Source organism: Scedosporium apiospermum, assembly GCF_000732125.1.
Source record: "Scedosporium apiospermum strain IHEM 14462 chromosome Unknown SEQ_SAPIO_0143, whole genome shotgun sequence".
In the NCBI taxonomy this organism is placed as follows: domain Eukaryota; kingdom Fungi; phylum Ascomycota; class Sordariomycetes; order Microascales; family Microascaceae; genus Scedosporium; species Scedosporium apiospermum.
This window is the reverse complement of record NW_015971844.1, coordinates 1-55,869: the sequence shown is the minus strand read 5'-3', so window position 1 is coordinate 55,869 and position 55,869 is coordinate 1. Positions and strand designations below refer to the sequence as shown.

Here is a 55,869-nt window from a genome sequence, read left to right as displayed (position 1 = left end):
GACAATTTACATTACCCCTGTCACGTCGTCGGGTGCAACAGACTTGAAGCCGTGCCACTGACTCGTCTGCGTAACCAACTCCGTCGTTGCCCCGGCTTCTCGGCATAAAAGTACCCTGCTATCAGCCGGAACGACCTTCATACGCCAAGGGACACACGAGCAGAGAATCAATCAGCCAAGCGTAATCTAAATCAACGTGCAGCACGTCGATATTGACGATTACCCAAAACAATCGCGAGCTAGCGAAGGAAAAGTCGCAACATCAGTGTTTGGCCGGCTTGGCCCAAGCCGAGACTTCCTTTCCCTCCCGAAACCCGCAATCTATTACTCAGTACCTCGCCATGGTGCCGGTTCACAAGGGCGTCCCACCCGAAGGGGAAGGGAATGCCCACGTCACAACCTCATATCTACTCGCCAACCTCCACTGTCCTTCCTGTGTTTCCTCTATTAAAGATGTCTTGCACGAGACATGTGACCCCGACATCTTCTGGGTCTCCCCCAACATCGTAACGTCGGTAGTCACCGTCGAACACAAGCCAACCGCCAGGGCGAGTGTAACCAACATGACACGCGCCCTTGAGGACGTCGGCTTCGAGATCGAGGCCATCACCACTACCGCTCTCATCGACGGAGAAACTCAACGTCGTCTCTTGAACAACCCTGCGGGGCAAGGTAGCTCCAGCTCGGCCGAGTCTGCTCACGACCTGGAGGAAGGAAGGGGAGGAATCATGGACGGATGGCTGTGGAATCGTGGCGCAGGGAGGCTATCGGTTCATGCTCGTGCTGTAAAGGACCGCGCCCATTTGCAAAACTGCGAGCAATGCCGTCGAGAGGGCCAGCCATGTGGCAAGGAAGAGGATGGACTACTCCGTCCAAGCTCAGCGCTAAAGAAGGAGACGGAGACTGGAAGCTCAAACATCATATCAACACCGACATCCGCGAGACCATCCATTTCTGAGCTGGAGAGTGCAGCCCACGAGGGACCTCTGTGGAGAGCTACCTTTGCCGTTGGGGGCATGACCTGCGCTGTCTGTGTTAATGCAATCACGGAGGAGCTCAAGAAGCTACCCTGGATATCCAAAGTCGTGGTCAATCTCGTATCCAATAGTGCCACTGTCGACTTTACGGAAGAAGGAAGAGCTGCCGACATTGCGGAAAGCATCGAGGACCTAGGTTACGAAGCAACGTTGGACCAAGTCGTCAGTCTGGACAAGCAGAAAACGGAGATTTCGAACGAGAGGACCGTCGAAATCATGGTCGACGGCCTGTTCTGCCAGCACTGTCCCGATCGTCTGTCACACTCCCTCGATGGATTCCAGCGCAAGCTCAAAATAATAACCCCTGCAACTCTCCAATCTCCCATCATCAAGCTCAGCTACGTCCCAGATGCCCCCATCTTTACCATCCGCCATATTCTCTCTGCTATAGAAGCTGCCGACCCATCGTTCAAGGCTTCAATTTACCACCCTCCCACTTTAGAGGAACGTTCCAAAGTCATCCGCAGGAGACACCAGCTGCAGCTCATTCGACGACTCATTATCACATTTCTCGTTGCCATCCCGACATTCGTCATCGGAATCGTCTACATGAGCCTCGTGCCGAGCGATAATGCGGTGAGGCACTACTTGATGGAGCCGTGGACATCGGGCCTTTCACGTACACAGGTCTCCCTGTGCATCCTTGCTACCGTAACCTACTTCTTTGGCGCCGACATATTCCACGTCAGGTCCTACAAGGAAGTGAGGGCAATGTGGAAGCGAGGCAGCAGAACTCCCATGATCAAGAGGTTTACTACATTCGGAAGCATGAACATGCTCATCAGTCTGGGTACTACGGTGGCCTATTTTTCGTCTGTCATCCAGATGATTTACGCTGCCGCCAGCCGACCCGATCATTTCAAAGACAAGGATGTGTACTTCGACACCGTTGTCTTCCTGACGCTATTTATTCTTGCTGGTCGGTTGATCGAATCCTACAGCAAGTCCAGGACTGGGGATGCCGTCGATATGCTGCGCAAGTTGAAGCCTAATACTGCGGTCCTAGTTGAGAAGGATAAAGAGATGGAGCACGATACTACCGTCGATGTTGACAAGCTAGAAATCGGCGACTTTGTGAGGGTGCCTAATGGTGCTTCTCCGCCAGGAGATGGCGTCGTGGTCAAAGGCGACACCAAGTTTGACGAGTCGAGCCTTACCGGCGAAGCTCATCTCGTAGCCAAGGCTCTCGGCGACGAGGTCTTCGCGGGAACGGTCAACAAGCAAAGCCCGATCATGATTCGCATCACGGGCGTAGGTGGTACCTCGATGCTCGACCAGATCGTCAACATCGTGCAGGAGGGCCAAACGAAGCGGGCGCCCATGGAGCAGATCGCCGACACAATGACGTCGTATTTTGTGCCGGTCATTACCTTTTTCGCCATCATCACCTGGGTGATCTGGATCGTTGTGGGATATGCCGGCGCCGTGCCCGACGACGTCGACGCCAATGAAAGCTGGGTCGCGTTCGCCTTGCAGTTCGCCATCGCCGTCTTCGTGGTCGCATGCCCGTGTGGATTGGCACTCGCTGCGCCGACGGCCATTTTTGTTGGTGGAGGACTTGCCGCGAGGAACGGTATTCTGGTTAAGGGCGGCGGCGAGGCGTTCGAAAAGGCCAGCAAGGTTGACTGTGTAGTCTTCGACAAGACGGGTACTCTAACGCGGGGCGGCGAGCCAAAAATCACGGATGCCGTGGTATATCCCGATGTCGAAAATGTCAACGATGACGAGGCGCTCCAGCTGCTTGCTGCTCTCAAGGCGGTGGAAGACAACAGCAGCCACCCGATCGCCAAGGCGATTTCGGCGTACTGCGCGTCGCGGAGCACGGAGAAAGTCGTCGTTGACAACCTCGAAGAGGTTCCCGGAAAGGGCATGAAGGCTAGCTACCATATGGGCGACGCCGAAAAGTCATGGAGCATGCTCGTCGGAAACGAAGGCCTGCTACGCGGGTTTGACGTCGCCATCTCCGACAAGGTTGGCGCGCTGCTGAAGAAGTGGAGCAACGAAGCTAAGTCCATCGCTCTCGTGGCTACTAAGCAACCCGGTGACGACTCGGCGTGGAGGGTCGGAGCGGCACTTTCAATCTCGGATCACATCCGACCTGAGGCGGTGCCTATCATCAAAATGCTTCAGGAGAGCGGGAAGCAGGCGTGGATGCTTTCGGGCGACAACGCGCTCACGGCCAAGGCGGTGGCGCGCCTTGTAGGTATCCCCGAATCTAATGTCATCGCCGGCGTGCTCCCTTCGGAAAAGGCCGACAAGATTACGCATCTACAAAAGACGCTCCAGCACCTCGCGGGGAACAAGAAGAGCAACAAGAATAACAGCGACGAGGAGTCGGCGACCAACCACGCACTCGTAGCAATGGTAGGCGACGGCATCAACGACTCCCCAGCCCTGACAATGGCAGACGTCGGCATCGCCATCGGCAGCGGCAGCGACATCGCCATCTCATCCGCGGACTTTGTTCTCGTCAAGTCGGACCTCCGCGCGGTCGTCACGCTCCTGGACCTCAGCCGGGCCGTGTTTCGGCGCATCATGTTCAACTTTGGCTGGGCGTGCGTGTTCAACCTGTGCGCCGTTCCTGTGGCTGCCGGCGTGCTCTTCCCGATCAAGACGGGTGGCGGGGATCGCGTCAAGCTGGACCCCGTGTGGGCGTCGCTCGCGATGGCGTTGAGTAGTATCAGTGTTGTGTTGAGTAGTTTGGCGCTGAGGTGGAGGGTTCCGGTGCTTGGGTTTAGAGCGAGGAAGATGAAGGCTGTGGCGGAGGAGGTGGAGAGTGTTTAGGGGAGGTGTGTTGATGGTGGATTGAGAGAGTATTATTGGATTTTGATGAGGATGTACGGCATGAACGGGAGAGTCTAGTGGTGACCGACAAGGAAATACCCCCGCTGCATTTTATTATCGTTTTATTTTTTTCCCTCTTCTTGTTCTGTCTACTGTTTAATAAATCTACGAATAATACAAGAAGCCCAGAAATATACCCTTTGTAGATGTTTAGATGCGATGTGCGTCTAATGCAGGAGGACCACCTGAGATAGTGAGATTGTTGTTGAGGGTTCAATGTACCAGTTTGAGGATGGTGGAAGTGCAGCTGTGCAAGTGCCGACGACGTGGATCCAGAACAGTCGGAAATGTTTATTAAGCAATCCGCTCTCAAGTGCCGCGCTGTCACGAACAGCGCAACTCGGAGGCGTGCCGTTGAGCCTCGGCAACATTTTAGCAGCACCTTGCATCAATGCATTCCTCGATTTGGGGCGCAGGACGAATAAAGGGCAGTGGAGACGCGCGGGAGGAGCATTGATGAACCTATTGGAACCACTTCTCTTAAATCCGGGGAACCCAGCAAGCTCAGGCGCATCGCTGTTGTAATCTATTTCTTTTCGCATTCTTCTTTTGTACCAATTGATACCTTTTCACTTCTACAAGTCGAGATTAGGAGAGATATTCTTGTACCTTGACATCGTGTGCGAGTTCGGAACAGCAAAGCCCGCTGCTCCAGGTGAGACAGGACACAGCACGGTCTCGGACAACCTCTACTACAACACCCTCCTCCCAGCAAACATGTCGTCTCCCTTCATCGTCAAGGAGCACAAGGTGCCCGGCCAGCATATCCGCGAATACCCCCACGCGCTGGCCAACTCCCAGAATGACGTGCTGTACCTGGCCGTGAAGGAGTATATTCCCAGGGATAACCAGAATCCTCAGCCGGGCGATGTGACGATTCTGGGTGCGCATGCAAATGGGTTTCCCAAGGTGAGTGAGCAAGAATTTAGAGGGGGATGAAATGCCTTTTGTAGTGAAGCCTCGGCTCTTTTTCGCTATTGAGATGTGGGGGACTCGGTGTTATATGGGAGTACTTGAAGCTAACTATCGTGGAAACCAGGAATTGTATGAGCCGCTTTGGGAGGATCTGTACCGCGAGTCAAAGAGCCATGGATTCCGGATACGGAGCATCATCATTGCTGATGCGGCGTGGCAAGGCCAGTCCGGCATCATGAACGCGGACGTCGTCGGCAACGATCGTAAGTTGACCATCCCCTATCTTCAGAATCTCTTTTTCTCTTCGCCCTCTAATCCTCTTACTCTCACCCTCACTGTCATCTCACTCGCTCTCACTCACTCATCCCCAACCCACACTTCACCCAAGGCTAACTCCCTCCACAGCAAGCTGGCTCGACTACACCCGCGACATCCTCCAAGTAGTCAACCACCTCCGTCCCCCAACCCCCATAATCGGCGTCGCCCACTCCTTCGGCGGCGCCGCCATCACCAACCTCGCCCACTTCAACCCGCGCCTCCTCACCTCCCTCATCCTCCTCGACCCCGTCATCTCCCCCTACGCCTCCACCCCGGGCTCCCTCGAGTCCAGCCCCGCCGCCCACTCCCTCCGCCGCCGCGAAACGTGGCCCTCGCGCGAGGAGGCGGCCAAATCTTTCGCCAAGTCGCCGTTTTACAAGTCTTGGGATCCGCGGGTGCTGAACGCCTGGGTCACGCACGGACTCACAGACGTCGACTCGAGCGGGGCGAGCAAAGAAGTGACCCTCACCACGACGAAGCACCAAGAGGTCTTTACGTTTTTGAGACCCACGTGGAAGGCCTTTGATGAACGTGGCGAACGGCTCGTGGATAAGACGCTCGCCCCCGATCTCGATCTGGAGAATAATTTCCCCGTCTACCCCTTCTGCAGACCCGAGCCCTCCCTCACCCTCTCCCGCATGCGCAACATCCGCCCCTCCGTCTTCTACGTCCTCGGCGAAAAATCAAACCTCTCCCACCCTCCCTCCATCGCCTCCCGTCTCCGCCAGACCGGCGCCGGAACCGGAGGAAGCGGCGGGATCCAGTTCGGTCGCGTGAAGCAGGTCATGCTTCCTGGCTTGGGGCATCTCGTCGCTATGGAGGCGCCGGGGGAGTGTGCGCGGCTTGGGGCGGAGTGGATTGAGAAGGAGGTGACGAGGTGGAGGGAGGGGGAGGCGAGAGAGTTTGAGGAGTGGAGGGGAAAGAGGAAGGAGGAGAAGACGATGTTGACGGAGGAGTGGGCGAAGTATCTTAAGGTTCAGCAGAGGGCGCCCAAGGCTAAGATCTGAGAAGAGGAGGAAAAGAGAGAAGAATTAATTTCGTTTCATGTTTTTGGTAGCTGAGATTTCACAAGTAGGCCGATTAGGCCACCATGTATTTCAAAGTCTAACATAGAGATATAGACGATATACTTGAATCTAGAAAAATGTTCTAAATATTCTTTTCTTGATCATGTGCTACCTCCTTATCTACATTCATTATGCATATTCCCAGCGAAGACCTCCTTCTCTCTTCTACACAGATCAAGCCTCGCTTGCGTCCTCACTCGCGTCTTCATCCTCATCATCCCCAGGTATCCACACCAACAAGCCATCCTTATCAGCCTTCATTCCCTCCGTCGGAATAACCCTCAACACCTTCTGGAAATACTTATCCCTCACCACCAAGCCGGGTCTCACAAAGTCGTCCCTCACAAGCGGCAGCAGGCGATACGTAGCCGTGCGCCTCGACACGGGAAGCACATGAACGGTCGTCTTCTTGGCGCCCGAAAACGCAAATTCGTCGCTCGGCTCCATCGTCAGTCCGAATGTCAGGAAGTGGCTCGACGGGTTCTCGATCGTCACGTCAAGGTTGACGAGGCCGTCTATGTCCGAGGCGACCTGCGAGGAGGATAGGCGCGGCTCCGAGAGGGATGCGAGAACGCGTGGTTCGGTGCTTAGCACGGTGTGAGGCGGGACGGGCATGGTGGTGATGTTGACGGTCGAGCTGCTGGGCCGCTTCCACTTGATGATGAAGGCTGCTTCTACGCGGGCGGGAGCGCGGTCTTCGAGACTGAGCTTTTGCGCGATGATGTCGAACTCGACGTCCTGCATCACACGTGGTTGGACAGCCAGTCCATCGTCCGGTATCGGCAAAGGCCTTCCCCTGGTCGTGCACCGCGTCCCGGGGCTGCAGGAGACGATTTGGGCGTCGAGGCCGACAACGCGCAACTCTTCCGTTGCAAAAGAGGCGTAGTGGCACATGAGGCACCACCTCTGCGCCAGTCCAAGTGCCGGCCTTACAGACTCGTCTTTGTCGTCGTCGGATAGGTCCTGGATCGTATCCGGATCGAAAAGGCTCGGCCACGGGTCCTTGTGCAGCCGTGGTACCATCTCATAATTAGCCTCGAATGGACTGACAATCGCGATGGTGAAGGACTCCTTTTGTAAAATGCGAGTTCCTGGGTCAGAAGCAAGGTGATATGAGACCCTCAAGTTGAATTCCAAAGATGCTGGTTGAGGTGCCTCGTCGAGATGAACTTGGACCCCGACCTTGCCAGAACTCTCAATCGTGCCAAGACTCACACCCGCAAGCTTCGATGCTTCTTCGTTAGCGGGAGACACGATCTCGGGCAACTCTAGCACCTTGACCTTGGCCCCAGGCACCTGGTCTCCAAAGGCATGGATGTCGAGTTTCGCAATGGCGTCTTCATCTTCAGCGTTCACCAACTCAAACTCGAGGGTGATTGCCTCGTTGGCATAATACTGCTCGAGACTGTTGAGGAGCTTGATCTCCAGCTTGGGTGGCCGGGGCTGGACTTGGATCGTTTGCGCCTCTGACCTGCCGATTATCCTCCGGAAGCCTGACGGCTCCACCCAAGTGATCCCTAGGCTTGACTCCGGGAATGACACGGTATAATCGAGTTTGAAGGTCTCGCAATCAACGGAGACTGTGACAGAGGAAGCACGAGCTTCACCTGGCTCGCGGAGGGGAATCGCTAATTCATAAACCCTGCACTGTCCAGGGGCTAATGTTAGAGCCGCAGTGCCGGAAAATATTGTTGGCTCCTCAGAATCCTCGTCGTCATCGTCTTCCGTCAGAGTCTCGTTATCTTGTTCCCTAAGCGTAATCTTTGATATCACCGTGTTTCCCTTAACCGTGTTGCTCTCGGGCGATTCGGGATCATGTGTGAGAAGTATGTCCCTTAAACTTCCCTCAAACTCGACCTTTAGTGATGATACCGACACGGGCACCGAGTCGGGGAACGCGTCTGATGTGATGATGAGCTGTGCAGAAGATACGTCTCCAGCCTTGCCTTCGCCTGACCTAAAGGCAAATGAGGCAGAGAGGAAGGACGAGATTTCATCGTCTGATAGGCTGGCAGATGGTTTAGAAGTAAGGGGAACACCCTCGAGAGACTTTGATAGGTCGTAATTCCAGTTCTTGCGCCTCGTGAACCCTAAAATCACACGTTAGCAACCCCTCCAAGTAAAATCGACAGCCTTTTACTCGATAAGACTCACTCCTATGAAAGAGCTCCCAATCAATGGCGAGAACCAAGTCTCCCAAACCCTTCTGGGCAGCAGCCGCCCTGAGCGTCCAGTTCACATCTTCAACGATATCCGTCCACCCCTCTCTTCTGAACGGCATATCTTCCCAAACCGGCCGCAGCAGCGCAATCACGTCTTCCCACTGTTCGAGTTTCGCCGATTCCCTCGCACACTCGAGGGAAACCTCCGCGACCAAACGATGTTGCCCGCGAGCGTGGAACTGGGTTCTCGCAGCCATGAGGCAGTCGATTATCAGCCGGGAATAGTCCACGCCCGGTTTGTCCAGGGGGAACTCGAGGTAAGGTTCAGGGCACATGTAGGTGTCGTAGGTATATCCAGCGTTGGTGGAAGCGGCAGCTGCAGAGCTTTCCGGGGGTTGGCGATCCTCTTCCGGCATGGAATATGCCAAGGCTCGCCGCGCGGCGGTGTGCCATGCTGCCTGCCGGTACCAATAGCCGGTGTGATGCATCAACTCCCAGGGGTAGAGCCTCTCTCGAGGGAGGCCCTTCTCCGGCGGGAGATAGAGAAGACCAGTCGAAGGATGAAGCCCGGGAATGTCCATTCTCTCAATGAGATTCGCCATCACAAGAGACCAACGAGTTTCCCAGGCCTTCCAACCGTAGTTATTAGTCCCCCGACCACGTTGGTCAATGAACTCACCAATTCGGTCACGGTGCGCCTGCCACCTCGAAACTGCCATGGAAGTTTGTTCGTTCCAAAGGAAACAACGTAATACACGGATGGCAATGATATCCGAGAGGAGCCGAGCTTCGTTCCACCGAGGGCTCCAGCTGGGTATCAAGTCCCAGACTTCCTCACTAAGGAGTTCATCATAGGCCTGTTCATACGTTCTCATGGCCACATCTATCTCTTGTCTAAACTCTGAAAACACAGCCATCTTGAAGTCGTACCTTACCTGCCATCCGGAAAGAGATAGAGTCTGGGAGGTGCCCGAAGTTGGTGGGATCGTCGGTGGCGGGATGATTCCGCGATTCTTCTTTTTCCTTGCATGTCTGCCGAGGTCACGATAATATTCAAGAGACTGAGGATATAGTGCGGTGAGGATTGTGTCAGCGGCTTCTGTAAGCTCCTCCGATGACTTTCGTGGCGCGATGTAGAAAATGGACTTTCCCGTATCCAGTCCGGTTCCCTTTCGGATATTCTCCAACCGCTCCTGGATACCCTGGGTGACAGATTGCGGCGAGGAGGAAGTGTCACTCATTAACGCGACAGCTAGCCTCGTCTTGTAACCCGACTTTGCTATCTCGGCTTTGATTGCGTTTATATCCGTCTTGAGCTGGTTGTCGAGTAGAGTTGCGCGGCTTTGGTCTGAGGTGAGGGCGTAGAAACACAAGAAGACGCTTGGTACATAATTTTGATGCCTTAAAAGCCAGTCGGGGTTGATGATGCCATCAGGATAAAGGCTCGACGATGGGCTGAGAGGTGAAAGCGGTGAATGTAAGACGATTTCGGATTCGGGCAGCTCTATGTCTTCTGGAAGGACAGCGTGTCTGGGCGGGAGGGTATACGTCTACTCTTTCAGTTAGCATCCAACTAAGTCGGATACGTATGTATCTAGATATGCTTCTCCAGTTACCCTTCCAACGGACTCAACACGATATCTGTAAGGCCTCTTCTTGTCACCTAGGGACCACGGAGGCAATGTCGCATCCACTCCCGCAAGGTAGTCATGAAGAACTTGGGCATTTTCCCCTGTCAGACTAGGTACTTCGGATTTGAGAACCGTCCCTTCAGTCGCGGTATTGGAGCCTCCATAATGGTCATTTGGTGGGGAGTCCAGAAGACCAGAAGCGACCAAAAAGGGAACACTGGGATCCAGGCTTCCTGGAGGGTAGCCGTCCATGATATCGAGTCGAGTCCCCCTCAGGAGAGGTGTTTATGTAGGGAACGGCGTCGCCACGTTCGGAGGTGTAGAACTTAATGTCGATGTGGTTTGTTCTTTCACTAGTTCAGGCAGGCAAACATTAGCAGGAAGAGATACAGCTGGCCCGCCTCCGTGTCGGAGAGCGCCAAACGGGCTTCACGTACTCGTTGAAGCTACATGCCAGGTTAGAACGGGACCGGGCTCGCCAGGTGGGTTTCAGGAAGAAAAACCCTCTAGTTACGGGAATTGCAATTTCGCGAACCGTGGCTCGTCTCCTAGCATCTGCTGCCAGAATATAACTCCAAAGATGCCGCGAATCGTTGTCGATGGGTTCCCGACCTGGAAGCTTCTAATCTACGCAAGGACATAGCGAGTATAGGACTTTATTTCTTTCTCGATCCAACCCCACAAAGTTACTACAGTCACACCACCGTATCGAGTTTGAAGTAATCTAAATAGAGCACAGATTTGCAATAAACCAATTTTGTGTTTATAGTTTCAGCTGTTATCAGCTGCTTCGAATTTCTGACAGCTTTATAGTTTAGATTTTATAGGCATCATGGGCATCGCGGATTTCATGGATGTGGGTTCTCTAAATCGAAATGATGTGTCATCTGTGGACAGCCGTCGACAACTGTCATATGAAATAGATCACCTGATTTCCATGATGCCTGCGAAATCCACATGACATCCGCAACGCCCATAGAAATTCTATTTTCATTTACGAAGGAACGAGGAACTTATATGAAAATTCCACTCATGGATAATTACGTATACTCGTTTTAAAGTGTAGGTACCTAGGTAAACGGGGTTGAATTTAAATAGGTAGGGTGGCCCTAGCACTTTGAGAACAAATAAAGCCTCTCCTCGCTAACCCCCGCCCTTTCCCCACCCCCTCCCCCCAACCAACCGCCCCAACCAACCGCCCCAACCTTTTTCTGCTGGTCCTCCGACACACCGCCGCATTCCTTCTTCTACCAACTGAATTTACTTGACTATCTATGATACTCTCTAACAAGGCTATACTTGAGCCTCCTCGCCCAACTGTGATGAGCCTGTATTAAGTGAATACGACCTTGTCTCCCGGGAGGTGGCATGGTTCCAATCCTCATACGATCATCGGCCAGCTCCCGAATGCCCAACACAGAACCAGCCCACCGATTCAATACAGGGACATTATGTATATATACCTTCTCCTTCAACAAGAGGAGTAACGTCATAAGCGGAGAGACGCCCAGGGCACACGTCGGCAAGACAGATCCACGACACGACAAACCTGCTTCCGACCATTACATCGATCCGACACACTACGTCTGATTAGACGCCTATTTCAGGGGGCTTGGCCATTGAGTCTGGCCTTTGACATGGCTTCAGAGCAGGGGCAATGCCAGGTGAGATCACGAGACTCTCCCTTGGCCTGTGAAGCTTCATTCACTGACCTTGACGCCCGAATAGGCTCTGCGGCGCTCTGATGAGCAGAGATGCCAGAATGAAGCCACACATGCAAATGGCCTCTTCTGCGGGCTCCACTCCAAAGAGGCCTTTAGTCTCTACAAGGGTTACAAACGACGCAATGCCCGGCTGGATTCTCTGGACGACGATGCCCCTAAGTATCTGAAGGACTCTCGAGTTGCCCTCGCCAACGACACATTCGAGACCATCGAGGACAAGAAGACGTTGGATGATATTCAACGTCATCTGCGCAAAAAGTATGTTCTGCTCGGGCAGGTCATCGATGCGCGCAAGCTTCACCACAAACACTTCTACTCTCTCAACATGGACTATGGGCACGAAGCATATCTCAACAAGCTTATCACCCAACGTCACACAGTTTACCTGGCTCTGCGGAGAGTCATCAAGCAAACTGCAAAAGTACTCTACCAAATGGAGCAATGGTATGCTTGGGTTCGCGAAGTCCAAGAAGAGGAGGAAGCTTCTCAGGAGAAGGAGCAGAAGAAGGTCAAGCAGGAAGCTGCCCTGTTCAGGCGTAATGTCAAGGAGTTACAGGCCCGACTGAAGGTCATGCGAGAAAAGGAGGAACAGAAGCGTCAAGATGCCTTCCTCGAGGACGCTTATCGCGAGCGCATGGCCATGTCAGAAGACGAGGACAACGACGAGCTATGGGATCCTATCGACGATGTGGAATACGAAAAGCGGTACCAGTACATCGATCTGATCAAGTACTTCCTCTGGATGGACATCCTGGACGACGAGGAGAGGAGCGATCCAAAGCTCGAGACTAAGACGGAAGAGCTTTCTCTTGCTGATGAGCCTCAGGCTCCCTCCAAGAAACCGAAAAAGAAGAAGGCAAAAGGAGGCTCCCATGCTGCTGCACGCAGCTCTGCGGATACGGCTGTCAAGGGCCAAACCGGCCAGAGGAAGCTCCTGGCAATGCAAGAGAGCGGACAAACCGAGGGGACGGAGTTGCGAGAGCCGGATAAGAAGAACATCGAGACGGAACAGGAGATGAGGAAGCGTCTGAGCCAAGGAGTCAAGAAGAACTACGAGAACTGGTTGAGGGAAGGCCCTGGTATGAGCATCCGGATAGTTGGTACCTTGGAAAACCCTCACGAGACCATGGACAGGACGGCGCCAATGACGGATGACGAGATCGACGAGATAGTCAGGGACGTCAAAGAGATCAAGCTTCTCCTATTCTGCCGCCTGATCCTTGGGCAAGCACCCATACTACCCGCTGCGGTACGAGCCAGCAGCGTCGAGGAGTTCCTCAACGACGCCGAGGTTGCCGAGTCCGACCTACGAGATCTCTGTTTGAAGGTGGTGGAACCTACTCTCCAACAGATACGAGATGCTTGTGCCGATTTCGCCCGTGGAGACCAGGTGGAAGATGACCCGGAAGACGTAACGGACGACGACAATGATGAGACGTTTGAAGAGCTTATCAGCGAAGATAAAAGATACAAGCACCTCCATACCGACGACTGGTTGCTCGAAAAGGTTCTCGACATGGCCGAAAAGACAGACAGGAAGCAGAAGAAGACTAAGGCAAAGCGTCAACGAGTTAAATCTAAGACTCGCCCACGCAAGACAAAGGTCACCATCTGTGGCAAAAGCATCTGGAACCACGCCAGCGAGAAGGCCATATCTCGAGACGGTTGGCTTCAGTTCTCTGTCATCGCAAAGGATTGTGACTTCAAGCATGCCATCCAACTCTGCCGAAATTGGGCCGAGTTCTCAGATCTCAACCTCCTGACCATCTGGCAGTACTTCCCTGCTTCGAACTGGATCTCTTGGGGCTGCAACAGGTTCATTCAGCAACTCCAGGAGCTGGGATTCTACCCCTACTTCATGGACCTCGATGCTCAACAACACAGTCGTCATTTTCAGACAGGCAGCCGAAGCCGAGCCCGGCGTGCGCATGATATTGTCGAGACCAGAAACATCATCGTCGGTCACATGAAACGGAACGATCCTGTGACTCGACGCTTTCTGCAGTATCTCATGATGCGGACCGGGGAGGTCTTGATTATGGTACGAGACGGCAAGACTGGCCGTGTCATCACCGCACCTCCCGAGGAACATCTTTGGACTTATCGCAAAAAGCAAGGCTTTGGGGCGGCTTCCAAGAACGAGTGGCAGAATATTCTGGAGGTGGGACCTGACTACTGTGCCTTGACAGACCGACTCCGACAATGGCGGTTTGGATTTGACGACTATTACGACGTCTTTATCTGGGACTTTGTGCCTGGCCAAACTCCCACCCAAACGTACAACGTCGTCATTACAGTGAGTTTGCGCACCAGATCCCTGTCATTTTATCTGCTGACACGCGCACATAGGAACTTAGATTCGCTTGGCGCATCGCCCATCCACGCGACATGTATGCACACATGGAACCGCTCTTACGAGGCCTGACGAGAGAGAAGGACACGATGCGCACTCGCAAGATTAAGCCAGGCGAGGAGGTCGACAGTCTCTGGGACACGGTGATGGATGAAAGAAACGAGTTCCGGCTCTTCGATATCAAGGAAGATGGTATGAGTTCTCGCTCTGGCTCCGAACTAGCCCAGTCACCGTACCTGTTCTACAACGAGGCCAACGCTGCTGAGGACCAGGTCCTGTTTCCGGATGAGCTGACCTCTAAAAAACGGAGCGTGCCTTTCCGAGAGATCAGGAACGGCGTCAGCCGCATCACGGATGGCATCACGCCCAGCACTACCCTTCATCTCGCCAAAGGTGTCGAGGCAATCATGCAGGGCAAAGACCCTGTGAAGGCTCTTGATGCTTTAAGCGACCAAATTGAAGACAGCATCTGGGCCATGCCGACGGTATGGACGACCGCGATGAACCAGGTCCGTCAAGAGAAACCTTCAGGAGAACAACTTGAGCTCCTCAAGCGTACCGGGCTGTATGCCACACATAAGAGTGTATCGTTCAGCCATCGACTTGAAACCGCAGACCAGATGGAGGTCATGGAACGAGACAGATCTTTTGGTGAGTAACTCAGTTGTTTGACGCGACAGGTCCTCCGAGCAGCGATGCTGATGGACACTACTAGAATTCAAGAAGACTTTTCACGCTGGCGACCTCGAACAGGGAGCCAACCAGAACTTTCAAGATGTCCAAGACAAGATCGCCACCATGCTCAAAACCGTCCACATGGGTCCGACTGACTGGGTCTTCTTTCTCGCCGAGATTCTCGACTGGCTTGAGCTGCGAGGAGACTACGACGACTATGTTCAGGACCCCGCTTACCCATGGCCACACAGCTTCATCGTCCAGGACTTGGTCCGGGCATTCGCGGCCGTAGCCATGTTCTTCCCGGAGCCAGACGCCGCCAAACAAATCACCATGTTCCTGAACTCGAAGCAGTGCGAGGACTTCAAGAACTCCCTCCTTTTTGACCCCAAGGAACGAAGTAAGACACGACCTGATCGAAGGACCCGAACCAGTTACAAATTTCGTGACAAAAAGTTCTGGAATGAGTGGAATGACTTCTTGAAGACCAATAGCAAGAGTTATTTCGCCGACGTGTACCCCCTTGATTGGAGTATTGCGATCCGTCCTATTATAGCCCACTGTCAGTCAACCTCCTCAGCTCATCTCATAGCCCGTCGTACTGACATTTCTTAGTGTACCAAGCTGGAGTGATTGCGCCAGCGTACCTAGAGAATGACACCCGAATCATCGCAGGAATGGCCACGGCCAAGGCAGAGCCTCATCGTCCCGACAAATTGGATTTGTTCATTAACTACGAAGACCGCCATGGCAACTTTCCAATGCAGTACCCGCCCTCATTTGTGGCCCCCGACAAATGGATACAACTGCTGCCTCTGATCCAAAAGTTCGCCGACAGGCATCCCAATGCTCGCTTCGCCCTCCTGCGGCTCTGGTCGGCACCTCACTACTACCCTCTGATGGTTGGGCTGCACAACCGCCAGTGCACCAGCTTCCTTGACAGCTGCGGCAGGTCATGGGAGTGGAAGTTTGTGCCCAAGGACATGCCGGGCAGCGAGTACAGTGTTCACCACACGACTGGGAAAAGGCTGCAGCTGCTGCTGGGAAAGTTTGGAGACCGTGTGGTGAGCCGTGGTGATTTGATTCTCGTCATGGGAGAGGATGCAGAAGATTTGTTAAAACACTGCACGGCTGTTACGTTTGCTATTCAGACAAAGCCGTGGCTGAGGGAGGTCGACTTGTGGAAGAGCTTTATCAATGTCGGTATAGACTTTTTCCAAGACCTAGATCCTTTTTACTTGGAGTAAAAGGATATTAGCAGGTAGATCAGGACCTCTTCTGCACCCCGCCAATAATAGCAACTGGGGCCAAATCTGTGGATTTTTTCTCACCAACACCGTTCCACTAGTTACGGCTGGAGTCAGGCGCGTACAGCTATCACTACGTTCTCCAGTGACGTAATCGCCGATTCCTCATCGCAACTTCGTCCTCAAAATATACCAGGCCCACAAGTGCAGTTTGACGAGTTCGATCATACCAAAAACTAGTGTAGCTTGACTTCTTCTTCTTCTTCTTCTTGAATCGAGCCACCTCAAATCGTTCCGTCAATCGGCCTAACCAGAGCTGTCCCTATCGCCGGTGGATTCAGAAAGTGCGGCAGTAATTCTTGCCATGGACCTTCCCCATCCCCGGCTTGCATGTGCTCCAAGTTAGAAGCATCCGAATCACAACTAATCAGAGAGGTTGTTGAAGATAACATCAATGCCGAACTGTCAATACTAGGGGGAAGTAGAGGGACCCCTGAAGCTTCCTCAACCGTGGCAGCTTATCGCCCAGCCTCCCGACAGTTTGCAATGTAATATATCTTGGAGCATCGGTGGTCGCAAGGAAGTTGTGATGCATCGTTGTGTCAGATCCGGGAAGGAAGCAGAGCGCATGTGATTTGAGGCTTCCACAACGGCGGGTAGAAAGATAGTGAAGCGAATTTCATATGTTAGCTTCCTCAAGCTCTCTTCCTCGAAAGTAAAACATATCTCTTTTAAACTAGTTCACCAACCCTCTTTCACACTTTGGCGGTATGCCTCGCGAATATTGAGCCACCTCTCTTTACTTCGGATTCTGCAACAAATCCTACTCCGACACCTTTCCCTTTCTTCCCAGCCTTCACTGATACCCTTTCATGTATTCGACATCGAATTCTTCCATAATGGACCTTCAGAACCGCTTTGAGAGCTTCTTACGAGTCAATAGAGAAAACGCTGGCTTGATGGCCACACTCGAATCATTCCTTGCCACTCCGGCCCGTGTAGTTATCCCCCCTACCGATTATGTTGATAATAGCGATGAGAGAGTCCAAATATGCCGAGAAATCCAATCCGTTGATAAAGGTCAAGTTCCCATAGACTCCATTATTTGGAGTTTATTCATGACAGCGCCCATCGAGAGGCTTAGGAAACTAAGGGATATGTTTCGAAACCCTACCCAAGGCGACTTCATACACATGGCGACGACTACCGTTTTCTTCTACGCATCCGAAAAGGCGGCGGCATTGCTGAAGATTTGTAAGTTAAATGGCCTGTTCAGCAAATCAACAGCAGCTTCAACAAGTTTCCAGGCTGTATATCTCTAACTATTTAGCGGTAGTTCTAACCGAGGACGCCGACGCAGACCCTCCTCGTCACCCATCAAAGAGTCCGACGGAGGCTGAAAAGGTAAAGAAAGAGATAAAGCAAGAAAAGAAAGAAAAGTATGATCGGAGAATAGCTAATGAGTGTTCCAGTGTCGGGAAAGAGACAGGAAGTGCGTTTTGTCAGGCGCCGCCCGTCCGCACGTCTGTCGTATCTTTCCGTTCATTTTGACCAAACGCTGTACCCACCTTGAAGACACGCTCTGGCCCGTCATTCGAACCTTTTGGGGTAAAGAGTATGCGGACCATATACAGGTCTTTCTTGTACACAACCCTCACATAATCGACTCGGCCCAGAACATGATCTGTCTCAGTCCCTTGCTCCAACAGTGGTGGAGAAAGGCATATTTTGCCCTGGAGCCCTACAAAAAGCTCCCGGATGGTGTCAGGGTACGCTTCCGTTGGCTCAAAAGAACCACGTTCACCGTCAACGACAAGTTGGAGACCCTGGCAATTGATCCTCGTGATTGCCTCGTTTGGCACCAGGAAGAGGGGGTCATCGCTATGAAAGATTTGGTGTCAGGACACCCCCTCTTGGACGGCACCCTGTTCGACCTCACGTCTGATGATCCTCAAAAGCAAGTTTCCTTCGGCCTTCTGCAACTACAGTGGGACATCCTACGTATAGCGGCACTCTCTGGGGCTGTTGAGGCGGTCGAGGACCCGTCTTGGAACCCCGATGATGACGGCTTGTCGGAATGACAACAAGTTGCTGAGCTGTAGCACTGGGAAGCAGAATCCTTTGAGTTCTGAAATGGATTAGGAGTATTTCTCTCGGCATCACGTGTTTGAACCGCTGAATCGCCGCCTTCTCAGAAGACTCCTAGCTACCGATCCATCATCCAACAAGGCTCAGGCCATGGAAAAGAAACTTGATGAGAGCGAAATGCTGACCGAAACCACCGAAGTCGACCTTCTCGCGCCAATGTCGGAAGATAAACTCCGTGACCACAGTCGCACCCGACGCAGTTCTTTACCCCAAAACACATCACGAAGACTTTCCGAGCGAAGAATCCCGAGCCGATTAGGAACACTATGGAGAAGCAACACGCTCAGCGAATGCCGCCGTAGCTGCATACGTTAAAGAGCTGAAGTTAGCGACGCCGACGCGAGAGACGATTGAAAGCCTAGACCACTGGCGGCATGTCGCCCTATTACCACTAGTGGGCCGTACTTGGCATGATCGGCTTTGGCCTCGCCTCTCTTGCGACGAGGAGTCAGGAGAATCCTTTGCCGAGGTTTGTAAATGAAAATAAAGGGAAACTCCCCAGGCTTACGAAGGTACACGAAGGCAGGTTGAGCATGAAGCCATCCCCCGCACGATAGGTTAGACGCAGTTATAGTCGATCTTAGCATCCAGCCAGGTTCTTATAATAAAGGGAATGCGAGATGACCGGCGCAGCTTCTCCATGAAAGTGATGTGTGCTACTCTGATACCTAGTCCTCTTCCGAGACAAATCTGTGGAAGTTGTCGCCTCCAGCCACTCATCCCGGAGGTGACGTGGCCGAGCACGGAGACCGGAAGTCAGGCGGCAACACAAAGAATATTATGAGGCAACTTGGTCCTGTTCCGCCACTTTAATCCAACGGAACGCGATTTGAGTCCTCAACAAGGTTCCAAGGTTCATCGTCTCCCTCCAACGGCACATGGATTCCAAAAACCCAGTCACAAACGTCAACAACCCATTTTCGCGATGACTCCTCCGTCGAGATTTCATCCTTAAACAGCCTTCTATTATCGGCCGCCTCCCAGGTGATCTCCACAATGCGAGCCCGATTCTCCAGAATCGGCTTCTTGTCATCATCCAATTCGGCCTGGATCTTGGCGGCCACGACGGGGATTCCCGTCCAACTCCGTATGAAATGCACCGTGAGAATGCCCGAGTCGTCAGGACCGTCTGTGTAGACGTGCCATTTGTGGTCCATTATCTCGGCCTTGAAGCCCATGATGAGTTTTGGGAGGGATCCTGGGGGCAGCGGGGCGGACCATGGAGATGCGACTGGTTCAACGAACGGCTTCGCAGGAATACGCCGAGGGAAGTCTTCCTTTGTGACGCGTTTTGTTGGCGCATATTGCGTGTAGTGCTCCATTCCCAATGACGAAATGGGAGTTCCAAGAGGATGCTGCCGCGAATGTGAAATGCTGCGCCGAGGAATCAAGTTGCAGAGCACATTCCAGTCAAGCATCAGCCTCCTTGTGGGATGCCTTGATAAATCTCACTCTGCCTCTCCGAGCTCTGTTGGCTCTGTTAGACCTTCCTTTATTCCTCTGTACACCTCGTTGACCGTAGCCCTCGACTCACTGCTGAATGAGGCCGCCGTCTTAAAGTGAAAGAAAAATATCTAAATAGAGCTGCAATATGTTAAAATATCTCTAGATAGGTTACATTTCTAATAATAAAAAATTAGAAATATAATATTATTAATAAATAAATACATATTTACTTAACCAAGTTAAAATCGAGAAATTAATTTCAGCTATAGCTGACGCGAAACATTTATATTTATTCGCCCACGTCCATCATTCACCATAATAAAGAACTGTACTCGTTGGCATCTTCCTGCTCATGTATTCTCTAATCTTCGCGGAAACTGCTCCATGACCTGATGATGTCTTCAAAGCGGAAGGCGTTGTCCGCCGCCCAAGGCGCGACCAAGGCAGCCAGGGCATCTAATGCTTCAACTCCAGGTCCATCAACGCCACGCGACAATGGCGATAACCTCGAGCAAAGCGAACAGCCCAGCGAGATTAGAACAATGATCGCGCGAAACGTTCAAAAGTTTGACATCAGCGCTTTCCCATGCACACTCTCGCCTGGCGTCAGGGACATCGCCTCGGTCTTCTTCCAGTCTGAGCATGGACGAGACTTCACCGCCCTTCGGCTAAAGCCCAACCATAAGAATCTGCCATTGAAAATTGATGGTTCGGGGACTCTGATTCTCGAGACATTCCACCCGCTGGCGCCTCGTGTACAGGACTTCTTGATTACGATAGCCGAGCCGACCTCGCGCCCGACGTCCATCCACGAGTACCGGCTTACAACCCACAGTCTGTATGCAGCCGCCTCTGTCGGCTTGAGTCCGGACGATATCATTAATACACTTGAGCGGTTCTTGAAGACCGAGATGCCACCAAATGTGATTCAATACATTGCCTACCGTGGCAAGAGCTATGGCAAGGTGAAGTTAGTGCTGAGGAATAACAAGTATTTCGTGGAGACCACAGATCCAGCGATCCTGCAGGCACTGCTCAAGGATCCTGTGATAGGTTCATGCCGAGTACAAGGGTCGGAGCAAGTTACGACGAGCGCCCCAAAAATGGCTGGACTTGTCATTGCTGGGACGATGGAGGCTGCTGGCGTGAAGGAGGCCGAGGGACTAGGCGAAGGTAACTTGAACCAGGTCCAGGAACTTCTGAAACAGAACCCCATGGCAGAGGACGATGACGATGACGATGAGGATACCATTCACGCATTTCAGATTGACGATGAAAAAGTCAGTGCAGTTGCTCAGCGGTGTCTGGCACTACACTTCCCTGCACTCGAGGAGTATGATTTTAGGAATGACCATGCAAATCCGGACCTTAAAATAAATCTACGGCCAGAAGCCCAGGTCCGGCCATATCAGGAAAAGAGTCTAAGCAAGATGTTCGGCAACGGCCGTGCAAAGAGCGGCATTATTGTTCTGCTCTGTGGTGCTGGCAAAACTCTAGTTGGCATTACGGCCGCCTGCACGATCAGAAAGGGGGTTGTCGTCCTGGCTACGAGCAACATGTCGGCGATCCAATGGAGAAACGAATTCATAAAATGGTCAAACATTAACCCTGACAATATTGCCATTTTCTCCTTAGACAACAAATCCGTGTCTACTGGGAACACTAGAATTATTATTACTACCTACTCGATGGTAACGAACACTCGAGAACGAGCTCACAAGCGAAGATGATGAACTTTCTCCAGAGCCGGGAATGGGGCCTCATGCTTCTAGATGAAGTCCACGTTGTGCCCGCGCAGATTTTCCGGAGAGTCATTGGCTCCATTAAATCCCATTCCAAGCTTGGCCTAACAGCAACGCTCCTTCGAGAGGATGGTAAAATTGAGGACCTGAACTTTCTGATTGGGCCGAAGCTGTATGAGGCCAACTGGATGGAACTATCATAAAAGGGCTTCATTGCGACAGTCCAGTGCGCCGTTGTCTGGTGTTCGATGCCGACTGAGTTCTACGAGCACTATTTACCGGCAAACCCGCGGGATCGATCCATATTCTGCGTTATGAACCCGGTCAAATTTCAGGCTTGCCAGTACTTAATCAAATATCACGAAAGTCGTGGCGATAAGATAATTGTGTTCTCGGACAACGTATACGCTCTCGAGGTTTATGCAAAGAAGTTGATGAAGCCTTTCCTTTATGGCGGCACAAGTAACTCCGAGCGGCAGGATATCCTGAACTTCTTTAGACGTTCGCCAAAATGTAGTACCCTCTTCCTGTCTAAAATCGGCGATACTTCGCTCGATCTTCCTGAAGCGACTTGCCTTATTCAAATTTCCGCACAATATGGCTCCCGTCGCCAGGAGGCCCAACGACTAGGACGCGTTCTACGAGCTAAGAGGCGAAACGAGGAAGGCTTTAACGCCTTCTTCTACTCTCTGGTATCGAAGGATACGATGGAGATGAGCTACTCCTCTAAGCGGCAAGCTTTCCTTGTGGACCAGGGCTATGCATTTAAGGTGATCACACATTTGAAGAACATCGAAAGCATGCCGGACCTGGCCTTCTCCACCCCGGAGGACCAGAACGAGCTCCTTGAAAAGATCGTCGTCGACGTTGAGAGCAAGCCGTGGAAAGAGGAGCAGGAGATGGCTGGCCTCTTCGCAGAGGGGAACATGTTTTATAAACCTGATGGTAAGCCGCAGCGCAAGACAGCGAATAGGAGGACGGGGGGCACGTTGAAGGGCCTTGGTGGTGGGCAGGATATGGCCTATGCGGAGCAGAACAAGAAGGCAGGGAAGAAGAAGAAGGGCCCGCAAAGCGCGTTCTTCAAGTCAATCAAGAGGGAGAACGAGAGGCGCAGGATGTAGGTCTTGTAATGGTTAACTACATGATATGAGTAGGTTTAGATTGACGAAGAGGAATATGATACCCAGTTTGCAAACAGAGACGGACAGAATGGAAGAGCGAAGACGAAGATGAGTTCATGAAATCCATGGGGATGGTGATCAATTGATGTCTGAGTAAGTCCGAAGTCGCACGAACTGGGAGACGAAGTACCAAGGTACACAGGCCAGTGCGTGGGGTGATCCAGTCCCATTCCTCGGCGAATTGTTTTTCAGCCCCGTCCGCCCTCGGCATGACACCCACACAGTGCAGACGCCAGCTCTTACACGCCCACTTTGACCCTTGCTCGCCAACTTTCGGCAGCCTCGCAAACGCCAAAACCCGCCGCCTCTCGTAAATTGATTTCTCGGTCTGCCCCCAGACCCAGCGCGAAGAACAGCACACAGCGATCACCAGTCAATCCCAGGAATTTACCATTTTTTTCTGTCACATAGCTCTCTCAGTTGGCACATTGTCCTTTATATATATCCAGAAAACCAGCCCCTCTCTTACCTAAAACATTACAAGACATCTGTTCCCTCTGAAGCTCGACTGCTTGACCTGCAATTCGCCATGGCGTCGCAGCAAGCCATTTTTGCACAAACAATAGCTGCGATCAAGCGAAATCTAAAGAGAAAGGCATACGGTAAGCATCTACTGCTTTTCCCCTCTCCTAACCCGGAAGGAGACATAAACTAAGGCAGCTCTCAATCAGAATCCGATTCGGACGATTCGATCGACCATAACGGCAACCGCGGGCAGAAGCTAAAGAAACGAGCTCGATTTACCCGACAAGGACAACTGGCGCCACCAACGGGACCCGAAGTGTATAAAGAGGCATGCAACAACCACCCAATTTTTCTTCCTACCGACCGAGCCCCTAACCGTGTAAACAGGAGATCGAGTACGCCGGCACGAGGCGGAGCATCATTAGCCGAAACCCAGCACTCATCGATGACGACGGCTTCGAAGTTGATAGCGAGGATGACGATGAGCGCCTTCAAGACGCGCTTGCAAATGCCGCCGATATGAACCCATACGCGAATGTTCACCTTGAACGTAAGCTCGTGGCCTCCACGCCCCTCATCATACCCCTCCAGTAGAGTTCTAACCCTCTCGCTTGCCAGAAATCCTCGCGCCCCTGACCGCTGTCACCGACCTCGCTGACCACCCCGCCCTCGCGACTGCCTTCAAATCGAAGAACCTCACACAACTAGCTAACCAAGCTAGCGAGTTGATGCGCAAGGAGCAACGTGCGCTGTGGAAGGTCAAGAGGCTCATGACCGGGTTTTGCGGGGACTATACGTGGATTCCTTGCGGCGTACTCGTGGGTCCGAACGACATCGAGCTCTACAGAGACGATAGCGCATATCAAGATCTCGTCAGGCAACGCTTGGCTATAACAGGACTCTCGGGTGGCTCCTCGGGCGCGGCCGTAAATGCCGAGCAGAAACCAACAGTTAATGGCGCGTCTAGCGCAGCAGATACGTCGCCGGCAAAGGACGCCGGCGAGAAGGCCACGGCCGCCGATGATGTAACAATGGCGGACGTAGATGCTGTGCAGCAATCAGACAAAAATGCGTCGCCCGACAAGGAGGAGCCAGAGAAGGATTCCGATCAGGGCCGGTCGCAAGGAGGTGTCGAGGCGGCCGAGAAGTCATCAACTGCGGATCCAAAACCAGGCACGGGTTCGTCGGAGAAGCCAGCCAAGTCAGAAGAGAACATGAAGTCAAATTCCAGTACAGGTCCGGAGACGGTTACGGCCAAAGCCGTCGACAATGAGAATGTGGAGATGAAAGATGCCAACGCTACGACGAGCAACGAGGAGGCCCGCGACTCCCATGAAAATAACGAAGTGGGGCAACCGTCAGTCAAAGCTTACGCAGAGTCCGACGACTTCCCCATCCATCCCCTCTTCACTCCACCTACATACCCCCGACCGGATAGAGACATGGGACTCCCAGAAAACGAAGCTGAAAATGTCCGGCATCTATTGTCTCTTTACATCCAAAAGCAAGAGGAGGTATCCCGGGGAGCGGTGAAGCTCTACCTTAACCTATTAAAGGCCGACCGGCTACGGCAGCAGGTCCTTAGGTGGTCCAAGGCTGAGGGTCACGTTGGCGAGTTGTCGGACGGCGAGGATTGGTATGATTGGGAGGAGTGGAACCTGACTGAAGACTTGAAGAAGGGCCAAGATGAGGAGGAGGAAGAACTTCCGGTGGGCAAGAAGACTAGAACTCGGCGGAGCTGATGGATCGCTGGCATCGGTGTCGGTGGTGTTGGTCTTCAGGAGAGGCTTGACGGGATTACGATTTTCCTTTTTCCTTGTGTTCTTGTATGGGCTAGGCTTGGTTATCTTCGTCACGATTCCCACAGTATTGCGTTAGGACTCTCAATTCCTTTTAACTCTCGTCCACGAAATTGGTCGGTCACTTGGTAAGAGAAAAGTTGGCCGAAGCTGTGAATTCTCTGCTGTGTTGTCATCGGCCAAGAAAATCCAGTTTTTCTACAGACCGTCACCAAGTGTCGATAATCACCCGTCACAAATGGGCCATAATCTCTCATCAAGATATTACTGTCTCTTTGGTCAAGTTTTCGAGTAAAAAGTCTTTGGCGAGGGCCGATCTATATTTACAGGGACCAAAGGCATCGAGGACCTCTGGTTCCCCGTGGACTCAGCGGGAGAATGAGAGCTTCGACCTGAGAGTTGAGACGGAGGAGTTGTGGAAGTTAGTCGCTGAATCGCTGCCTGGGGCATCCCGAGCATACGGGAGAATGACCCCAAGGATGTGGGTGACCTTGTTCCCAAGCTGCCTCCCTCTTGTTTATGTCAATTTAGCGAAGTACTTTCTCGAGAAGGGCAAATACCAATACGGAAGTGAGATTGAGAATCTCATAAAGTGCTAGGGCGGCACTGTATCAAGCCTTCACCTCTTCGGCTCCACTTCTGATGGGCAGCTCGTCTTCGAATCGAATGCCATCGTCTAGCTGGCGGACGCTCGGTCTCTTCTCCTTCTCGGCCGCTTACAAGGGCTGGGTTCTTCACCTCACTGACGCCTAATTTGCTTCGTTCGGAGGGCATCGTCCACCGCGACAATCGGGCCGTTAACCTTCTCTTTCCAGACTTGCTTCCCCTCGATGTGATACAGGCTGAGGATATCTCAAGGTTCGCCATCTTCCATGGCCCAAGACCTTGGTGCTAGTCTTTACCCAGTTGACAGTTGTCAGTCTGTTTCAGCCTCAGACGACGACCTTCAGAGCCTCGGTGCCACAACGCCAACCTCTTTGAGACTCATCGATTTGGTTGCGCCGGTACCCTCTCGCACACCGCCATTGCGAGTAGCAGAGTACGATTGGCTCTCGGATACTGTACTCAACCACACACGCGGGGTATGTTTTGGGGACACCTGATAGAATTGGGGGCAGAAAGGCCTGAAGGATGCCAAATATTGATGGGAGGAGTGACGAGGAGTGACGAAGTACTTTGTACCACAAGAGCGCATCCAAGAATTTATGCATCAAAACATCCAGGCAACAACTCGAAGTGAGGCAAGTGTCTATCTTTCTTTTCAACTCAGTTCCCACCTCCTAACTTTACCATCTGCAAGAAACATGGCTATCCAGTTCTGCAATGGCTGTGGGGATCTTCTACCAACGGCCAAAGAAGACCAGTCTAAAGTGAAATGTGACTGCTGTGGTGTATTGAATAAGAGTTCGTGTTTTGCACTGGCGCTTTGGGAGAATATGAGCTAACTGTTATCTGAACAGACAAGTTAGTTGGTGCCACTATGACTACCACCATTAGTTTTCCTTCCAAGTTGCGCGGCGAAGTATCCACACCTTCGGCAGCTCAGAAGCCAGAGCTGAACTGGCCTACTATCGAGGAGAAGTGCCGGAAGTGTGGTGCGAAGGAGGTCAGATACACGACTCTTCAATTGAGAAGCGCGGATGAGGGCACAACTGTCTGGTATTACTGTCCCGCCTGCAACCATAGGTAGGTCAATTATCTTCATTCTAACATTTCTGTGGTTTTCCTGGGAGACTAAGTTGGTTTTAAGATTTCGAGAAGATAACTAGCACTGGCAGATCCCATCAATTAGAGGTCAAGTGCAGCATGCTCCGCACACTAGTGGATGCTTCTTCACTTTAATTCACTTTAAATCCAGATTGCCCCTGCATCAAAACCTGGTGTAAGTCCACCTAGAAGGAGCAATAATAGACACTGCGATCTCGTCCTGGTGATTATTCCTTGAAATCTCTCCATCAGACGAGGCCGACAAATTATGAAATCGCGCTCCTCGCACACTGCGAAGTACTTCGTAAAGTGTAGGATAACGGAGGAGCTAAATATACATGTTCACTTTCCCCTCCAAGTTTAGACACCCGTCGTGGAGACAGCAGCCCTCACTTCGCAGAGGAGTCCAGAGCATCAAGCCGTCCAGAGTCAGTATTGGCGGTAACCGGGCAGGGGCTCATTTATTTCTAGCTCCGTGAGCACAGTATGCATTAACACTCTCCAAGAAACAGTTATAGGCCATATCTCGGTGCTGTTTTTTGGGCTGTGATCTGACTCATGAAAGAGACCACATGCAGTTTTCAACGTTCACTGACAGGGACAAACAATCAAATGAGTTGAGGTGATTAATAAGCTCTTTTTTGCTGCACCACAACTCTGTTACCCGCAATAGTGCTTTCAGTACGAAGTACTTCGTACCGAGTATTAATTTGGTCATTGGTGGCAGAAGTTCGGGGATAGAGCCTAAGGAGGGGTTTCGAAATTCAATCGCTCGTGACGTTTTACCCCTCCTGAAGCTCTCCGAAGCAGGCACTCGCGACAACAACGTGGATGGCATCAAACACCGACTCTCTAGAGGATTCTCTAAGGACCCTCCGTGAGGAGGGGTTCCTAATTTTAAATGATTCACAAGTCGGAGACCTCGTCTCAGAGATGGAGGACAGGGGCTTCCCATTTTTGACGTCGTATGGTCTCCACTACTGCAAACAACATATCCTGGACAACGAGGTACGGCAAACTAACTACATGCGCCTAGTGGCTGGCTGTCATCTAATATTCATAGAATGTCCGGCCGATTCTCGAAGGCCTCCTCGGCACTTGCAAGCTTGGACATTGGATAAGATATAACTCCCTCCCCGACCGTATCGAGTGCTTTAGGAAGGGTGGCAGGCGGGCAGGTCTGCGGGCTCTCGTCGTTCAGCAGTGGGCGAAGGGGTCGCAAGCGGTCTACTACGCTGGTTCACACCTCCACGACTTGCCTGCGGTGCCAGGGGAGCGGTCCTTATACGAAACGGAGGAGGAGGAGTTGGAAAAAGCTGGCTGTAAGGCGATTGAGAAGATATTTCGAGATGGAGAGCTGTGAGCCCCCCCCCCCCCCCCTTTTTTAAAAAAAATTATTCTTTTATCTTTATTTTTTTTTTTTATTTTTTATTTTTATTTTATTTTTTCTTTCTTTTTTCCTTCTTTTTTTTTTTTTTAATTTATTTCTAATCTATATAATATTTTATTTATTACTAGATAAACTATAGCTCTTCTACTAATTATTTATAGAGTTCCTTTATTTTATTTATTTTCATTTTTTATATATTTTTACTATAATTAAAATTTTTCTATTTAATTAAATAGAAAAATTTTAAATATAGTAAAAATATTTAGGAACTTATTAAATATTTAATAGGCTCTTAAGTATTTTTATTATATTTAAAATTTTTTTATTTAACTAAATATTTAATTTTTTATATAATATTACTTAAACTAGTATATAATAATATCCCTATAGAAGAATCTATAATAGTAGAGCTTAAAGAAGATATTTAAAAAGCTAAGAAAATCCTTAATTTAATAAATAATAATAATAGGAAAATTAAATATTTAGTTAAATAAAAAGTTTTAGAAGTTAATTATAAACTAAAACTACTAAAAAAAATAAAAAAAAAAAATAAAATAAAATAAATAAAAATAAAAATAAATTAAAAAAAAAAAAAAAAAAAAAAAAAAAAAAAGAAGGCAGGCCTGCCCTAACAATGTGCTAGAGTAATTCGCGATGCCCGGCTTTACGTAAGAAGTGTTAGCGGATATGCAATCACCTTCATATTTGCGACGGAAGATGTACTTGCAGGTTGGCCTAAGATTATTATTCCAAATTCACCTGAGCTGGCGCGGACGGTCGTCAATATGGAAACTCCAACGATTGGGGTCAATTTCGCAATTAAAGACGGAAATAGAACTCGTTAAACCGTATTCGAACCATCGTTGTATCCGTGATATAAATTAGAATCTTGCCCTGCATCTATTATTCCCCAATCCCCACTGCATGGTATTGAGCTCAGAATCTGCAGGAGAGGAGCATCAAGACTGTCGGGTGGCGGTTGCGCCAAGTCCGACTGGATCATCTGAGTCGAAATATCCCCAAACCCGCCTACCCCAGCTATTCCAACTTCCCCACTCAGCGAGAATGGTAAAGTCGTTTCCGGTTGTGGAGAGGTAAGTAATGGAATCGATCCTAGTGAGAGTCAGAAGAGACTATACAAACGTCGCAGTTGGACTGAGGGGAGAAGGGGAGGGGGCCGGGGGGAGACGTACTGTTAATACGTTGGGAGCTGTTCATGGGCATCCCATTAATGCCCATGACTCTTTTGCCACCTGATATCCTTGGACCTATATCGGCCACCTCCCACGTTCTCTTCTTACTTATGGGTTGGGCACGCGCAGAGAGGTAGGCGGTTTTTGCAAGGCTTAGTTCACTGTTGGCACGGCGTGCCAACTCGTTGTACGTCTCCTGCATATAACCCGCCTTCCTACCAGTCTCATTCCTATGATTTTCTTCCGCATGTCTTATAAATTCGCTTGCCAATTTGAATGGGCGGAAACAGAACACGCATACTTCCTGGCATGTGATATCTGCTCAAGATGTTACTGAGTAGCCAACGGAAGCCGAGAGGGTCGGATATTCACGTTTCTGAAAGTGACGCAGAAGCTTCTGCTTGGTCCGAAATGGGGTTGTTCGATCACAGTCAACATGAGGGCAGATTTTCAATCGGGGGTCAGGATCATGGGGACTATCATCTGAATGTTCGCCATCACTGTCGGTGTTTACTCTCGAGTGCGTCCGACACTTCTCGATTCGGGTTATGTGGTACGCTTCTTGTGACTGGAGAAGTCAATGTTGTACGAAGAACAGTTGCAGTTTACTTACTCGAATATCTTCGAGATGATCGTTCAACGCTGTCCTCGATGTAAAGTATGCGGAGCAAGTACATTGGTAGCTGTCGTCCGACATGGCGACCCTTGTTGAAACCGAACGCGAATGGGGATGAGAGAGACGCGAGTATGAGGGGTAATGACCAGTTATCCGGTATTTCGTTAAACCGACTCCGGTCAAACTAATCATGATTAGGGCAAACTCTGTTGTCGGGCTTCCATGGTCTTGGGCCGCCCGAAAGCTTCGATGTTATAAGACCCGACCGTCGAGCAGTCACACTTAACGGCCTCTCTCGTTCGAAATAATATTTCTGGCTTTTTACAGACCGACACTGCGGAAGTGGCTCAGCTTTTTAAATCCGATCCTCTACTTCCTGATCAGACAGAGACGCAAAATGGCCAATTGCGAGACCTGCCTCGGCCAAGGCATCAAAGGGACCAAATGTCCGACTTGTGGACATCCCAGTGCATAAGGCCGAAAACGAACCCTTCTTGTAAGTGGCTAGATCCTCATTATTCCCATCTCCCTGTCTATTCGGTTCAGAATTGGTAGCCTATTAACATCTCCTCATGGAAAGTTGTTCACAACGTCAGACCCCTGGTTCTGGGGGGGTCAATATTACCATGGGGAAGGGCACAGCGGCTTGAGATCTGAGATTTGCGCTTGGCATGCATTCCATTACCAGAAAGCTCAGATGTGCTCATGATTCCATTTCTTATCTCCACATCTGTGTTAGCATGTTAGCATATAGTTGGTGTTCCGTAAGAAAAGAGAAAAAAAAATTACCTTGATTCCAAGACCTTACAGTGATCGGAAAGTGAATATGTCTCAACTGCATGCAGTATTCGCCTTGAGTCTAACCACGGGCCCGTGGTCAGCCTTCGAAATATTCTCCGCGACAGCCAGCCTCCCAATGCGTCGCAACAGGAGGGTACCACGGATGTGTGGTAAGCGTACGAGTGACCACGGATTTGTGGTTAGCAGAGAGCCTTGCCAGCCTGTTCCCTGCATCCAACCGGCCTCAGCCACCTCCGCAACGAAACGCAAGAAACGGGCATGCCATCCTCGCGGACCAACACATACATCCAGGAACTTTTTCTACTTGGGCAAGGGTTGGCGCAGGGGAAAGCACCCATTTCACCCGCTTGCCAACTTCGGAATATTTGCTTTCGCGGCGGGAGCACTGCCCAGAGAAATACAACCCCTACCTTTTCGCCCTGTCTATCTAGCACCAGAAACCCTCACGTGTCTTCGTAGACCGCTATAGACGTTATTTGCCGTGACGCAACGCAAAACTTCGGACCCTGCTCCTCCAGGCTGCATCACCAACAGGCCAGGATGGGCCGTGATCTACTAGTTCCGCATCGCAGAAAAGGTGTCTCCGAGGCGGATCTACAACACTTTGAGATTATGAACTCATAGCATTAACCCGACCAGCAGTGTATGTGTCGGCCCAGTATTGCGCAGCAGTCACTAGTGAGTATTCTCGGTCACCGGCGGTCTATTTGGCGGTAGGGATGAGTTTAGAAAGGTGGTTGATTTTCCCGAAGTGTGGTCACTATTCCCTGTATGAAGGAGACTGTCCATAAACACAAGAGAGCATCGAGTACGGCCATGGCTTTTAGGGAAAAAGAAAAAAAAAACTTCGTGGACATATCCCTGTGGGTGCTTTCTAGTAATGCTTGTAGCTAAGGTTATTAGATAAAACAGATCTTCGTTCGAGATTCCCATTGTATATATTCATATGGGGTAAAGACCGGAATCTATGATTCCTTCAAGGCGTAGGGCCAGTGATCTTTTCCCTCAGATTTATCAATACAAAGCCCAGTACTTGCTCCAAGTAGATCAGGTATACGATCGTTTACACTTGTTATTCAACGCCATCATAGATAATGTGATTATGGGAGCTGTTAGTGGAATTCGAGGAGGCGGTGGGAAATGTAACGAAGATCACCGGAGTGCAAGGGCGAGAAGGAAGAGGGGGAGAATGAAAGGGAGAATGTCACGATGTCAAGGGCTTTCTTCAATCATGACACTTCACAGCGAGCACTGCGGGCAATCGGGAACGCTTACCCTAAGTCGGTCTCGAAGAAAAGATCATTTGCGGCAGGTTCTCGAGAAAATAGACACTGGGTAGGTAAATCATATGTGTTATATAGCGTGCTTCTAACTGGTTAAACAAACTCGAGTGCACAACTTGGCATTATATTGACCAGCAGATTGAGTAACACATCTCTCCCAACTGAATTCGTGAGAAGCTGAGATTTTCTCGCAATTAGTGAAACGGACAAGCTCTCCGACAGCAAGGTTACTTGCCTACGGTACACCGTACATGATCGAACGGTTCATTTTGAGCTCTGAGCCTTCTTGCAATCAGGGCAGGGGCCGTAATTCTGATAGTCCTCCACGCCGCTGGTGGTGCAAATCCATATTCCCTCCTCCAGCTTGCGAATGCACGGGACTACATTGTCCCCGGTGATCGAATGCCCGCAAGCATATACGATTCGTGGCAGGTGGCACATGTTGCTAAAGCCATGAGAATCGAGCAAGGTCACAGAGTCTCGGGAACAGCAGTAGTCAACTGACCTTCAACTTATAAAACGCTTAACTTATCTGCAGGCGATCTGATGATGCTTTCTCAGGATACTGACTGGATTGAGGATTGGCTTCACTTCCAATCACAACTGGGAGTGAGAGGAATGCCTTCTTAAATGCCTCCCGACTCAACCCATCGCGATCTATCTTGGATAGAACTGTCCAGGAGGTGTAGCTTGCTCTCTAGAGCCTCCGTGAATGCGTAGTCGCTGAGCCGGGCCATCGAGTCGAGAGGATGGGAGGGTGTGGTCGTCGCCACTACGTGATGGCTACTCATGGAGGTTACCGTAGATTCGTGGTAATTCGACGGTCACCACGAGCCTGTGGTTATGTCCCGCTCAATCCTACGGCCCGGGCACCTCCGACTCAGACTACATTGTTCGGCCAGCACAGTTATTGTCAGCCTCGCTTTCGTGGCCCTTATAACTTGCCCGCGAGACTGCAGGTTTGTGGTAATCCCTACCAACTACACATATTCGTAGTACGTTTCAACGCCATTGGTTGTCGGTCGCGAAGCAATCCTATCTCGAGTTAGATATTTCGAAGAATCTTTCCAGCTTTCCAATCGGAAATTCAGGCTACACTAAGAATAACACGCACCCGATGCGGAAGTTTGGATGTAGAGCAATGTAGGTTCGCGTATAAGTCGACTCGGTCCATCTCGCCGGCTGGTGGTCATCGATCTGCAGAGCACCGAAGAGTAGGGGAGAACCTAACCACAAGTTTGCGGTAATCCCTCACTTACCGCACATTGGTGGTACCGACAGCTACCAGTTCACCAAGATTAGCCAACCCATTTAGAAACACCAGAAGTATGGCTCCTTCACTTGTTGTGACTTCGGAGCAGTACCCTGGCTGAGCCTGTTGCTGCCTCCATGTGCGGATGCGCACTCTCATCCTCTTCTATCACAGTTGAGGGGACTACCCGCACCGGGTGTAGATATGGCATTTCTCAGGGCCGCCAGAAGCCAGCTGGAAAGCATACGTAGAGTTACGTTTTGTATCCTCAGGGTTGCGTCGGAACATGGTGCCACGGTATGTATGAACATGACTCCCAGATTCAGACAGGGACTTACAGTCGGGCACCTTCTCGTACTGCAAGTTTACTTCGTATGTGCATTTTTCACATCTTTTTTGGTGATGAAAGCCATGTGTTAGCATCCGAGGTTCGCGAAAATCAACCGCATTTGCTGCTGTGGGCTCCCTGCTTCTCTTAAGGGGTGAATATTGCCCAGCATTCGATTTTCTACCTGTCCGGATTTGACTCCATCGTTTCATCACAGAACCCCACCGTCTCAGCGTCTAGTATATCGACATACCAACAGAAATTTCGTTCTTGAGTTGCAACCGGGAAATATGACCTTTGTTGAGCAGAGTGTTTCGTATTATTGCGGGGACTCTGGTGTGTTCTGCAGAACTTCTGGCATCGGAAATTTTAGCATGGGAAATGTGGACGTTAGACTGCACGGATAGCATTTAATGTATGCCGTTTGGCATCGATGGCTGAGGGAGAGTTTTGAAATCATGGTCTTTAGGGGTCGGTCAGAATCATAAATGGATGATGGGAAGCGAGAGGGCTCGATGTGTTCGACGATATTCATCATCAACGGGCTCATTGTGATGGCTGACGTGATCTAGATTGTAGATCTGACGTCTTGCCTGTAAAACTCCAGTACATCTTCGGATAATTTCTCCTCTTTATCTCTGATCTAATGAGCAATTCGTTAGCAATTCGGAATTCACACTAATCACGACTTACCACTAAATGAGTCCAGTGCCCTGCCTGACCAGGCTCCAGAATCCGATGCGACAATGGGAAGAGTCAGGGGATCATTCAGAGGTCCGAAGTAACTGAGTGGCCCTCGACGAAACTTGTGGAAAAGACATAGAAAAGACACATTCTATCACAATCGGTCTCTCTTACTTCGATCCCGGCAGTATCGTTCTTGATTCAATCGAGTTCGCTGGGTTCCTAGCAGATCAATGCCAAGATTGACGGGCCAGGTACCGAAGCACTCTGATTGGGCAGTGCCGACTAGAACTAATTCTAAACGGAGAATTTCGAGCGCCTAAAACGGATCCATCGAACTCTAAAAGGACCTCCAGGCTCTCCGCTCGCTGAAACTACACATCTCCAATAGGCTTGCGAGCCGAGAAGACGTGCGTGGCGGTCTTCGTGCGTCCAGGATGGGCACGATATTGGACTCTAGTGGAAATACTTTTTCTGAGCCGGTCGGTTCCGTTTTGGGTCAGATGTCCGAGTTGGTCATGGGTAAGGGATTGACTCGAGGCTGGAATCGATCATGGACCAAGACGAGGATGTTCACGCGGGAGGGCACTTGATTCGTTCGAGGCACATCGGTGGTCACATTAAAGGGGTGAGTGGGACGAACCTGGAGAGATTCTGTTTCCAGGGCTCGGGTGGCATTTCGGTGGAGTAGAGTCGTCACCGGGAACACGTAGAGCATCGTCTTATACGAATGTGAGACTGAACTTGACGTGTCAGATTTTAAGACGGAGGCTGAACATGCTCTCCATTGTGACTGTTCGTTAGGTAGGACCGGTGTCGAGGGTTACGGGGATTTATTCCATCGTCCCGTACAGCCTCTAGCTACGGAGTATGAGGATGAGTGGTGGACCTGGAAAGATGAGATAGAAAGGCATGGTGCCCTCGTCCTGCGGTTCCTTAGAAACTACCAGATAGAGAGCCCGTTGAACCCTTCATAATGCTCACCGTACGGTTGATTCACCTCGTCTTCCTACCGCGTGCGTCTGTCGGGGGATTGTTTGAATCTATCTTCGGCTCAAGCACTACCCAGGCAACGGAGCCAGCTGTGCTCAGCCTCCCTTACGGCTCATTTAGGTCAGAATACAACGAGGTATCAGGCACGTTAGTATCACGAAAACTAAAGAGCTCACTTGCCAACAGGCGAAGATTCCCTAACTCCAAGCTGTGTAGTCATGCCTTTCGCAACATTCCCTACGCGGCGCCAGCAGTCGGAGATTTAAGATGGGTGAAACCAGCGCCGCCAGTAAATCAATCTAGGACTCAGCAAACCCGTGAAAAGCCAACATGCCCCCATGCTTTGATAAACGGCATCAACTTCATCGGGACCGGTAATGAGAGCCCCATCGGAGCCGCAATGAATCAGTTGTATGCGTCCGGCCGATTCTCTCCCGCCTGTCCACTTACACGACAGTATACTAACACCTTGGAGCTAGCCTCGGCGGACTACCTATCCCGAGCTTTGGTGAGGAGAGTGAGGATGTCTTCCAGCAATTCGTACAGCTGGCTGGCTGCGCCGACCAAGGTCTCGACTGCCTCAGAAAAGCTGACATCAAAACGCTCATGAGCGCAAATCACGAGTTGATGCAGAATCAAGTCCCTGGAATTTTTCCCCGTAGGACCGACACCTGACGAGTCCATCCAACAATTCCCAGTCCCGGAGCTCGCGACATGCAACTTTTGGAAGATAGAATCGCTCCTCCTCTCGCACTGCTCCAATGAAGCCGTTCTCTTCCTCGACGGCTTCATCGCCACTAATGCCGACTTTGACAATTTCCTCACCACTGTCTTTGCGAATCACACGGCTGATATTGGCCTCAACCAGAAAGTCGCCGACTTCTACCCAGAAGTTGGTTGCCCCCAGGCCAAGTACAAGACTCAAGCGGACCGCAGGGCAGACTCCGTCAGAGATAGCAGCATGGCATGCAACATCCGCTACCTTACTGAAGCCTACGGCGACTCTAAGGTCTGGAACATGCAGTACTCCGTATCTCCGGGCTGGCATGCCATGGATCTCGTCGCGGTATTCTACAACAAGCACTTCTCATCGTCGAGTTGGAACGACGTGCTCAAGAACTTCGTCCTGTTACCATTGGGGATCCTCCTCTCGGACATCAGTGCGGCTCACCAGAGCTACCTCGCCTCGTACACCGTTAGAGGAGACCCCGGCGTCGACAGAGTCGTGCTCAACGTCCTGCCCACGGTGAAGTGGAATCACCCGCGCAGCTCGTCCGGGGAGAACGTAGGCGGAGTTGTGGGCATTGGCAACTTTCTCGTCAGCGAGGTTGAAGATGGGTGGATGCGTGCAGGTTTTGGAGGGAGTTTTTACGCGGCGGCGACGGCGGAGGGAGGGTACGTGGCACCTGGGGGAGAGGTATCTCAGGGTTTGGTTGGGGTGGAGAAGGATATCAGACGGAGATATGAAGGTATCGATAGATGATACTTAGTGGACGGTAATATAACGAGCGACACCGAGGTTTTCCTCCTTTTTATTTATATATATTTTACTCAGACTATGTTCGGCGGAAATGCCAGTAATATCTTGATCCCGAGACCACGAGATCCCAGCAGCCGAATTTCATTAATAAGGAACGGACCATTCTCCATCCTCGAAAGAGCGAATACGTAGTGAGTGAATAAATACAAAGGAAACGTAAACGTTATTGAGCATGTCCAAGGAAACGAAATCAAATGGGCATTAGAACTACAAAAGAAAGCGGTAAAGGTGGTAAACATCATCGTGGCCAAGTTGATGTTCAATCTTGGGAGTTGAAAATATGAACAGTGGATCACAAAAGAAAGAAAAGGATGGAGAAAGAAAAGTATTGGGGAGGGGGACGGACCAGCAATATATAGGAACGTAATTTATCCTGGTTCCCCAAGTTGTCATAGATGCTGTCTCAGACTCTCAGATATAATGAGACGGCAAGGGACGTCAGAGCGGCAAAGTCTATCCTTACTGGGATAGAATACTGGTGCCACACAAATACTGGGCGTTGGCAATTCGGTGAGACACGAGTCTCACCTGTCAGCGCCACAATACGGATAACGATGAACGTATATCAAGACTCATCGGCCTGGTAACCCGCAAAGGGATCCCCGCCGGGGTTAGGAGTCCCCAGAATTCTTGGGAACTCAAACGTTGTGCTAAATTCTACCGCGGAACCATTGTTGTCGATGATTTCGGTCGGTTGAAAGTCCAGTGGGTTAATGAACTGGAAACCTTGGAGATCGGTGCCCGCTTGAATATTTACATCTTGTGTTCCTTCGGGCTGGACCTGAGGCAGAGCTTCGGTTTCCAGGGGAATGGTTGCGGAGGACGGGGGCATAGTAATAGACGCTTCAGGAACTTTGTGGTGCAACATCCAGTTAGTAACGAAACCCTCGACGCGACATCGTCAACTAGCAGAGAAATGCCTATAGGCTGTCCATACGAGAAGAAGATGAAGTTTGGGGGGGGGATTGAACTCACCAAACTCATTAGGTTGAAGTGATGCTGGTCCTGAAGCCGGATGTCGGAGCTGCAGGCCGATCTTCTCTACCAAGGCCTCTTGAAGTCTTGTGCTTATGCTGAAAAGCACGCCGATACCTCCCTGGTCTTTCAACCCCTCGGTCACTTTGAGTCGGAGTGTCACCGTATCGAGCCTGCAATACAAGCTCGGACAAGCAAAGCCTACTGTGGCATCGACAAAGTATTTCAGCTCACCGTGGTCCGGGGGGCAGGGCCGAGCTGTGTAACCAAGTTTCGCGACTAGTTCTGGATCAATATAATCTCCCTGCAGGGTATCCTTTTCCCCATAGACAAGTGTGCCTTTCGCTTTGGCAGTGGCATCATCGGGACCCAGAAAGGACGCGTCTACCATTGTGACCCGGTCGTCAAAACGGTGGCGCTCACGGAACACACCGTGTCCGATAAGCAGATTTGCCGGGTTCTGTCGCTGCGGCTGCTTGGATGGGTGCTTGTTCGCGACCGGCGGTCCAGTCAACTGAGCCTCCCACGGGTTGGCTGGGGGGACAGGAAGATTCGCAGTTTGGGTGGGCCATTGAGAGCTTGGGAACGGAAAGCCTTGAAAGCCTAGAGGAGTCTTGTGAGGCACATATCCTATGGCGCTAGCTCCCGAAATTTCCGTCACCGGCGTCATTGCATTCAGGTCGTTATCTGGGACGGCTAATGCGGTATTCGGGGTCCGGGTCGTCGCCATGCTGCTGTCTCCCGGGAGCAGCAGGGGTAATATGGGCCTGGCTTGGTTGTATACATGAACCGACGACGCATTTTGAGCGGTCCCTCGGTGTTTCTGCGGTTGCCGTTTCTTTGATATACCACTCCCTTGGGGTCCTCCTCTTCCACCATCTGATGGAAATAGCTTAAAGCCCTTCGTCGAAGGATAATGCTCGTCCCTTCCGCGAACGAGAGGGTTTGTGGCCATCGGAAGGGCGGCCGACGGATATTTCGATGCCAGTTCCGAGTTTGGTCAAGGGAACGTAACAATAAAATAAGAAGCGTGTGTTGCGGTCGATGAAGAGAGGGATCAACTGAAAGGACCCCGGCTCTCCGAGCCACCACTGCCTTTAAACGATAATAAGTTATTCCTTAGCAAGTGAAGAAGTAACCTGAGAGGGTGAGCTCGATGGAGGTGAAGAGAACCTGGCCGCCTGACCGTCCACGAAGAGAATTGGGCATATATCTATCGGCGGAGGTGGCTGCCCGCAGATATTACCTTGATCTGGTACTTGGAACTTTGTCAAGCCGTCCATCCTCTACTCTCAGTAATTTTCAAGTACGTGGTGTTGCGACGGAATTGCATCCATGAAGCGTATCTCCTTGCCGTGTTCCCCAACCATTGGCCAGGAGAGAATACATCGATGTGAAAGCGAGGAGGCATGCTCTCATTGGACTACGGGCAGGTTCGCCTTGAACGCCTTTTCTACAGAGACGAAAATTTCAAATCACAGCCTGGTCTACCATCCAGCATCTACCAAAAGAAGCTGCATGCTGCCAATCGTCGGCGTTCCAAGCCCACCCAAATAGCATTTCCCCGCTCGCACTCGTCGTAGGCGACCACACCATCTTGGATGTCTGCGTTTCAAGGCTGGGGCTGTGTCTTGGGGTGGGTGGCGAGAGAAATTCCAGTTTGCAAAATCCAGTGTTTGCTGGCTCAGTTGTCTGGGTCCATGACTCTGAGAAGGCTGGGCGATTCTCGATCTACAATGCTTCTAGTCTGCGCAAGAGGAGATGAGTGAAATGGCGATATTGAGAGGGAAGAATGTTTACCAACCCCGTCCCTCCCGTGTACCTGCTCTCGCTCGCCACAGCTCTCCGTCTGTCTCTTCTGTCTCGCCGGGAATGTCTCCCGCCCTGTGGTTTTAGGGCGAATTCACTTCATTTGGAATTTTAATTACATCCAATGAGCAATTCGCTTAGAGAGAATTCGCCCTGAAATATGTGTGTTATATAGTTGAATGTTTTCTTCCGTCCAGTCGACAAATCCCTTCCAACCCAAGCACCTTTCATCACTTCCTCGGTACGAAGACGACAAGTTCTTAAGCATTTTATATGGAGGCTTGCCATCGGCCTCAGGATGCGTTCCTGGGCCACCCTAACGACTACTACTCCCGCGATACTCGGTCGGCCCATGGAACCTATGGGTGCCCCTTTCCCAATAAGCAATACCAAGACTTCCTTTACTCTCCCATAACATCAATCCCGTCACCCGAGGAAGCCCGATTCAGCGACCCCCAGACTCCCCCGCAGTTGTCCCCCAACAATTTGAGATACCCCGATAGGCACGGAACGCCCGACGGGGAAATCTCTTTCCGCAGAAAGAATGTCCGCTACACGGAACCCACCCCGCCGGGAACCGAGGAATCATCCAGCGTCGAAGAGGATGATGAAGATGATCAAATGGATGACACCGTGAGCATCCATTCGATGACAACTTGGCCTGATAGGGAGCCGTCGAAAGGTAGTGAATCTAGCGAGCTAAAACAGGTGGTTCGTTTCGACTACGACTGGGCCGATGCCAACGCGGATGAGCCCCCAGTTCCTTGGGAAGAGGTGCCTTCTTATATCGACTTTCACGCGAATCGGGTAGCTCATGACTACTGGAAATGGGATCCGGATGTGCAGAAATGGAAGCACATCGACGAGAAGACGGGAGAAACCATTTATTGTCCAGCTGAGCTGGACTAATGCTGTTCAATCTGGGAATCTTTTGTCGCTCGGGAGCGAAACTTGCAGCCGCTTCGTTACAAGCACAGCTGGGTGGAGCCTAAGACCAGTTTGTTTCCTATTGAGTGATTAACTATATAACTAAATCTCGCAATGATGGATTTGATACTGCTCTACTCGGACTGAGTTGTTGTCTCCCCTTAGGTGAATCCCTGACAAGTGAAGCCGATGTGTTGATGCATCAATCGATCCTATTAATTGATCACTGGTGCCTTTCGCGCCCAGGGTCGAGAATCGTGGAATACCTTAAACGACCCGGCGTTCTGGGCAAGTCTGATGGTTCCTGCATATGTAGGCGATGGACCTCTTTTCTTTTCTCACGAATATGTAAGTTTCCAGTTTCAGGTTTGTAAAGAAGAGATCAATAAGCGATCTCTTGTATCTAGGGACACTAGCGCCTGGTTCGAGCTTGCTCAGCTCCAAGAAAACCAATCGGGACCAGTGAGTGAAGGCGAGAAGAGCCCCGGAACGATTCACCTGCCATGCAATAAGACGTTTGATCAATAAATTCCGTTTAATTCATAGAAGAATTGTATTTACAAAATCTTGTGGCTTCGTAGTGTAATTTCATTAAGTTCTCTATCCTCGCCTATCCCGGCTTCTGATCTAGGCTGACACAGTCCGAGCCTTGATCGCTGTGAAACGCATAGCCCGATCATCAGCCTAATGCCACTACCTGAGTGACACCGACTTCTTGGGCTGCCTCGTCTGCCTTACTTACCGTCTCAGTGGTGGAGGTATGTATGGTGCTTCGGTGTTGTCGAACGCCTGGGCAACGAGAGGGTCGTTAGTGTATGCGGACGGCAACTCGCGAAAGTTCAATGTTGTTAGTACCACAATCTCGCATCTCTGGTCTGGCGTACTGTACTTACTTCTTGCTCGCAGTAGAGGTCATTCCCGACGAAGAATGTCCCGAATCTGGTCGCCGAGAAAACTAGGCCGAGAGCGTAACCGTTTAAGGAGCGTATTCCGGCCGATCAAAAGCTGGCTCCCATCCAGAATCCTAGGATCATAGGACACTGCAAGGGAATATCGATCGAGGGGCATTCGCATTTCCCGGCTCTCGAGGTCAACACTGGGGGCTACGCCACACAAACGCCAGTCCACGCCGTTTTCGAAACGATTCGGCAATGTACCTGGCGGTGCAACACGATCCCAACGTATTTCAGCGTGTCGGAGGAGAGACGGACATATGAGAGATGCGGCATGAGTGAGGCGGAATTTTGCCCAGGCTGGGATTCCGGTGTTGCCGACATGAATTTCCCATGTATTGGATTCAAGACAGCCGATGAGGGCATCTGAGTGATAATTTGTCCACCTGATGCCCACTCGGGGCCTGAGGATGTTGGTAATCTCTTGACGTAGAGTATCCATGGGCGGTTCAAGTTCAAGAGTAACACGTAGCGGGCGGAGACGGGCCTGGGCACAGATGGAAAGGCAAGACTTCTTATACACGGGACCTACATATGCAAATCACATCTATTGAGTCTGCGCAGTGGTTAGGCATGACATTTAGAGGCCTAATGACGATGGCGTACATCGCAATGCTGTACTGCTCACGATACGAGGACGAATCAGTATGGATGGATCTCTTCAGCTGGTTTTCCCGTTTATCGAATGACCATTCGACGTCTCGGGACGCCTGGTCCGCCTTCAAGGCTGGCAACATTGAATCCCCACCCCCATCACAACCGGCCCCCCAACCAACCATACCTCCGGAATCCTGCGGGCTTCTCTCCTATTCCTTGCCGGCAGGCGTGGAGAATGTAATTTTTTGGAAGTTCCGTCGTTGGCATGCCTTTTCCTATCATTCCCCCATTGGACAAAAGAGGAACGCTTTTGTTCTCGACCTATGAAATCAGTGATACTACTAGGCTTTCCAGGAACGGGATTATTCCCTCCGGCCCGTCCCCTTCTCAGACCTCGCGGAAAATGACAAAATGAGCTGGTCTGGGCCAAGACACCACGCTAGGACGTTATGGTAGCCAACCATTCTCTTCTCGCTTGGGTACGCGCAGTGGTTCCCTCGAATGAGATTGGTGGCTAGGGGCTTCGTCAATGTTTGAGGGTGTCCCGAGTAGGGGACGCGACGACAAGGCTCGGCTCGGGTGTCAACGGCAGGGGCTTAGGGTGCAGAGAAAGTAGCAGCCCGCGCTTTATCAATTGTAGTACTCAGCCATACCGGTTGGCAGTAATGACTCACTAGAGCGGATATCAATACTTCATTCAGGAGGACGTCCACGTTATGCTTCAACCCACCCGGTCAATTCTCGAGGATCTTGTGTATTCTGCCACCTCACCTTGCTTGGTCCCCCCGCCTGACCTAAGTCATGATGCAATTCGATGCGGAATTCTCAAACTACGTGGCGTTTTTGGGGGCCAGGCTCTCGGCGGGCGCGAGTGCCATCGTATTGCATACGCTTGGGATGCATCCGGCGAAGATAAAGAAAACGAAAAAGACACGCCCAAACGGAAAAAAAGAGGCTCACAATCTAATTAGGTATACTTCAAAATACTACAACGGTTCGGTTCGCCGTCGTTAAATGATTATCCCACATTCCTGATGTTGAGGGCCCGCTCGTTGTCGGGATCGTCGTTGAACTGTCGTTGAATTGTCGTTGCCGGGTCCGGATTTAGTGGGCCCCGAACACCGGGATGATGGGGCCATAGTAGACGGGATGTTCTACGGTACCACACAGAGGAGGGGAGAACACGAGCCTTTTCACCACAGCAATCTGCTCCAGATGTGCCTTTTTACCATAGGAAAGTGGATCAAATGAGATTTCAGCACGTCTGTACGACTTGGTTGGTCTGGAGAGCTACGGAGTACTCTTCAAATGGTGTGTCCCCAGCACCCAATTCAAAGTGTATCTTGTCGCTTATGCACGGATTATCGGATGGACTGGCCTGGCGACTCGCGAGCCACGACGTTCCCACCTTCTGTTTTTGGTTTGTGCTTGTGAGCGTCATGCAAGAGCAGGAGTGCACTTTGACTTGATGAACATGCTCGGAGTGAATTGAAATTGACCAACTTAGTCATCAAACATCCACCTTCCCCACAGATAATCTAACTAGACAAGAAATGGTCAAGCGTTCTGAAGCACGAGGAAAAAGCCACAAAGGTATCAGTACCTATATAGTTTGCCAAACAAATAGACGGTATATGTATATATACTAATCCCTCGAAGCCTCCAAACCTGCTGAGACAATGTTACCTGTCCGCCTCGCCAACCTCCACGTTCAAGGCTTGGGGCTCAGTGAGTTAGCTGCATGACGATATTTCCCCTGAAGCATCAGATCCCAGGCCATCGGCGTCCCTCTCGATCGCACCAGAAACGCAGCCCTCATTAGCTTGCGATAAGCTCCATTGCCTCAATCTTAATCAATCCTCTGCTTCTCCTACTAATACCGCATCGCTGTAACCCAATCCCGACAGGGAGCAAAGATGCTCGGCACCAGACCTCCAAACATCTCCTGTCGCAGCCAGTCCTGAGCCTTTCCTTGAGAAAATGGATCGCAACGGAAACGGCGCCGCCCTGGCTTCCAAATCCAGGGCAGAGCAATTCGAAGATGAGAAACGGAGGATAATAGAGTCGTGCTTCAACAAGACTGACCCCGATGGTTCATGTTCGTCACCATCCTCCGGCATCCCATTCCTCGAAGGCGTTGAAACAGAAAGATCTATCATGGTGAATATACCAACTAACCTGGTGCTAACCTTTCACTTTTTGCAGTACAAGAAACTTATATTACCCATATTCGCATCACCGAATATTCAACCCACCCCTCGAACCCGCCTCCCCCTTACTCGCGAACGCCCGAGGTCGAGAAGCCACGAATTATCATCGTCGCCGTCCGAAAGTCGGGACGAGTCCGCATGCATAAGTCCAAGGAAAACTCGAACGGCACCTTTTCTATTGGTAAGACGTGGAACCTCGACGACCTGAGTCATATTCAATCCTACACGGGCCCGACGGTGGACGCGAACCTGAGGCAATGGGCCGGCGATACGGGGTTTCTCGTAACCATACAAAAACCGTATTTCTGGAATGCCCAGACCGACAAGGAGAAGAAGTTCTTCATCGCCAGCCTAGTCAAGATCTACGGCAAATATACCAATGGCAAGACCCCCGAACTTTCCGGCTTCGATCCGCGCGAACTCGACCAGGTGCTCGGACGACGACCGCCCCCGGTTCGAATGCCGCCGAGCGAGAATACGGCTCAACGAAACGCCTCGGGCGGGCCCAGGACACCGGTTATGCCCCCTCAGCCTTCACCAACTATGAGTCGAAGCGCATTCCCCCCTACCGGCAAAAGTTCACCGGCTGGTAGCTTCGATTCGTCACGGTCTCAAAACCAAGCGGCATTGCGACGACTGGCCGGGAGCGATAGGAGCCAGGATTCGCTAGTGAACAATAACAGCAACAGTTCTTTCAATGCACCACCACCTCGTGGCGATGAAGCGTCTCCTCGCCCTCCACGATCCCGGGGAGGAATGGCTGGCCCTGGTGCCTATGGCCGTTTCGGTGACCCATCCCCAGAGCCAGCCGCTCTTCTTCCTACGGAGAGGCCGCCGCCGGAGAGGAGACGCCCACCGATTGACCTAGGACGCCCGCAGCAGTTCGCCGATCGAGACCTAGTCCCTGCCCCTTTGATGAGCCCTGGTATGAAGAGAGATCCTGTAGTCCCACCGCCGCGCAGCACGGACCGTATGTCGCCGAGGAATAATTCCATGTCTCAGAGGTCAGATACTAGCTCCCTCAGGGAACGATCCTTTTCCAGCCAGAAAGAACCTCCTCGCAGAGAAGATACAGCAGGCAGTCTCAAGAGTCCATCCCAATCTTCGTTTTTGCGGACATCTCAAAACGTAGAACCTCCAGTGCGCTCAGAGTCCCCTGCTCCCATGGAACCAGAAGAAACACGGCCTGGACTGAACCCCATGATCAAACCAAGAAAGGCTAACCCCGAACCAACTCCAACCCCACCACCACCTCCACCGGAAGAGCCGAGCGAGACTCGCCCCGGACTTGGTCCTATGATCAAGCCAAGGAGGTTTAATACGGAACCTACATCTCAGGGAGAGCAAGAAGAATCCCGGCCCGGTCTCGGACCCATGATCAAGGCCAAGCGATCGAAAGGAGACATTGCTGGCTCTTTATGGAAAGCTGCCGCCGTCGCTGGTGCCTTCAAGCCTCGCCCGGGTGGTGCAGGCGAACGACTACGTTTGGCCCAGAATAAAAGTGACGACGGCCCCGATGGTATTACCAGCGTTGTTCCCGCGCCACCGCGCCCCGCACCGCCTCCTGAGCCAGTACCAGCAGAGCCCGAACATCCCAAACCTCCCAAGTCCGAGGATAGGAGGACGCCGAGTGTGCCTGAAGTCAAAGTTACGGTCCCCCAGTCCAGTCGGCCCAATAGCCTCCAGTCATCCGTCAAGGACAATCGGCAGAGTATTGAGGAGAAGACACCGCCGAAAGCGGACCAGCAGCCTGCCCAAGAGGAAGAGCGGCGAGCAATTCTCGCCGGGAACGATGCCAAATACCTCGCCACACTTGGTGTCGACCCGACCCAGATTCCGGGGCTATTGGAGAACCCTAAGAGCGTGCAGCTTAGAGAATGGATGGATGTAGCTGGCTTTGTCCCCGGAGATCAGATGCGCTCTTGCACATGGGACAAGATGAAGAGTGATCTTGACCGCGAGCTGGACAAGGCTCAGGCTGGTGGCTGGCTTTCCCGATTTAAGGACGAAGATGAGCGCATCGATGCGATTAAGGAGGGAATAGACCAGGTTATTGCTGAATGCGAGCAGCTTGATGACCTTTTGACGCTGTACAGCGCTGGTCTCGGCGTAAGTATTTCATTTTTGGAGCGGCGTCTCGCAGACGAGGAGCCATGGCTAACGATCTACTTTAGACCATCACTGGAGATATCGATTACTTGGAGGCGCAAGCTGAGGGTATTCAGGTTCAGGTTGCGAATCAGAAAGCCCTCCAGAACGAACTCCGAATGCTCACAGACACATGCGCCCTGGATAGAGACTGGAATGTGGAGCCTCTGCGACGGGCGCCGCTAGAAAAGGTCAACGGCCTCGCAGATATCGAGGAGAGCCTCCTTCGACTTTACAAGACAATGCGGAAGATTGACCCATCCCTCTGCGGGTACGACGGCAAAGACAAGTCGGGCGGCATGGGCTCTGACCTTGGCGCCCTGGCGGACGATCTAGAACTCGCGGCTGCCTTGGGGCTCGACGCCGATCCTACAAGCGGCCTGACGAGTAGCTACGGAAGGATGCGCATCGTTCAAGAGAAGAAAGAGGTCTGCTTACAAGAGAGCAACATATTTATTAATCGATTCCTTCGGCAGATGGAAACGGAATTCGACGTTGCCTTTGCAAGCACGAGAAATATGCTGGAGCGGGCACTCTCCCGCAAGTCCGATAAGGAAATCTACCAGACTCACCGACGATACCTTTGGAAATACTGCAGCCTCACGTTATATGCCCGAGACATTCATCTCGATGGCTGGGAAACTTTGCTGCAAAAGTATCACGAGCAAGGAAACCCACTATTCAGGCCCTTCTTTGGTGGCATAATCGAGTCCTGGAAGGGTTATGCCAAGAAGGCGACCGGCGAGGAGGCCGAGCTGCTGTTCACCCACCAGCCAGAGAAGCAACACGAGGGCCTAGCTACTGCGGCACGAAAGCTGACGGTGAAGCGTAGTCAAACTCTGGCCGGTCGCTTCAGGTCTGACGCAGTCAAAAATATCGTAGCTGACAAGAGCACCGATAACAAGAGCCAGTCGTACGAAGTGTTCCGAAATGTCCTGGATGATATTATTCCCTTAGTCGAGATGGAGCACAATTTCGTCATCGACTTCTTCCACGCGACGACTCTTGAGCAGATCAGCTTCGAAGATTATCTCGCGGCGAATCCTCCTGTACAAGACCGCAAGGCTCCCGACCACGAATGGCTAGGGTTCCGTCGCATGGAGCCGGACCGCGAAATGGCACGCAGAGTGACGAAGACTATGGAGGGCATGTTCTCGTTCCTTGAGGGAGACTTGCAGAAGCTCGTCGATTGGGTCGTTTTCAACAATCCACTGTAAGTTACAAGCAAACACGTCCCATGTTCTCTGATCTTGAGAGAGCAGCCGCTAACCTATCCTCATAGTCACGCAATCGGCGTATTGGCATCCCTTGAAATTAAGGCAGAGTCCCTGAGTGGTTCGAACCAGGAATTCCTCAACGCCCTTCTCCAGAAGATCCGATCCGCCCTCGAGGCCCGATTTAGGAAGTTTGTCGACGAGCAAGTTCGCGCCATCGAGGAGACAAAGGTCAAGATGGTCAAGAAGCGACGAGGTGTCATCCACTTCTTCAGAGTGTTCCCTCACTTTGCCGTGGCCGTTGAGAACATCATGGCCGCATTCCAATCTGGCGCTATCGACGTTCGGCATATGGTCAATGAAGAGTACAGCCGCGTTCTGAAGGCCATGTTCGACGCGCTCAAGGTCATCGCGAGGGAGAGCAAGGGTGTTGGAGTGTCCGCCAGCACCAACGACCCCGAGGACAAGGAAGCCCTCAACTACCATATTCTCCTGATCGAGAACCTGAGCTACTTTATCGAGGAGATGGGCGACCACGACGTAGACGTCCTCGCGGATAGAAAACACGAGGCGCTGCAAGAGTACAACAAGCACCTGGACCAGTACCTGTCGTCCATCATGCGTCGACCCCTCGGCAAGCTCCTCGATTACCTCGAAAATGTCGAGGCGCAGCTCCAGGCCCTCAAGGCACCCGACAAGATTGCTCTTCAGCCATCCAATTCCAAGAGCGTCTTCAACAAGGTCCTCAGCGTGTACGACGCCAAGGAAGTACGGAAGGGTATCGAGGCCCTGAGGAAGCGCGTCGAGAAACACTTTGGTGAGGCGGACGAACCTGGGGTTGGCGGCGGAAAGGAGCTCGTGGACAAGGTTACGGAGGAGTGTGAGAAGTACTATGGGAAGGTGGAGTTACGAATTGCGACGATTACGGCTGAAGTATACGGTGGGGATGTCTTGTTCGAGTGGCCACGGGCGGAGGTTAGGAGTGCATTTGCTGCAAGGTGAAAGGGTGGAGGGATATGATGGATGCGGTCTTGCTAGGAAATAGAGAGAGACGGTGGATGTGTGTATCATTCTTGTTTTGTCTTAAATGGTTGCGAAGTTTTTCGAGGTTTATATGAAGGGATGCATTTGTATATGTGGCACAAGAATCATATTGAACATGTGAGGTGCGTAACCATTTTGATATATTGGACGATATAACGCTCTTTCCGAGTTTTTGGCGGTTGGCCGTGTATGTGTTATATTTGAGTTTTTCGTTCTAGATTCTCAACGTCTCATGGAAGCTCAAGTGGTCGAGCGGTGACGCACTGCTTGTAGACTACTTCCGCAAGGCGCGGGCGCGGAACCCGGTCTGGTCAAACCATGAGACTTGGAGGAAACTGGGGAAGGGAAATTGGGTATTGGGGAGGGAGAAGTGAGTCTTTTTTTTTTTTTTTTTTTTTGGGGGGGGGGGGGGGGGGGGGCTAGATTATTTTAGTTATATTGGAGGATTTTATTTTATTTCTTCTCTGGGAAAGAATTCTTGTTTGCTTGCCTCTGTTGAGGTTGTGCTACGTCGAGACTTGGTGATGTCCTGATTGGGTTGAGGTCGAGGAAGCTTGGAGAGCTTGTTGGTTCGAAACTAATAAGGGACTTCTCATCGTTTCTTTTTTTGCCCAGGTGTCGGTTGGAACACTAATATAGCGATTGTTGCATATTTCGATTTGGTGTACCCCAGTAGTGTATAAACATAATTATCAGGCAGCATGCTTTGAGACGACGTATTGGAATTGCGATGGAGGACCCGATGTAGCAAATATCAAGTAGGATCAATACCTCTTTCCCGCCGAGCTTTGCGATTCCACATCGATACACCTTCCCATCACCGTGTTTTGTCATCGTCGCTTCTGGCGCTGGTTACCTCCCTCCATTTTATCGAATCTAGCTACGGCCTCCTTGTGATCGAAAGCCTTTTTATCTAGAGAAATAGTGAATGATTATGTATAACAAACGATGCGACTTGGCCCGAGGTGACCGATGGCTTAGAGAAACTCACAGCCACCTTGACTACGGTCCTGGGCATTATCAATATGAGTTGGCTGAGTACCTTTGGTCCATCCAGCGTGGGATGACGACCTAAATCCAAAGGGCCCTTATACCCTACAACAGATCCAAGTAATCCTTCACCAAAACCTGGGGAAACTGGCCTAGGTCGTTTATTGGTTGGTTACATACACATTGCTGAACGGGAAGGGATTCGTTGGAAGATATCTTGCTTTTCTGGAGAGCCCATTCATATATGGAATTATTCTGCAATAGAGGCCACAAGCCCTGCATTTACCTCGTGATCAAGCACTGCCACAGAGCCATCTGGCCTGACTGAGCTGAAGGCCGACTTGGACTTATTGGCAGTGAGATCCAGATCAGTAGTTGCGATAGAATCAATACCCCATTGCCTAATTTCAAGTCGCAATGGAAAGCCATTCACACAACCAGGCGGTCGACCTCGAAAGCTCTGTCCCAGTGTTCAAGTTGTTCAACAGAAGTAAGTACAACCAAGAAAATCCCCGCCCATAGCAGATGGCGCGAATTTTATGAGTTCTCGTCTTGCAAAATCGACAAAAGAACAGTTCTTAGCTTAGTAGTTATCCCTATCATTGTTGAGCCTCTATTGAACATAGGAGTAGGAAGGGAGCCACCTGTCAAGTCCATCCGACGACGACGACGACAACAACGACGACGACAAATGTGCTCTTTTTGCAACAAATGGATCGAATCCCTAGAGGACCTACAACTAACCTCTCCGGTGCTCGATCGGAGCCAGTATCACATCATCAATGTCTCCAAATATTACAGGCTGTCTCCAGACCAAAACTGCGAAATTTGCTACCTTCTTCTTAGGCATAAATTTACGCCGTCGCAGTTTGGGCTGTGCGATCGGTTCGGTGGCTCAGACAGTATTGTTGTGACCCACCCCGAGAACATCTGCGCCGATATATTTGACCCAGTTATGAAGCGCGGAGTATTGACAGCCACGATGAAGGACAAACCTTGGGCGGTGTTTTTGATCCCAAATGGCTACTTCGACGCTGGCAAGGGTGTGAGTTGCCCCTGCTCTCGTGAGGCACACAACACACCAGCGTCCCGAAACTCCCTTTCTGGCTTCACAATTACCGCGGGTATGATTTTCTTGAGACAAGTCAGTACATATCATACAAAACGCGATACCGATCTTACGAATTCTTTTTATTCCCGCTACAAATTCCTCAAAATTGCACGCCCTTCGAGGCCATTTGCACCTATCGGGCGCGGATTATCAACGGGACTCATGGATCGCCTAAACCGCTGGATTAGCGATTGTAAGTCGGACCATACTTTGTGTAAAGAGGAGCGGTATCCCACTTTGTCTCTTAGGTTGATTGACTGCTACTCTGGCAGAATCGTCGAGCGTCAATCTAATCAAAGGTTCATTGCCCTTAGTTACGTTTGGGGTCAGGTGTTGGTAGAACCTTTGAGCAAGGGAGCGCTACCGACCGGCATTCCAAATGTTATCAGGGACGCAATTACCTTGGCAAGGAAATTGCGCTACCGGTACCTTTGGGTAGACCAATATTGCATTGATCAGGACGACCAGCAGATGAAGCACGATCAAATCTCCAAGATGAATCAGGTTTACCAAGCGGCAGACCTCACAATTGTGGCTGCTGCAGGTGAGGATGCCAATTATGGCTTGCCCGGAGTCGGTTTGAGGGATAGGATGGTAGGGCAAACGACATTGGAAATCACTACTTCGTTGGGCGAGTTTGAACTTACTGCGACGCCAGTCCATCCATACGAAGCGATGTCTAAATCGAGATGGATGCAGCGCGGCTGGACATACCAGGAAAGCTATTTCTCCAAGCGCATTCTGGTATTTACAGACGACCAAGTTTACTACGAGTGCAGATCCTGCTCGAGCTGCGAATCTCTCGACTTCGAGTTCAAGGCTGGCTGGTTTTCAGCCTGGCTAGACTCGAGACCCCGCATCTTTCTTCCCTCAGGCCCGTACATCAACTCTACGGGCGAGACAAGGCTAAACCAGCATCCGCCAATCTCTAAATTTCTGTCGAACATGGAGAAGTATACGTCTAGGGCCCTCACTTTCGAAGAGGACTCGCTGAATGCTTTCGGGGGCATCATCGAGGAGTTCTCGAGGAGCTCACCTTGTAGGGGCTTGACCACCTTGGAGGAGAAGATGTTCCGTCTCCGCTCCGGTGGGAACATTGACGACATATCCCAAAGGATACTTCAAAGAAACTCCAGCCAAGTCCCGGGCCAGTGCTTCTCGATTTGGGGTATCCCGTTCAAAACAAGGGGCTTCCAAAGCAATTTCCTAGATATGGACCTGATGTCAGTCCTCGGAATCTCCTGGCATCATTGTAATTCCAGTTTGAATTTTGCAAGTCGATCCGGACCAAAAACTTGCGCAAGACGCCGGTCAGCATTCCCGTCATGGTCGTGGGCTGGGTGGGAAGGCTCAGTGGTATATCCGTGGAAAGATGACTATCAGATCGGTCAGGGAATCGCCTCCGAAGAATGTATCTTTAATGTCCTCGTCGACGGCTTGACATTTTTGGATAATCAGGTCCTCACGGTCGCGGAGAGAAGTGTGAAAGCGTACCCAGATCCAAGTGCTGGGTCATTACCACGAGTCGATTCGGTGTTTGGCATCCACAGTCCCAAATTCCGCATCATCTCTTTCAACGCATGGGTTGTTCCCGCCAAAAAGATACGATTCAAGGAAAGCATCCAAGAAGCGATCGAGTGGTACGTGGGCTCTCGAAAGGCAGACATCCACCTCAGCACACCGGCTCGCTCAGCAGTCGAGATGCTAAGGCAGCTTCGGTCTGGGCAGTTAATGGTTATTCCGCTGTTCGAGCGGCGACTTGACCTTAAAGGCCAAAAGGCTGAGATACTAGACCAGCTTTTGGTGCTTGATGAGGATCAGCGCCAGGACTTTTGCGTTCTTTTGGCTCTTCATTGGAACCCTGACACGAAGGCGTGGACGAGAGCAGGCGTCATTCATATTCCTCTGGGCATCGAGTCTTCCGTGGATATTTGCAGAGAGTTGTCGTGTGGTCAGTTCCGAGTGCGAGTTAATATCGAGTAAGGAGCCTTGAGAATGCCAGCTTAATTAAAAAGCTCTAGTAATATCATCAGTCGGCTATACCCTATAATTTAGGACTTGGGGCTGGCCAACAGAGGAAGGCATGCGTATTCTGATGTTTTGGGGTAGTGCCGAAAATAACACCCACCTACTAGCTAAAAACGGCGCCTAATGTTATGGTGGAAATACGCGTGATTGGTTTGTACGTAGCACCACTTAACGCGTCCGTCACGTCTGGCATCAATCGCCCGATGATGTGATAAGACTTCCTGGACATCCCTCGAACAAGTCTGGAGACATTCAACTCGACCAAACCCCAACCCGAATGTTTCCCATTCCATAAGCGGTGAATTATCAACGACACAAACTACCACAGCATGCCGCCCCAAACGCGTAGCAAGGGACAGCCTCCCGCGTCTCGAGTCTACTCCTCAACCCCCTCCCTCCAACAAGTCCGGTTCCCGCCCCGACGCAAAGCTATAAAAACCTACGGCAAGCGAACGAGACGCGAAGCTACCCTTCGGCAGCAGACGATCACACAGATTGATTTCCTCCAACCCATCCACCCAGAGGAGCTGGACGAGCTCGAGGGCAATTCTGAGCTAAGCATGGAGCCGGTATTGGAAGAGGAGGAGGAGAAGAAGAGAAAAAAGAAGAGGAGGAAGACGGAGGGGGATGAGCCGGATGATGGACCCCCTACTTCGAGTTTATTTACGCAGACATTGACGCAGTTTTATGGAGATGATGGCGTGAAGAAAGGGGGAAAAGGTCGTAGCCGGACGATTAAGGATTCTGAGGACGAGGACGAGGGCTTTGAAGCAGTCTTCGCTGTTGGAAAGAGAACCCGCTTTAAGGATTTCGAGGACGAGACTCCCGAGGAGCGACAAGACACGAAGAGCCCGTCGGTGATCCCACAAACGCCATTAAAGAAACAGACGAGACTCGAGATCCCGTCATCGCAGCCATCTCCATGCACGCCCATGCTTCTTCGATATAGTCCTCTAGGACCCAGAGGCTCTCCACTCAAAGCTCGATCAACAAATGTTGGTTCCCCGTTACCACCCGCCCGGCGGATGGAGAAGGGGAGAATCCCGCGGACGCTTGTTATACAGGACTCCTTTGCATCGGCGGTGACAATTTCTTCTGGACCTTCGCAGTCTTCTAATAGGGCCGTCAAGGGTTGCGATAGCAGCAGCCAAAGAATTCCGAGCAGTCAGACTAGGATCCCTACTGTTGAAGAGGAGGAAGAGACCCCTAGCGAGGAGTACGGCGATGAGAACGAGCCGCCGGAAAGCCAGCAAGAACAACAAGAACAGCAGGAACGCCGAAGGCCTACTGTTATTCCCGACTCAGACGATGAGACGGAGGACGACTACCATGGTGATCAGACGGAGGATGATGATTTGTCTGGCGAAAAGACTGAAGTTCTCCGATCGAGAGAAGAGGTGGAAACGGATCGTGTCGCTAGTTCTATCGAAGGAGAGCGAGTGCAGGAAGACGAAGACCAATACCCGATTGGCGAAGAAACGCAATTTGCGCTAGACATACTCGCATCAGGAACTGATTTGACGGCGTCCCCGAGTCAGCAGCGGTCTAGTCGTCTGAGCCATCAGCGGAGCTCGCAGAAATTAAGAGAAGCTGCGGAGTCGACTCCGAAGCCACCGCGTAAGAAGCCAACCGCCGTGGGATTCTCGTCGCCACAGTTTTGCCCCGAGGAGGAGGACCGGCATGCAGCACAGCACAAGACCCAGGTTTACACCCAGATGAACAGCCAGCGTGTCGATATTGCAATTATTCGCGCTATGCCTCCGCCCACAGATCGGTCTGACATTTTTATTTCCATCCACCCCGAACACGTGGCCAAGATTGTCAACGGCACGAAGGACCATGAGTTCAGGACTTGGAAGATTCCGAGCACGGTTTCTCGAATCTGGATCTACGTTACAAAGCCGGAGTCCATGCTTCGCTATATGGCCTGCATCGGGCCGGCGAAGACGCCTGGTGAGATTGAAGACGAAACTGGAGTCGGCAACGCGGAGTTCAACAAGGGAAAGAAAAGGTCGGGCTACGCCTACGAGATTGTAGAACTTTACGAGCTCAACAACCCTGTTCCTCTTAAGAAGATGAAAAGCAATGGATGGGTTGATGCCGCGCCCCAAAAGTACACTTACGTGCCCCCCGCAGTCGTATCGCAGCTCCAGGCAAACCTCCGCTGCCAGCTACTCCTTGACGACGATGGCCACCATCTTCTTGGAGACGGGGAGGAGCTGGACTCGCCAACCAAACAGTCCGCTACGCTCTCTCAGGAAGCGGGGGAGGTTGAGGCTCAGCTACTAAGTGACATTGCCTACTCAACACAGCATCCCACATCGGACGATCGTGGACCCTTGGGGTCGAGTCAGAAGACGCCACGTCCGCTTCGACGCTCGACTCGACAGAGTCGAAAGACACCTCCAGCACAACCTGCGAAAACAGCCGCGCCTCTCTCGGGAAGCAAACACCGTCGAGACGGACGGAAAATCCCCTCATCTCAGGCCACCACCGCCAGCGAGTCGTCTCCACCACCGCGTTCGCAGAAGCAGCAGCACCCGGGGCTCACGCAGCAGCCGACACATGTGGGCTCGAGTCCGTTGGCCTTCCATGATAGCGGAAGCCCCGTGAGGGTTCCCGAGGGGGATTTCGACCTGAGGACATCGCAGCTTTTAGGGGCTAGTCAGTTGTTACCGGAGACGTTGATGCGTGATGATGAGAGTGGACCGCCGGCTGGTTACGACTTTGGGGATGATGACTTGTAGACGGATGCCAAATTATGTTTATATGAGTCCGCCTGGGGCGGGGATTCGGGTTGCGGGACAAGCAAAATGATAAATTGAAAAAGAAGGAAGGAAGATGAAAGGAAAACGAAACCGAGGGATTATTTTATGGGAAGAATAATAGTATGGTTGGTGTAGGGAACATGTTACCGAATAGGCAGAAATGAAGTCATGACTTTTGCATTTCAATAGTCTCTTACAGGCAGAGAGGGGAGAGAGCACGCCTCTGATAACACTTCTCCCAGTTTCGTTTCTTTTTCTTGTTCTCTTTCCCCCCTTCACGTTGTCTTCTTTTGCCGCCCAATATTCTAATGTAGCTTGTTCATAGAGACGCCACAAAACGTCGTCTATCATCATCATCATCCTGGACCGACGATGCATGTGGCACTGGAGGTTGCCCCCTCTCGATGACACGCTGCCGCTTCTGTGCCCTGCTTTACGAAGTACCGATGTCTCTATACATAGAGCATCAAAGAGAAATCGGAAAGAGACGGAAAAATGAAATGATAAAACTGAAAGATGGCAAAAAAAAAAAAAAAAAAAAAAAAAAAAAAAAA

General features: G+C 51.3%; 10 protein-coding genes and 4 pseudogenes across 10 annotated transcripts; 11 read left to right on the top strand and 3 right to left on the bottom strand.

Moving 5' to 3' along the window:
- Positions 1–341: 341 nt before the first annotated feature.
- On the top strand, positions 342–3,821 carry SAPIO_CDS9320 (annotated as a pseudogene; the record flags this gene model as incomplete).
- Positions 3,822–4,598: 777 nt separating this feature from the next.
- On the top strand, positions 4,599–6,121 carry SAPIO_CDS9319 (Uncharacterized protein; the record flags this gene model as incomplete). Its single annotated transcript, XM_016790748.1, has 3 exons — positions 4,599–4,790; positions 4,921–5,059; positions 5,202–6,121. The coding sequence occupies 3 exons, from the start codon at positions 4,599–4,601 to the stop codon at positions 6,119–6,121; spliced, it is 1,251 nt and encodes a 416-aa protein (XP_016639258.1).
- A 234-nt stretch (positions 6,122–6,355) lies between these two features.
- SAPIO_CDS9318 (uncharacterized protein) lies at positions 6,356–10,226 on the bottom strand (the record flags this gene model as incomplete). The annotated part of the gene is made up of 3 exons (XM_016790747.1): positions 6,356–8,271; positions 8,336–9,893; positions 9,960–10,226. The coding sequence occupies 3 exons, from the start codon at positions 10,224–10,226 to the stop codon at positions 6,356–6,358; spliced, it is 3,741 nt and encodes a 1,246-aa protein (XP_016639257.1).
- Positions 10,227–11,611: 1,385 nt separating this feature from the next.
- Positions 11,612–15,973, top strand: SAPIO_CDS9317 (uncharacterized protein; the record flags this gene model as incomplete). The annotated part of the gene is made up of 5 exons (XM_016790746.1): positions 11,612–11,638; positions 11,703–13,994; positions 14,048–14,702; positions 14,767–15,288; positions 15,342–15,973. The coding sequence occupies 5 exons, from the start codon at positions 11,612–11,614 to the stop codon at positions 15,971–15,973; spliced, it is 4,128 nt and encodes a 1,375-aa protein (XP_016639256.1).
- A 1,193-nt stretch (positions 15,974–17,166) lies between these two features.
- SAPIO_CDS9316 (uncharacterized protein) lies at positions 17,167–18,054 on the top strand (the record flags this gene model as incomplete). The annotated part of the gene is made up of 3 exons (XM_016790745.1): positions 17,167–17,227; positions 17,304–17,377; positions 17,446–18,054. The coding sequence occupies 3 exons, from the start codon at positions 17,167–17,169 to the stop codon at positions 18,052–18,054; spliced, it is 744 nt and encodes a 247-aa protein (XP_016639255.1).
- Positions 18,055–18,930: 876 nt separating this feature from the next.
- Positions 18,931–19,299, bottom strand: SAPIO_CDS9315 (annotated as a pseudogene; the record flags this gene model as incomplete).
- A 660-nt stretch (positions 19,300–19,959) lies between these two features.
- Positions 19,960–24,697, top strand: SAPIO_CDS9314 (DNA helicase; the record flags this gene model as incomplete). The annotated part of the gene is made up of 7 exons (XM_016790744.1): positions 19,960–21,258; positions 21,312–21,481; positions 21,677–22,426; positions 23,057–23,092; positions 23,151–23,271; positions 23,343–23,505; positions 23,574–24,697. 7 exons carry the CDS (start codon positions 19,960–19,962, stop codon positions 24,695–24,697), a joined length of 3,663 nt encoding a protein of 1,220 aa, XP_016639254.1.
- A 2,595-nt stretch (positions 24,698–27,292) lies between these two features.
- On the top strand, positions 27,293–27,824 carry SAPIO_CDS9313 (Uncharacterized protein; the record flags this gene model as incomplete). The annotated part of the gene is made up of 2 exons (XM_016790743.1): positions 27,293–27,469; positions 27,525–27,824. 2 exons carry the CDS (start codon positions 27,293–27,295, stop codon positions 27,822–27,824), a joined length of 477 nt encoding a protein of 158 aa, XP_016639253.1.
- A 7,577-nt stretch (positions 27,825–35,401) lies between these two features.
- SAPIO_CDS9312 (uncharacterized protein) lies at positions 35,402–36,484 on the top strand (the record flags this gene model as incomplete). Its single annotated transcript, XM_016790742.1, has 3 exons — positions 35,402–35,412; positions 35,481–35,640; positions 35,732–36,484. 3 exons carry the CDS (start codon positions 35,402–35,404, stop codon positions 36,482–36,484), a joined length of 924 nt encoding a protein of 307 aa, XP_016639252.1.
- Positions 36,485–37,106: 622 nt separating this feature from the next.
- Positions 37,107–38,246, bottom strand: SAPIO_CDS9311 (uncharacterized protein; the record flags this gene model as incomplete). The annotated part of the gene is made up of 2 exons (XM_016790741.1): positions 37,107–37,393; positions 37,517–38,246. 2 exons carry the CDS (start codon positions 38,244–38,246, stop codon positions 37,107–37,109), a joined length of 1,017 nt encoding a protein of 338 aa, XP_016639251.1.
- A 1,352-nt stretch (positions 38,247–39,598) lies between these two features.
- On the top strand, positions 39,599–40,234 carry SAPIO_CDS9310 (annotated as a pseudogene; the record flags this gene model as incomplete).
- Positions 40,235–43,782: 3,548 nt separating this feature from the next.
- SAPIO_CDS9309 (Exocyst complex component Sec3) lies at positions 43,783–48,376 on the top strand (the record flags this gene model as incomplete). Its single annotated transcript, XM_016790740.1, has 4 exons — positions 43,783–43,900; positions 44,008–46,121; positions 46,187–47,373; positions 47,443–48,376. The coding sequence occupies 4 exons, from the start codon at positions 43,783–43,785 to the stop codon at positions 48,374–48,376; spliced, it is 4,353 nt and encodes a 1,450-aa protein (XP_016639250.1).
- Positions 48,377–50,390: 2,014 nt separating this feature from the next.
- Positions 50,391–52,502, top strand: SAPIO_CDS9308 (uncharacterized protein; the record flags this gene model as incomplete). The annotated part of the gene is made up of 4 exons (XM_016790739.1): positions 50,391–50,453; positions 50,708–50,712; positions 50,792–51,742; positions 51,824–52,502. 4 exons carry the CDS (start codon positions 50,391–50,393, stop codon positions 52,500–52,502), a joined length of 1,698 nt encoding a protein of 565 aa, XP_016639249.1.
- Positions 52,503–52,876: 374 nt separating this feature from the next.
- Positions 52,877–55,294, top strand: SAPIO_CDS9307 (annotated as a pseudogene; the record flags this gene model as incomplete).
- Positions 55,295–55,869: the final 575 nt, after the last annotated feature.